The following is a 72,089-nucleotide window of genomic DNA, read 5'->3' on the forward strand; positions in this document are numbered from 1 at the left end:
CACCAAATAACTAACAGACTCTAACGGTGCAGTTATTATAAATAGGCTAACTATCAGCTTTGATCATGCCAGAGTCTCAATGTGAATCATCTTTGACTATGACAGTCGTGTGTTCTTACACCTATCTGCTGTAAATTCTGTGAACCTGCAAAAAAAAAAAGAAAGAAAAGTTGCAAGCAGTCTTATCAGGTCAGGGGTGGGGAACTCCAGGCCTCAAGGGCCGGTGTAGATCTCACCCTGAGTCAACACACCTGAATCAAATGATTAGTTCATTACTAGGCCTCTGGAGAACTTCAAGACATGTTGAGCTGTGTTGGATCCAGGACACACCTAAAACCTGCAGGACACCAGCCTGTGTGGCCTGGAGTTCCCCCACCCCTGTATTAGGTGATATGAAAAGCAGAATGGCATTACTAAATCTATTTTAGCTCTGAAAAATGTCAGTCTCTTCTGCGAAATGTTTACCATGTTGTCTCTATCTGTCTCCTGTTGGATGCCATATTGCTGTCTACAATCCAACTAACAAGAGCTGCAAGTGTTCAAAAGAAATTCTAACATTTTGTGGTGCTGAGAGTGCAATTTGCAGATTGTTAGCTTACATTTTAAGGCATCCGTTAGTCATACATTACCTTGAAACACAATGTATTGTTACGGTTTAGTCGTGCCACTTTTTGTGCAAGAATAGCATGTTCTGTAGCTTCTTGTGGTGCTGTTAGTCAGAGAGCTGATTGGATGTGATTGAAGACACCTTAAGTGTCTCTACACAACACTAATCAATGAATAAAGAGCGGTAAGTGTTAGTGTGACTGCTTGTTAATGACAGTGGTTCTCTGCTACCCTCTGGTGGCCGGTATTTGTTGTGCAACAATAGAATGAGATCCCCACAACATCACAAATTTGGTTTAGTCACAGTGCTCTCTGCTGGCAGCACAAATTTAGTGCATCAAATTGAAAGATTGCATTGCGACATTTTCGGCAATATTTACCTGAGTAAGGTCATGAGTGCTGCTTTCTAATAAATGCTATCAAATTCAAGTTCTTAAAAGGTTTCTGGACTGATCCAAAACTTTGTGTTCAAGGCAAAGGTGCACACTTTTTACAAAAGAAGATTAGGTAATAAATGCATTTCATTATAGTGTACATCTGTTTTAATTTTTATGTATGGAGTCTTAGTACAGGGGCACTGTTGTTGTCCCGGGAGCTATGCTGCCCTAGATGAGAGCAAATCCCAGTAGCTCTATGAAGAATACACTATGGTACATGATTAACCTATACCCTGAAAAGGGTTACCGCAGCCACTCCCCTGACGAGGCCCCTCACCTCATAGGAGAACACTTGTTGGCCAGGTCTTACCCTATTGGGCCAAGCCAGGTACAGCCATCCTGTGGTCCCACACCCACAGAAGATGCTGTAGGGGTTGGGTGCAACGTGACTCAGACAGCAACCAGTGGTCTGATGGTCCAGTCCTCATTTACTGAAATTAGGTCCTGGATCGTGGAATGTCACCTCTCTGGCATCTCGATACAGGGGGACGGCCTGTTTAAGGGCATGGCAAAGAAGTCCACACTTTGGCTAGGCCACTCCAAAAACCCTCATTTTACTTTATTTTTTGACCCATTTTTTAACCAGTGGACTCACTGCTGTGTTTCACATTATTGTCCTGCAATAACATCCAACTGTACCTGAAATTCAGGACACAAATTGGTGGCTGGATGGTCTCCATAAGGTTTTTCTTTTAGCTAGTTGTCCAGGTCCTGGAGCAGCAAACCAACCACAGACCATCACACTACCACATCATGTTAGACTCTTGTATGATGGTGAAATTGTAGTTTTACACCAGATGATTTTTTTTTTTTACTTTTTAACTTTCTATTTACTCGGGTTATCTTTGTCTAATGTTAAAATTTGGTTTTAACATTTAAGTTTGACAAAAGACTAAGAAATGAGACTGGTGAAAAATTTCACAGCACATTAGAAAATAAGGGAAAGTATAATAGGTTGATTTAGTGGATCTTTAGTTTAAAATCTTTTTTTACTTTAGTATTATGTTTTGTTTTTGTCTTTGAAGTCACTTAATATGCATGCACTGGACAGAAATGGCATTCCTGTAGAATGTCCATATAGTGAAAGCAGATACCAGAAGTTCAGATACAGGTCTGTTGACCACCAAATGTAAACAACAAGACTGAATAAAATCAAAGACAGAGCCAGATTTGTGAATGTTTAATACAATAATACAGAAAACAGCTGTACAGTATACAGTGCACACTCTTACACTTTCTCTCACACAAACTCACACTCAAAATCTCATCCACACACAGAGTCAAAGAGCACACAATAACTATAGCACACATTGCATTAACAAACACAGTGCTCACAGAATCTAAAGAGCTTTGACTTTCGGCCATTTTGGCTCCGGCCTTTGACTCATTGTCCATTGCTATAGAAACTGGTGTTTCTCTTGTCACCATGTTGATTCTATGGCACTTTTCTTTATTCACAGCCAGGTGGAGCAACAGGGGCCCAGCACAGGAACAACAAGAGCTGCCTGAACTCTGGGCTCCTGTCGATTTAAAGGTAAATCTTATTTATTTACTCATGATCACACTTCCTTGGACTCAGTGTTCATTATCATTTTCCATCATCTCCACAATCTCTACAACGATGGAGAGTACAGTGTAATGCTATCCTATGGGTATATTGGCCCAGAATACGATAAGATGGCCCATGTTTTGTTTTTAAAAAAAAGGTCACATGTAAACATGTAAAGAAATTCACACCGATTCACTGCTGCTGCTCTGCTCTCTGTGCGTTCAAACTGCCACTGTGTTATGTTTGGATTTTTACTGCTATTAGCCATGGAAAAGGTAAAGCCAGCTGAATGGCAGTCATAGCTTTTTAGCTCCCGTATGTAACATTTTTCAAGTGAAACAGACTCTTCGGTCAGGGCTCAGATACAGATTTGGGATCAACCATTTATTACAATCAGTTGTAACACAGAACTGACTCTGATTTGATCCTACAGATGAGCTCTGATGTCTTTTTTGGAGATTGCAAAGTACTTGGTTAGGCTTAGCAGCCAGAAAATCCCTCATTAAATCTTTGTTAATCTTTAGTTACCAAGCCTCTTGCCTTGGAGCTAATCCTTTCTATTAGCTTTCTTATGTACAGCTCCCCCCTTCACCTTCTACCTAACCAGTAAACATTTAAAAAGATACTAATTAAATAAGCAAATTCAATATCAGCCTCATGTCAAAAGTGGAAAAGAAATAATAAATTACATGCCGTTTCCATGTAGTGTATTAATGGCATATTGTTTAATGTTAAACTAGAATTTGTTGAAATGTATACTGTCAAATGTGAAAGCAAGAACATGTGATATTTTAGATTATTCGAGTGTTGAGCAGCAGCTCATGACAGCTGTCAAACCATATTCTGTGATCTGTGAGATCTGTGAACTGCAGCAGAGCAGCAACTAGGTCACCTGCAGGTAATGTTCACTACATTGTGCACGCAAACATTAGTTATGCATATAATACAAAGTTTAATTTAATTTGTATTACTTTGAGGAGGCATGTTAGACAGCAGCAGAAAAAGTCAGGGCGGGGTTAATGAATATTATATCATAATATTCATCACGTTGTAATTGAGATTTGATAAGAAAATGAATTGAGTGATTCGGTTTCAATAAAATGCTCTTGAATCAAATACATCACTGATGGTGTAAACAAGCTGTGAATAACATCCACACTCTGTCCTTCTACACAAGGGCTATATGGTTTTTTGCTTAGCTACATTTAACACTAAGCTAATTAAGCTTGTGGTACGATTTCTATAACCAAACTGAGCTTGACAAAACATAAATAACTGACATTTGAGATTACATTTTTATACTGTGCATTTAAAAAGCATCGTGACTGACAACACTTCCTGTCTCTGTCGCATGTTAGTATTTAGGACAAATATTACAGTGTAACCAGGACTGCAAATATTCACTATATCCAGGTCTGTAGATGCCTCCTTTTATGTTACGTTAAAAGACTGCATACAGGAGACCTCCATTTGGTATATATTGCTAACTTGTTAGCACTGTAAATTGACCAATGCAAGTAGGTCCATGGATTTTTCCTTTGCAAATAAACTGAAAAATTTCATAACTTGTACATCACTTTCTACAATGTAACATTTGTAATGTCTTCTGTACAAAGTGCTGGGATATTTTACACACCTGGTAGTCTACAGCTTCTCTAATAGCCATCAGCTATGCTATCAGAATGCTAATATGCTGTCAGTGATAGTGGTAATATACATAAGTTTTGTTTGTGTAATGCTTAAGGTTTATGGCATTTATGGTTTATCTTAGTTTCGCTCTCTAACATTTGCTAATTAGCACTAAGCACAACTTGCAGAGGGGTACTGGGCATCAACCACCTGGCACACATTTTGGAAAGTTTCTCGGCCGATGCTAGTGCAAGACCAAAAGTTAGAGGTTCCAGTTTGCTGAATAACTGCTAACATTTTTGCCCCAAAAGCGTTCGTAATGGCCAGGTATGGTTTAGCCCCAAAAAATAGCCTAAGTCGTGCATGCCAGAAGAAATAATCCTGTATGGTATTAATAATCTCAGCATAGTCAATTATGCCAATATGCAATTGGCCCCATTTAGCTTGCTACTTAGGCGGTACGATAAACAACTGCTGCAACATCATCCAACATGTTTTTGTTTGACATCATGGGTAGAAGTGTGAGATAAAAAGGAGTAGGAACAAAGAACAGAGCAGCAATCACTTTTCACGCTCATATTATAAGTTTAAAACATCACACCTGTTGTTGTGCTCAGCTGCATTAACAAAACCTCGACAACTGCTTCTTAACAGCTCAGTTAATTATTATTCCTAACAGACATTCAGTCTCCCAACTCCCTGAATAGGGTTTTTAAGCCGCTCCACACTCTTTGGTTTTGACCTGCCTGCCTCTGTTTTTATTTAAATGATGACATCTATTTCACAGACAGCATTCCTCTGAATCTCTAATAAAATCACAACACATTTTCACCACTGTTAATGGGCCATGAAGCTGCTAAGAAGCTGTTATCTAATGAATCTTTTCACTCTGAATGTGATATTTTCATGGTCAGTTGTAAAAAAAAATCCCCAAAAAAACAAAGGTCTAGTGGCCCTTTTCAGTCACTGAAGGACCACTTAGTCAGCTGCTGTGTTTAAACAGAGAGTGTGAACTCTGCACGGCAACGCCCTGTTGCCAGGGTCGTCTGCCACAGTCAAATACAGTGGTACGTTTGGCAGAGGGCAGTCAGGCGTTTTCAGGCACTTCATCTTCCTCTTTCTCCTCCTCTGGGGCCTCCCCTGTAAAGGTTACCACAGCTAAAGGTGAGTTTGAGGGTTAAATGTCAGGAAGTTATGTTTGTTGTCAAGTTCATACCATTCAACATTTGGTCTGGTGACTTGTCATGAGATTCACCAGGAGGTGAGCAGTCAGAGTTCTGTGGCTGATCGGCAGCGGGTCCATCAGGAGTACGATGGCTGGTTGAGGCATGTGATTGGAGGTCCACACTTTCTTTTTCTTCTTGCGCCTTGCTGGCTAGCTCTGTTCACAATAGGCAAACACAGGAAAATACACAAATTTGCAACTGAAAAAAAAATTGTTCCATCAAATCTGGGGATCTTCTTCAAGCCTGGGCCCTTGATGGTTTGAGACTCTTAGCTGTTTCTAGGACTAGTGTTGGAGAAGTTTACACTCAGTTCAGTGTTTTTTGCATCTGATATTTGGTGGATATTTACATTAATGGCAAAGCTTGTGTGTAGATACATCACCACAACAACCTGACTGGCAAATGTTTCCAATATCAGAATCTATCTCAGAAGATGAGACACTTTCCCACTATATTACATTCCCAGTATATTAGATATGATATGTGGTGCTAAGCCAAAAATCACACCTAACTCAAATGTTGACTACCCAAAGGTAAACAGGTGGCACTTGCACAAAACTTTAGAAAAAGGTGGACAAATCTCAGTTCAACAATTTAACCTCTCACTGTATTGTGATCATGTCAACAAGGAAAAAATGACTTCGCAGTGGAAAAATATCGATTTTGTTGGGATATTTATCGGCAGCACCGTTATTAAATTTTTTTGTCTTACAAATTACAGCAGTCCACAGCTGAGTGTGTGAAACAAGCACAACAAGGCTAAAAGCACAAAGATGGTAGCTTATATTAAAATAAGGGTACAATTTTCTCAAGAGCATGTTTTATAAAAATGCAGACAAACATTTTCTCCAAAGAGTGTGAGATTATTATATTATCTGCCACGTTAGACCCCTAATTAAAGATTGTGAAATCATTATGTAGTTTTAGTTTGCATTATTCTCCTGACTTAGAAGAAGGTGATAACTATTACAGTTATTAAACTGATTTGTATTACATTAGACTGCTGATTTATTGTGAATGAATGATATTGTTTTATGATGCATTATACTGCTGAGGTATAAGAATTGTATGGAATAAAAGATTGTTGATTGAGCATTTATACACCGAGTATTGTCTTTCCTTCAGCCCAAAGATCAAAAGAATTGGGAGAATTGAACAATTGACATTTGTTACACTGAAAAACATCTCGTTTTTTGAGAAATCACTTATAGATTGTTGGAAGCTTTGTCTTATAATGTCCAAAAGTGCAAAACAAAATAATAACACTCCAAATAAAACAATTTTTTTCTAAATTTGGTTGTAGAAACTTTACCTCGAATGATTCTGAGTTTCTTGAATATTTGTTTGTGACTGTATGTGTACCGTGCACAGATAGTTCTTTCCATCTGTCCTTGTTGCTGGTAATGACACCAGAGAGGTGCAGCTTCAGTGCCAGCAGATCAATGGCTGTCAGGGAAAAGTCCATCTGTCCATCATCACTGTTCCCATGGCGAACACTACTGTGTCTCTGCACTGACTCCACGGTAACTGAACCGCTTCCTGTTAGACTGAAACAGAGAGAGAGGTGTAAAGCGATGAGAGGGACTGCCTTTTCCACCTTGGATGTATTAATGTATTAAGGAAAATTCCATATTGCATTGATTGAATAAAACCTGGTGAATGAGCAATACTTTTTTTCTACATGGCCAAAAACTTTATATTTCTATGAGAAAAACAATGTTACTTGATTTTGTGCAGTGATGACCTGCCCTCACACACCGATCAACATATGCTGTAGTCGAGGCATTTCCTGTGGACATTTAGCTGATTTAAGGTTGGGACTGTTACTGGTTCTTGTACCAACAAGTTATATTTTACCCTCTTTGCCCACTATGTGGTCTTGAAGAACACCAATTACTATTTGTGTCATGTATCTGTACATCGTGCTATGTACAGGTGTGCATCCATGTCCTGCATGCAACTCTCTCCATAGTTTCCTGTCAGTTCTCTGTACTAATAAAGACAAAACAAAAAAAAACCCCAAATAAATCTTTTTTTTTTTTTAAGAAAAGAATAAGTAGTTGTACAATTGAGTGATTAGACTGGGTTTCACAGTTTCTGGTCTAAGACCAGCCTATTTTCAATGATTTTTCATCCAAAATCATCAAGTATGAATAAAAATGACTTTATGCAGTGTTGTAAAAACAATTACAAGTTTGTACAACCAGCTTCTGCAGCAGTAACTTACAGTAATAATTATCTGTATGACTTTATCAGTTTCTCACATTGCTGTTAATGTATTTGAGTCCACTATACTTTATAACATTGCTTTAGTTGACTGAGGTTTGTGGGCATCTGTTTATGCACAGTGCCACCACAGATTTCAATCGGGCTGAGGTCTGGACTTCCAAAGACTTGTTCTGATGTGGATTAAGAGTTTCAGCTGTTATCAAGTCTGTTGCTTTTCTTTTGTTGTGGTTATTCACTGAGGAATCGTTCATGTTAAAAACCTTGTGTCTAATACACATGTTGAATAAGTCACTGAACTTACAGCAGTAATAGCAGCAGTACCTGGATCTCCTGTTTCCAGTCTCTCTGGCCTTCCTGTCCTCCTCTATTAGAGGACCAATCACTTTCTCTGTCGTGTCAATCAGTACACTGAAGGTTGGCTCCACAATGAAGTCTATGAAACCTGAATCCCAAGAGAAATGTTAGGATAATAGAAGAAGATAGAGCAAAATATATAACAAGCGCATCTGTTACGTGTCTGCAGGCTGCATGTTGTCTTTCCCTCTCCTTTTGTTTGCCACTCCCTTAGGTACGCAGACTGCAGGCTGATGTCTTTTTGTTAGAAACACTAGGTAAGTAGGTTGATGCCACCCATGTAATTTTGAGCTTGTTTTGAGTTGAGGTTTAGGGTCTTTCCCCCCTGTTTTTGTTTTTCTAGGATAATAGCTCAGCTAAGTTTTGGTTTTGCCTTTTTGGTGGTTTTTTTGGCACAACCTAACTGTCCCTTTCTCCCCCACATTTGTTGTTTGAATTTGGGTTACTTATTTTGTGAGAGCGCTGCCATTAAACTTTTTTTATAACACCTGTACCAGGTTTCCAGAGTCGTTGTGTCATCCTCTCCTGCCCTCGAGGAGACGTAACAGCATCATTACTAATAATAACTTAATACTGGTTCTTTTTCTTATAATAAATCACTACCAGATAGTAAACATGAGAATAAAGTTTCAACAGCTGTTTGCAAATCCAGCACAAGTTTATGAAGTCCTTTCTCATTGTGACTCTTACCTATCTGAGACTGGGCAATCATCGTAGCTTTACGGTCACAGAGAGGAGAAAAGGGGAGCCCAAGTTCAACCTCTTTATCTCCCTGGAAACAATGTAGAAAGTGGGACAATATAACACTGTGTCTTCAAGTACTCAAGTTAACTTTATGGGATTTGCATTCAGTTTCTGCTTGAGCCTTAAACAATAAAACACAATGGAGACATCCTCCTCATGGAAATAAGCTAAAATATCTTCATCATTACAACATGGGCAATAGAGTCTTTCAGTGTTTCAGAGTGCTTCAGTGATAACACAAAAATGGATTCTTACCGATACAAGTTGACTGGAATTCGTTGGGTGGACTCAAAAAAGTTAAGTGTTGTATAACAAAACAAACAGCTCTGCAGCACCCAGGTCATCACCTGTAACTGTTACAGAGCTCATACAGTTTCTAGTAATAATGTCAATTATGTCGGCTATGACAACTGAAAAAGATTTTATTAATTCTAAATGGCTAATTAGGCTAACGTTGCCTTTATTTGTTAATGCAGCAACAATTAGCTAATTTTTCTTTACTGGTTGATTTATTTTTAACATGGCACCGAATTAATTTTGCAGTAGGCATTACAAATGGTAAATGGTAAATGGCCTGTATTTGTATAGCGCTTTTCTAGTCCCTAAGGACCCCAAAGCGCTTTACACAACCTGTCATCCACCCATTCACACACACATTCACACACTGGTGATGGCAAGCTACATTGTAGCCACAGCCACCCTGGGGCGCACTGACAGAGGCGAGGGAAAGAGAAGGGTATCAGAATTCTGTGTTATTATATGGAGAAATCCTGTTTTAAAGAACCTTCTAAATTGTTGCTAAGCCATGATGGGAAATGGCAGTCAAGGGTTTACTAAAACACTTTTACAAAGTATACAACCAGTGACAGTGCCTGTGTTACACTGATTTTTAGTGTTTTATTGATTTACAGAGGATGATTCCTTGGCTTGATTTGATAGTTGATTTTAAAGTCCACGAGCATCCTCACAAATGAGAACCCTCACTGACAGATGTTTGTACCTGTCTAAAAAATTCCTCCATCAGACTGTGGGTCCAGCGGTAGTGCAGTGGCCATGCTTTGGCTGGATGGCTGATGTCTGCAGCATGAAGCATCAGAGACAAAACCTTCACTTTGTCTATACTGGAAAGGAAAAGGAAACAAAATCATTTCATTAATATCCATCAATCAAAAAGAAACTATATTACCTTGACTAAAAACTGAGCATCTACATTTTTGGACCTGTAGAAGATCAGCAAAAATGTCTTTTGAGAATGACTTGTGAAGGAAAGAAACTGCTCTGCTACAGCTTCCCATATGTTATGTGAACAGTGCTGTGCCTTTTTGTATTTTGATCATATTGTGCAGACTGTACAGTTCTGCCCGCTGCTGCAGCAACAAAAGCAGAACCAGCGTGTTGACAGGCTGATGACAGCGTCTTCCCCCAAAATCCATCCAAGCGTGAGCTGAGAATCACGACAGCTGCCAGCACCCCCTCCATACACACTCAGACACGCTTACACACAGAGACACACAGATACACATGGACACACCTCCGCAGGTCCAGCAGGACTGACAAACATAGAGGAGATACTGGACTCTGGTACTATTCCTGTGATAGCTCCTACAGGAACGCACAGGGCAATCTGGTCCAGCAGCCTGCAGGAGCTTATGTTGGGCCTTTTCACCACACTCCCACAGATGATCTGGTCGTCTCTGTCAGATAGACTAGCCTTGCACAGTCTGCCGGAAAATCTTTTATGAAACTGCAGAGGAATCTAATTTTACATGTTTGAGTGGGAAAAGTCATTTTTGTGTGAAGAATGAAAAGTATTTGTAGTTCAGAGTATCAGCGGGTTTAAAAATGGTAAATATTAGATTTTTAAGATGAAATTGAAGAAGTCTATTTACGTAAGAAAGACAGAAAGACATGTTTTCACTTAGAGAATTTTATTTACCTAAAAGGTTCTTAGAAGTCTTACAAAGTTCAGGGTTAAATTAGCCACAGGCTCAATATAAAACAATGTGGTGACCTGAGACAATGGAAAGCGAACGACAACTTCAAGAGACAACGGCCGAAACAACCATCAGTGTACAAGAAGTGGGCCTACTGGAGAAAAACCTTTTCTACACCTCTATAGTGAGCCACTAAAGTGACTACCAGTGAGAGTGAAAAATATTGTTGACTGACATACATCAGCCGGAGCATCTGCAGGCGACCAGCTGTCAGCTTCAAAGCAATGTGCAACAAGCCTTACTTAATCTTTCTAATCTCCAGCTCAGGGCATAAATCTGGTCACAAAAGGAAATCTGAGAAAAAGATGAGTTCTCTTATTCACTTTATCAGTCTACAGTCTCAGCTTGATAGTTTAGCAACATATTGAATACAACATGATGTTCATTTTGTAAATTATCAACTTCATCAGAGGGGAAAGGGGGATGAAGGAGAGTATGCCTTACTTCCCAGTGTGACTTCCCAGTGATTGACTGGTAATAGCTACTACACCATGTGTGCCCAGTATGTCTTGGTTACTATGCTCAGCTGGAGGTTTTAAGACAGGACCTCACTAACAAATGGGTGACATGATGGTGGCACCTGTTTGCTAACACAGGAACTAATTTCATGCCATCGACACAGCACCATCTTAAACATAATTAGCTGCTACATCTGTTGCAGTGTTAGCTTTCACAGCTGTAAGCCGACCGTTATCGTGCGCTTTCCTCCACCAAACCTAAGCCAACAAATAAGTGATATTTTTCACGGCACGATTTTATAACTAAAGGCTTTCAGGTTTATCGTTTCTTCCAATGACAGACTGCAGACATTCTAAAGTGATATGAGCCAACATTATCTGGAGTCACCAATATGTTGTACAAACTAACCAAAAACATTATCTATAATATCTTATCTGCTAGCAGGACCCTCTCCTGAATCAATTTTATTGGCAATCAAGGCCTCAATTTTGCATGTGGTAGATATTAAGGATCTGCAAATATCCTGTTTAATAATACAATAAATTTACTTTTTCCAGTTTGCCAGTTACACAACATTTGTGGCCACAGCAGGACATGACGTTATTTTCATGTGGTGGAAATAAACTGATAGAATGAATCCGTTTCTTTTTACTTTTCCATCTGAACTGGAAAAGTTTGGTCACAATGATACATTTATGCAAGATAATATATTTATTTATTAAATAAAGCTGTGGAAAATATGAAAAGTACACAAAGGCATGGATACATTATGTTTTGTTAACAAAACATAATGTATCATTGGCTATCACTGATCTAATGATAGCCAGTTACAAAGGTCAAAGGTCACTAATAATGGCTAGAGTTCTGACCTGTGTGTCTGTGTTAGGGCATTCCTCATGGTCTTGATCTGCTGGAAATGACAGGACATGTCTGTTGACATCACCATCTCTATCACCAGAGACCTCAGCTCCCTATGAAAAATAAATAAACAAACACATCCAGTAATCACCCATCAGTTCTCATCAAAGAGCCCACACCTCTGAAAGTTTGTCAACTTGACATTGTCGAGACGCTGTGGGAACTCAACTTCTTTTGGGTTCAAAAAACAAGTCAAGTAAATAATTAAAGTTTAGGATTAGGCATTGATTTTTGGTTAGGGTTGGGTAAACGGCTAGGGAAGGCATTATGTCAATGAGATGTCCCCACAAGGATATGAGTACACACAGTGTGTGCGTGTGTGTGTGTGTGTGCGTGTGTTCACATATATCATGCCAGGTTGGGGCACTAACCAGACTTCACACTAACACATGAGGACTGTGTCATCATGTGATGAAAACTCTGTTTCTGAAAACAATACTAGCTGTATAGAAAACACTTTAACCAAGGAAACATATTTAAAATATTTTCAGTCACCTGATTTTTACAGAATCTGCTGGGAATTCTGTAAATGTCATCAGAACAGTAAGTATTTTAAAATAGCCCTTTCTTTGTCTCTTAGAGAAGGAGTTCTGTACATCAACACAAAGGACACAAGGTGGAGTTTTGTATGTAGTTGTGATGTCAAAGCTCAGGGTAAGGGCATTTAGGTGCATTGAGATGGAAGCACAAACATCAAGAATTGGCAGTAAGGGCAAACCTCCAGTCATCTTTGTTCAGGTTGACCAGGATATTCATGTCTTCTTCAGCCATCAGCCTGTAGGCAGCGCTGACATGATAGTTCTCCAGCACTGACCTGTCATTGTACAGAATGGCCACTTCCGACCTGACAGACAGACACAACATCCAATCAGATATCTTCTGCAGTTTGTATACAGAAGCCGCAACATCAGCAGGTTTCCTGTTGTTCCCCTACTTAAGATTCACCACACTTGCTGAAATTTTTGAAAAAAAAGAAGGGTGGGGGGACTCCAGATGAATCCCACTGTGTTATTCCTAGCGCCTCCTTAAACCTGTCACCATGCTTTTGAATCAAGCATCTGGAACTCTGTTGGATGAATTCACAACTCACCCAGTGAACTGGCAGATTCCCATTGTTTTATTATGTAAGATAAAGATGTTTTTCATGAGTCTTTAAACACAGGCCTAATTCATATGTTATGTACTACGTGACAAACTTTATATTGTTAACTTTATATTGTGTTTAGTGTTAAATGTCAAATATCAATTACCTTAAGTTAATTATCTTGAGAAAAACTGTCCCTGTCAAATCAGATCCCCTGATAACCTACATGAAGTGTTACCATCTACATTACCTGGTGTGGATGTGGAAGTTGTTGGTGGTTCCTGTGTGTTCAAAGTCGTGAATTGCTGCGGCAAAAACCATTGCAAGAATTTCCAACTCGCTCAGCCAGTGCTGCACACACACACACACATCATTAGTTAGCTTCTATAGACAACTGTCTTTGCAAGCCATGTGCAGGCAAGCACAGTTGCACAACAAGATTGTGACAAAATGATATCCACATAGGTGTTTTTGAAAATCTACTTCTGTCTTTGTGTGGGCTAATTTAAGGTTTGGACATCAGCAACGTTTTGGAAAATGAGGACATGCTGCGTGGTCCTAGGAAAGACTGTTTGAGGATTCAGCTTTTAAGAATCTGGTTTATTTTAACAGCAGTGTAAAGGGATGCCAGAGGTTCCCCACAAAAAGATGTGCACGTGTGTGTGTGTTACCATCAGTCCAGTGTGTAGCATCAGAAAGTGGGCAGTCTGAGTGACATCAGCGGCATGAATAAGGTTGTGGTAGGGGTTCCTGTGTTTGCTGTAACCGTTCTCAAGCGCTTCAACAAACTGCACCAGAGCCTGCACAGGAATCTGAACACAAAACTGTAAGTTAGCACAAAGACTAAATGTACTTTCCCCAGTATTAAGTTCGCCCACCACCAGATTTGAACAAAATTAAACTGCGAGTACCCTGAACCTGTTGATGAGGTCATAGCGGGTCAGAAGGTCGTAGACTAGGAACTTGAGGGCGTGCTCTCCTGTGGCCTCGTGGAAGGCAAAGACATCAAAGGACCACTGATCCACCTCCTGAGAAATGCATCAACAAATACCATCTCACATGTAAGGTATGATTACAGCAGGGGGGTGTGACATAAAGCTGGTGAGACCTTAGTGAAATGAAGATTTCTGCCAGTAGAGGGCACTGTCCTGATAATGTTTGCTCAAACAGGAAGGATCTAAAACTCAGATTAATTATCACATTTACTTACACAATTACATTTAAAGCCTCTCATTGGGTCGTGCTTTGCATCATGCAAGAAGCGTGGACTAGAATAATTCAATTTTTTTCTAAGTTTGTAGACAAAAGGAAGTGCAGAGGAGGAAACATATATCATTAATGTACTAAATCTACATTGTCCTTCACCACAGTGTCTTGCCTTTCTCCGCTTCCTTCATTTATTGTTTATCTCCTCTTTTCCTTCTCTGCTTCATTTTTTTGTCTATATTTCATTTTCATGCCTTCCTTCCTAATAACCTCTTACTATCCAAAGCACTTCTGTTTCCTGCTTTCAGTCACTGTTTTTGGTTTTTCCACCCTTCTTTTCTTTATCTTACTTTCTTTTTTCCCTGGTAAGCTATCCAGGCTGTACCTCGCCTTTTGTCCTTTGACAGCTAGGACATAGACTCCAACACCCTCCCCCAATCCTGACTTGGACAAGGGTTTAAAAAGGCTGGTTGGCTGGCTGGTGTAACAGCCACTATGGTGTGGTGTCCCTTTAAGACACCCAAGTCGAGGGTTGATGGTGTCATCAGTTTGTGCCACTGCTCTCTCTCTCTCTTTCTGTGATGGTGTGGACATGTGCTTGCACGCTAGTACATGAGGAGGGACGGATTTTATGTTTTACCTCTCCAGACACCTTTGTTTGCAACGTTATGGGTTGTACGAACACTGTGCGCTATGTTTGTTAAGCTGCAGCCGTTCAACCGGGCTTATATGGTTGATGAAGAGAAGGTATATTAAAGAACACACTGTGGAATCCCCAACGCCAGCGTGAGTGTGTATTCTTTTGGCTACCCTGCTAGGTGTTTTGCCGCCTCCTCTCAACCACTAAACGCAACCCGACGTTACAAAATGGCGCCCGAACATCTTCTCTTGGACCTCAGTATGCAGTATCTTCGAGCAGCGGATGATTGATACACTGAAAGGTACATAGCGGCAAAGTAGAGCTAGTAGTAGCCTGCCATACTTCGCGGAGACAGACCAGGCTGGCCTCGACGCGGACGTCCGATTCGCCGGATCACGTAAGTGTGTTTCTACGGCAACGAGTGGAGCCGCCGCAGCGCTGTTTTCGGGATGTATTATCGTCATCTGCCGAACGCCTTTACTGCGACATTTTTGGATTAACGTGGATTCACGCTACTTGGACGCGAGATGGATGCCGTTTCTTCATAGTTTCTGAAGTACACGTAAGCGGAGTAAAGCGCACCGGATTTTTTTTCTTCCTCGCCAGCTGAGCTCACGCTGCAGACTTTGCTTCGTTCGTATGGTCTCTGCAAGTGGGAACTTTTCCACGGGACAAACCTCTATACCGCGTCAGGACTGGACAAGTTTGGTGTCCTCTGGAAAATCGCCGAACTGATGTAGTGAGTGTATTTAAAAAAAAAAAAAAAAAAAAAAAAAAAAAAAGACCGCTGTCTATATTTCAAACTGATTTGCTATTGATTCTCACTGGCTTATCTGTCCTTATTGAAATGCTGTTTTAAGTGCATCTGACTTGAAAAGGTGTTGCTCATACTCAGTTACTCGTAAGTTTGGATCTATTTTACACCTAAATGCTTTTGATCCAGGGTGTTTGCTCCTTCCACCTCCACGTTTCAAAGTCAGATAAGACATGTGTAGCTAAACTTCAGAATTCACATGTTTCATATACTTTTGTGTGACCAGAACTGAAGTTGATTTCTGCTTAACTGCTACCTTGTATAGATTTGGGTCTTTGATAAGTGTGTATTATGGCTACTCATCCTGACTTGAATGACATGTGTGATGATATAGACTTTATGTTACACCCCAACCGACTTACTGCCAGACATAGTACTGCTGACCTTGGGCATAAAGTGCAAAGTCTGCAAGCAGAGGTTGATATGCTTCAGCAGTGTCTTCATGACTCTTTGGACCTCCAGAGGAATATTCTGGAGCAGTGGACTCAACAAAAACGACCAGTCCCAAAAGTGCCAGCTGCCCAGATTACTCACCCTTTTCCTCAGGCCTCCTCTACCCCATATGTGCCAGGCCTGCCAACCAGGGAAACGCAGCAATCTATCTCAACACCTGGCCCCACGCAGCCCGCCAGAGCCTTGTCACAATCTCACTCAGATTCACTGGAGCTAATTAATACAACCAGAGTCCTTGCTGCGGCATTGCACCAAGCTAAATTGGAGCCCAAGGTGTTCGCTAATGACGGCAGCCTTCACCCGGAAGAATGGCTGCAGTCTGTTGCTGCTTATAAAACCTCCTTAGACCTAACAGATGCCCAAATCCTCAGAGAGCTGCCACACTTCCTAGCTAAGGAACCAAGAAAGTGGTCTAATGTGCTCATTCCTCACGTATCTACATGGGCTAAGTTTTGTGAACTTTTCAGAACCGTCTTCTTGCCTGCTGACAACCAGGAGCAGATTTTGAGAGGCATCCTGGACTGTTTCCAGCACCCCGAAGAACCTCTGCCAACGTTTGTTGCCCACATGCTCAGTGAATTTAGGAGACTGAGGAACCCACCATCTGAACTGGAGCAAATTGAGCTCATCTGTAAACACGCAGTGGAGAAGTACAGAGTAGCGCTGTACGGAACGCCTGTAAAGTCAGTAATTGATCTAGTGCTGCGTGCCCACGAGCTGCATTCTGTTCTTGGCACTAACCTTTCACGGCCCTCCCGAGCTCAGCCGAAAAACAGAGCTGAGGGAGGACCCCGCTGTTTCAAATGTGCCATGCCTGGTGTTACCTCTCGTTCGTGCCCTAACTGTTCCACTGATTTTCAGGGAGCTCGACACTCTCCCAGGATGGCTCCGGAGCTTCCCCAAACGCTGTCTCCTGACCAACATCCAGTAACTCAGCCTGCCGATCCAGATGAAACTGGCGGGGTCAGGGAGACGAGAGCAACGGGCAGGAGGCCGGGAAACTTCAGGGGGGGGAGAGTGTTTCACAGGGGCAACCCTCCCCCCAACCAATAACTCAGCCCTCATCGCCTTTGTCAAATCAAAGTGTGCCACCAGTGCTCAATCACGTTGAAGATGGAACTTCGCAAGCATCGTGGAACACCCCTCTCAGAGTTAAAGTGAACTTTAATGGGGCGGCTCTGGATGCCACACTAGATACAGGAGCATCTCTTTCAGCAGTAAATGCAGACCTGTTATCTAAGAGACACCGAAACCAGTCATTAGAGAATCCGTGGGATTCTCCCCCAATAAGACTGGCCAATGGCACCAACTGCAGTCCATTAGGAATAACCTGGCTGACCATTGGATTTATGGGCAAGCGAGTCTATCAGCGGTTTGTGATAGTGCAGGACCTGTCATCCCCCTTTGTTCTTGGGATGGACTTCATGACTCGCACTTCACTGACAATACATGTCCCAACAAGAACTGTAATTATGGATGATAATCCCCCATGTCTTGATGAACTCTGTGAAAATGGCTTTGTGGAAGCTGATCTTGAGTGTGGAACTATGACCCTGCAGAACACCCCGCAACTCCATGATAAGGCTGGAGAAGCTAACTTGGATTCTGAGGAACGGGAAGAACTGTTGGAGTTGTTAAATAGTTTTGGTGACCTGTTTGATGGCCACCTTGGTCGCACTTCTCTGGCAGAACATGTCATTGTAACTGGGGATGCAAAGCCTGTTAACTTGCCACCATACCGCACCTCACCAGCTAAAAAGCAGATCATAGAAGAGCAAGTGGAAAAAATGCTACAGGATAACATCATCGAACCTGCATCAGGACCATGGGCAGCCCCCGTGGTCATTGTGAACAAACCCCCCCGCGAACCACGGTTCTGTGTTGACTTCCGTGGTCTGAATCAGCTGACCGTGAAGGATTCTTACCCACTCCCGCGAGTGGATGAATCACTGGACTTTCTGTCGAGAGGGAAGTTTCTCACAACACTAGACCTCGCTCGAGGTTACTGGCAGGTCCCCATTGCTGAAGAAGCTAAACCAAAGACTGCTTTTATCACGCACTGTGGCCTGTTTCAGTTCAGAGTCCTTCCTTTCGGCCTGTGTAACGCCCCTGCGACTTTTCAGCGGCTTATGAACAATGTTCTAGCTGGCCTGATTTATAAGTCCTGCGCGGTGTATCTAGATGACATTGTTGTCGCATCACCGACCTTTGAGCAACACCTGCTTGACTTAAAAGAGGTCCTTGGTAGGCTTCAGTCCGCTGGCCTCTCTTTAAAGCTGAGCAAATGCCAATTCTGCCTTTCAGAACTCACCTTCCTTGGTTATCGGGTTACGCCGGCTGGCATTCATCCTGACCCTGACAAGGTGAGAGCTGTGACTGACTTCAGAGTGCCGACCACAACAAAGCAGGTGCGACAGTTCCTTGGCCTGACTGGCTACTATCGCCGCTTTGTGCAGGACTATGCCCGCCATGCAGAGCCACTCTTCGCCCTCACTAAAAAGGACGTACAGTTTCACTGGGATGACAAGTGCCAGGCAGCTGTGGACTTTCTGAAACATTCAATAACCTCAGCGCCGGTCCTCAGGTTCCCAGATTTTTCGCGTCCATTCTTCATTCACACTGATGCATGCGATGCTGGTCTTGGGGCAGCATTAATGCAAAAAGATGAGGATGACAAAGACGTTGCTGTAGCTTTTGCTAGCCGGGCTATGCACAAATCGGAAAAGCCCTACTCAACTCCAGAGAAGGAGTGTCTGGCCGTGATCTGGGCCTTGGAACATTTCCGACCCTATGTCGAAGGCTTGCACGTCACCATTTACACCGACCACAGCAGCCTCAAGTGGTTGATGTCTCGACCGAATCCCTCTGGCAGGCTTGCTCGGTGGTCTCTGCGCCTTCAAGACTTTGACTTCAGCATCATCCACAAACCTGGAGAACGTAATAAGGTGCCCGATGCCCTTTCCCGTAATCCTCTACCAGATGTGGATGCCCCCATTGATCTTCTCCCTCCCTATGCCGTGATTGGGAGCATGGACCTTCGTGCTCTACCTTCTGTGATTGTTTCGGACCGCCTGCATGTTCGTCAGCTGCAGCTTGAGGACCCAGTCACAGGCCCGTTGCTCAATCAACTGGAAACTGACCAACAAACGGGGGAGAATAATCAAGATCTGGAACAGTACGTTGTCCATGACAGTCTCCTCTATTTCCTCGACCCAAAGACAAAGTGTGGTCTCCACCCACTCAAGCAGCTTAAACTGTTTGCTCCTACTGCCCTCCGTGGTTATCTGCTCAAATATTACCACGATCATCCCACAGCTGGACACCTGGGCATTGCAAAAACGCTGGCACGCTTGCGTCTCAGATTCTTCTGGCCACACATGAACTCTGACGTGAAAAAGTATGTGCTCTCATGTTGTTTGTGTCAAACCACTAAGCCGAGTCAAAGAAAAACAGCAGGCCTTATGGTCCCTATCCAGCCACAAAGACCATGGGAGTACGCAGGGGTGGACTATGTTGGCCCACTGCCCCGCACACAAAGGGGGAATGCTTATATCCTTGTTTTTGTGGACTATTTCTCAAAATGGGTCGAGGTGAGTGCTGTGAGAGAAGCCACTGCTCAAGTTGCTGCGAACAATTTCATTACTGACATTTTTGCCCGACATGGTTCTCCCTCACACCTTATTTCTGATAGGGGAACGCCTTTCGTCAGTGAACTCTTTGAGCATGTTTTGTTGACTCTTGGGACTGAACACAGACTAACAACTGCATACCATCCTCAAACGAATGCAACTGAGCGTGTAAATCGCACTTTGAAAACGGCCATTCGAGCCTATGTTGGGGATAAACACACCTCTTGGGACAAGTATCTTCCCCAGATCTGTTTTGCACTGCGCACTGCGCCTCACGAGAGCACAGGCCTGAGTCCGTCCATGATGCTGTATGGGCGAGAGTTGGACACGCCCTTGGACCTTGTCACTCAACCCTCCTGGGAGGGACTGAGCGACCCGGAAACATCCCACTCAGATAACCTGAGAGCTTCGCTTCGGGATGCTCACGAACATGCTCGCTTGGTGCTCGGAGAGAGTCATGAAAGGCAAAAGCGCTACTATGATCTGAGACGTCGCACGGTTTCTTATGAAGTTGGGGACCTCGTCAGGGTAAAGTCACACCCAAAATCAGATGCATCGTCCAACTTCTCTGCTAAGTTGGCCCCGCTTTACACAGGTCCCTACCGCATCTCCAAGAGGATGTCGGATGTGAATTACTCTCTCACCACAGTGGACACTGGGGAGAGAGTGGGAGTTTTTCATGTTGCGAACATGCAACCATTCCATACCTGGGACTCAGCTTTGTCTAGCCAGCGTGCGAAGCTAAATGCTACAGCAGCTTTGGATCTCAGTGTCCCGGACAGCAGTTTGCCTCCTGCTCTTTCAGTCCCGGGCCGCATTGACTGTGACGCGGTTGACGCAACTCCCGCGGTCTTTAGCAACGCCCCTGCTGAGACTGACTTTGACTGTGCTGACGCTGCCCCGCTTGTCATGGACCAGAACTCTTTCCAAGAGACTGCTGATGTTGCTCTGCAGACAGAGGTTAACAGTTCACCTCCTGCTGCCGATGGGTGTGCTGTTAGAGGTTCTTATGACCTCAGACCAAGACGAGTTCCTAGGGTCACCGCTGACTGGTCGGTCAATAGGTGGACCAACCCTTTTCATACTGACAGATTTGACATAAAGTGACCTTGTTTGCTTTCTGATGTGTTTCATGTGGTCTACTGTTGTCACAGGACCGTTGTTTGAGTTTTCTACGATTCATGTTGGCACTGTTTTCATGTTGTGGTGATATGTTCATGCTTACTGTTGCAATTTTTGGGGAAACGGTGGAAAGGCAATGTAACAAAAAGAGGGAATTTCATTCTGTCATTGTCCTGGCTATCCTAAGCTTATTTTCTTTCTTTGACATTTATTTGAATGGGCATTCACCATGTGGGACACTGTCATGTATGCCAGGTTGTCAATTTTGGACTGTGCATTCCCCTATTTTGGTTTTAACGTCTTATCCTGCTGACCATGTATGGAGGCTGGTTAAGTTTGAACTGTACCTTTGCTGTGTTCGGCTGGGGACAGCCTTTGTTTAACCGGGGGGGAATATGTAACAGCCACTATGGTGTGGTGTCCCTTTAAGACACCCAAGTCGAGGGTTGATGGTGTCATCAGTTTGTGCCACTGCTCTCTCTCTCTCTTTCTGTGATGGTGTGGACATGTGCTTGCACGCTAGTACATGAGGAGGGACGGATTTTATGTTTTACCTCTCCAGACACCTTTGTTTGCAACGTTATGGGTTGTACGAACACTGTGCGCTATGTTTGTTAAGCTGCAGCCGTTCAACCGGGCTTATATGGTTGATGAAGAGAAGGTATATTAAAGAACACACTGTGGAATCCCCAACGCCAGCGTGAGTGTGTATTCTTTTGGCTACCCTGCTAGGTGTTTTGCCGCCTCCTCTCAACCACTAAACGCAACCCGACGTTACACTGGTTGGCTAGCTGGCGGGATGGATGGATGTTTTATTAGCTCCTTTTATTTCCGCCTTCCCTTTACAGCTTTACCTTTTTCTTGTGCTTACCCTCATACTCTTCCCAAATCCCACTTTTTCTTCTCTTCCAAATGTCCTCTCTTAACTCCTTTCATTGCTATATCTTTACTTCATTCCTTTCCTCCCAACCAGGTCCTCACTTCCTTCTCTGTCTCCTTTATCATTACCCCTCTCAGTCTCTCTCTAGCGTCTCCTTTCCTTTTTGCAATTCGTATTTCTTTCCTACTTCCTGTTCTTCCTCTTGTTTTCCTCTCACTTTCTTCCCCTTTTTGTCTATTTCTTATTTCCCATTCCCAAGTCCTCCCTGACTCATTCACTCATTCATTCCTCTTTTCTTTTCACATTGCCTCCTTTCCATTTCAACTACCTTACTTTTTTACCCTCCTTGTCATTCTCACGTTCCTCTTTTCATCATCCTGGATTGCTTTTCCCTGCGTTTCCTACCTTCTTACACACTTTCTTACCTCTTCCAGTCTTTTTGTCATTCTTTATTTTGTTTCATTTTTTGTTTTTCTCTCCCTTCATTTCCTTTTAAGGCTCTGAACTCAGAACTCTTACTGAAAAGGTTTTGTTTTTTTTCAATTGCTAATCAAACGCAGGTTTAATACAATAAAATGTCACCTGCTGCCAGTGGGAACGCAGCAGTAATTTTTACCTTCAGAGCTGTCAAAGCTGTGGGAGGATAGGTCAGACCAGCCATGTTGGACGTCCGTCTGTACATCCTGTTGTCACACACACAGATAAAAATATCACGCACTAATTTCACACATTGATACAGGCAGTGGCATGCATATAAACACTCCCCGCACAGACCCCCTCCAGCCACCCTCCTCCACAGTTTGTGACCAGGATGGATTGTTTGTTGTCATGGTAACCGTATTCTAAACACACACACAGACACACAATGAGCGCTGCTTCGGTGCAGCAGATATTTTTTGATTTCATGCGTCATTAAGCTGCAGCAGATGAACTGATACCGTTCTATCACTGCGAGTCATTTACAATATAATAATAGTGGACTTCACAGTTTCCCTATATGATCTCCATCCCCAGCTCTCTTGCAGGCTAACATTGTTACACTTCATGTTGGACCCTTTAATCACATCTGCGGTGGAGTCAGCCGGATGTTCTGCCGTTTATTTTGAAGAAAATCTATGACTGTTCTCTGTTCTGTCTGCAGGTGTTCCAGATTTCTGCTGCAGATAAAAATAACTGAAATGACTAAACATCTGAAAGTGTTCTTTTGAAACAATCACTTGACAGAATTCTGCGATGCCTCACTGCTTTTCTGCACATGTATAACAAGTTTTAAGATAAATTAACATATAGAGCACTAGGCTCAGAGGTTAAGAGAAACCTCTGCATGTCAGTGAAGTGGCAGGGAATACATTTATGACGTTACTGTAAAGATAAGATACAGTTACATTAAAAAGTATACTTTTCATGTTGTTTATGGCTCTTCAACATCATATAAAAACAATTCACATATCCAAGAAAACTCTTTTGCAGGTGCTGGACTATGGAAGAAAAATGTCAATAGCAATAAAAGGCTAAAGTCTGCACAGCACTGTTTTCTCAGCAGTCCTTTATCAATAAAGGTCTGTCATGGTAAGCTTGGGTTCCTGTTTTTAGTTGATTTAAGGGCTGAAAAATGAAGTAAATTCAACGTGTCATAAACTGCAGATCTTCTAAATAACCAAAAGTGAGTCAATCCTCATAGGCTCACATGTTTAGCTGTAATCGCAAGCACTCTGAAACCCTGCACTGTAACCTATGGCATAACTTGGCATGCACCTCCCTAGAAATGTAACTAAATATTGTGATTGGCCTGTTCAAATTCCTAATGCGCATTTCCTGCTACTTTTTCACAGAAGTTTGTTAATTTATCAGTGACAGAATAAAAATCATTGACTAAATATTGTCATGATCTGAGTGATGTCTGGTGTTTTTCTGTTTGGGTCCTGTGTTCTCCTGTGTCCACCTATGTGCCCTGATTGCTCACCTCCTTCTCTCATCTTCAATCTAACATCTATGGAAAGAGATGTTAGGGATTATGTAGCCAACTGTTCCATCTCTGCACGCAGTCAGAGTAACTCCCAGCAACCCTCAGGTTTACTCAAACCGCTAGTTACACCTCACAGGCCCAAGTTACTTTGGACTTCATTACCAGGCTACCCATCTCCTCTCCATAATAGGCCGGTTCTCAAAGTTCGCTCATTTTGTTGCTCTTCAGAAATTACCCACTGCTACCAAAACCACCCAACTGCTCATTGATCATGTTTCAGGCTCCATGGCATTCCGCTGAAGATCGTTTTGGACAGGGGTCCTCAGTTCACCTCCCAGGTCTGGAAGATCTTCACTGCAGTGGGAGCCAACATCAGCCTCAGTTCCAGGTTTCACCTGCGGACCGACGGCCTGACCAAGAGGCTCAATCAAGAGTTGGAATTGGCTCCGTTTTGTTATGACACAAAACTCAGCCATCTGGTCCTCAGAGTTCCCATGAGTAGAGTACAGAACAACTCACTCACCTTATCTGCTACTGTCTCTCACCTTTCAACGTATACTTAGGTTACCACCTGCCTGTCTGTAGAAGCAGATCTGTTCTTTCCATCTAGCACCACCTGCAGATAGCGCATTTAGGCCCAGAGGCCGTACTCCGAACAGTCGATCAGCACTGCCACTATGCAGATTGCCTCCAAACACCCACTCTCAGATATGAACTAGGACAAAAGGTTTGATTAGCCACTAAAGATATTCATCTTAAGGCCATCTCTCTTGCAAGCTCGCTCCCTGTTTTATTGGATGATATGAGATCGAGATTGTCATCAGCCTTTCAGTGGTTAAACTCAAGCTTCAAGCATCCATGCACATCCATCCCACATTCCACATCTCCCAGGTCATGCCCGTCAACTACAGTCCATTGTGGCTCTTGTTCTCCTGCCAAGTCTCTGATTAAACTTACCCGCAGTGCAATCTCCTAGGGGTAGGCAACTCCAGGCCTCGAGGGCCGGTGTCCTGCAGGTTTTAGATGTGTCCTTGATGCAACACAGCTGATTTAAATGGCTAAATGACCTCCTCAACATGTCTTGAAGTTCTCCTGGTAATGAACTAATCATTTGATTAAGTTAACCCGGGTGATATCTAAAACCTGCAGGACACCGGCACTCGAGGCCTGAAGTTGCCTACCCCTGCCCTAGACGCTGGCTCATGGTAAAATCCACCAAGTCCTCTTGCAAACTCTTTCCCCAGAAATGCAACTACTCACTGTTCTCAATTGCCTGACCTCCTGCTCACATCATAAACTTGTCTTGTAAAGTATGTGCACACCAATGTGCTGCGCTTTTGTGAAAAATTCATTCTACAGACTTGGAACTACAAGCACACTTGTTGCCAAATAATGATCTGAATGGTCAGATCTGTCAATGCTGGCTGTGTGGCAGGCAGGAGTAGGACCTAAACGCAGGACTCAAACACAAAGGGATAACTAGAAGAGGCAGCTTTTATGTGTTGTATCAAAATACTCAGATACTAAATTCACAAAAACAAAACCTAACGCTGGAAAATGAAAACACGAAACTGGAAGAAAACTCGAGGAAGTGATGGACACGAGGAGCCCAGGAGAACACACAGCAACATGGACAACACAACAACAAGTAGAGGAAGACAGGGGACTTAAATGCACAAAGACTAATGAGGGGCTAGGAAACAGGAGGAAACACGGCTGGTAGTAATCAGGCACAATGAGACAGGGAGAAGGGAAACTGAACTCACTGAACACAGGACGAGAGACTGTCAAAATAAAACAGGAAAGACACTGAGACACAGACTAAGAGACAAGGGCTTGACACTGGGACCAGGGGAGAAACAGAAGCAGAGAACAAGACAGAATGAGGACACAGAGAGGATGAGAGACATGACGGACTGGGGAGAACACAGACAAGACCAAGATGACCACAGCATGAAAGGGAGGAGACTAAATGAACACAAATCTAAGCACTAGAAATAGAAATGACAAAACTAGGAAGATATGTAATATTTGAATGTAATATGTCCAAATGTTACACACTGAAAGTGTTAAATTTTGAGGAAGAAAACAAAGAAAGAAAGATTCTGGGTTCATCCAAGTCTCACAAGAAGGCAGCAAGAGGGAGAATTTAATGGTTTGATCCAGGATTTGAAGCTGTATCACCACCGCATTCACACATATTTCAGGATGTGAGTGGGGAAGTTTTAACTCTTGTTGGCAGAGTTGGAAACAACTTATGAGGAGGCAGAGAAATCATTTCAGAGAGCCGACTGGCCAGAGTAGTGTCTAGCTGTGTGTCTGGGGTTAGTATTATTTTACTATTACCATATAATTGTACCTGTGCCTACTTTGAGCGACGAGCACACTTGTTACCACATACAGTGGTCTGATTGGGTCAGATCTGTTATTTTGGAGCTGAGAAATAGCAAGAATCAAGCTTGGTTTGAAAAAATAAATGCTAAAATACTCTATATTCAGTGAAATGATACGGTGAGTGTGAAAGGTTGCAGTAAGTACAGGTGAGTACAAAAAATATTTTCATGCACAAAATATTTGTGCAAAAGTACAAAAGTCTTTAGAGTCAAACAGCAGGATAAATTGTCATTTGACTGTTTTATCTTCCTTTACCACCTTACTGTTTTTCTTCTCAGATTGCTCTTTCCCTGCCTTTGTTACCTGTGTACTTTTCTACAGCCTTTTTTCAATTTTTCTTTTGTTTTTGTTTTTTTCTCAATTTCTGTTTAAGGTTCTGAGCTGTGAAAAAAATGAGCTCTGACTGAAAAGGTTTTTATTTGTTTTAACTTCTGATCAAATGTCGGTTTAATACAATAAAATGTCACCTCCTGCCAGCGAGATAGCCGCAATCGTTTCTACCTTCAGGGTCAGAATATTCCAGAAAACTCTCTCCAAGTGCTGGACTACAAAAGAAAAATGTCAATAGCAAGAGAAAGGCAAAGTGTGCACAGTTCTGTGCTCCTACAATTATTAATAATTACCTGTCATGGTAAGCTGTTTTTAGTTCATTTAGCTCTATGGATAGTTTCCGCCTGCACAATATTATGGTCCCCATTAGAGTCACACAGCAGGATAAAATGGGGTATGCTTTACTGTGTGATTGACGAGTTGCTGCAGTATGAGGGTGAGTGTAGAATTCCTCAGTTTCTAAGTCAGACCCAACTTTTATGAAATGTAATCATATGAATCCCTCAACATTGAATCTGGTCCACATGTACCTGCAAGAGCATTCACAAGGTCCAGCTGTGGAACTGGATTTGAGTCACAGTCAGTGCTGGAACTCATCCCCTGGTGTTCAGGACCTATAAACCAAACTAGGAAAGCCACTTCACTTTGGAGCTGGCTTTGTGTGCAAAAAGATGATCAGGTTCTAGCGAGGGGCGAGTGCAATTAGAAGATCAGTATTGTCTACAGTGTGGTTGTATGTTGAAGTCTTAACCCTCTCGAGGCAGGCATTGCTGATTTGCAACAATTAAAAACTAACAACCTGATTACCCCACATACATATTTCATGAGGTTTTTTTTACTCAAAAGTACCACTGCAGGACTGCAGAAAAAGTTTAATTTGAGCCTGAGAGGGTTAAGAGTAAAGTAAGGTCATTTTAAAAAACAAGCAAACACACAAAAACACCCAAAGTGGAGAGTATAGTTATCGGAAGTTCATTTGTGGAGTGTGGCATACTGTTCATCGTAATTATTTTTCTGGAAATCAGGGAGAAGGTAAGGGTGGACTGATGGGTCAACCAAACGTGAAAGCCTGAGTCCCTTGCACTTCACGTTGCTAATGGTGAGTTTTAATGGCAGCATTGACATTCCAGACTCTTTTCACATTGCTAGTCTCTTCCTGAGTAAGTATAAAACTTATAGTTATTTACAATTCAACATTCATTTTTGACTCTGAATTGACTCACTCCTCCCCTGTGACCCTAAATTGGATAAGTGGATGAAAACCGATGAATGAATGGGTGGATTGTGGGTTGTTATGCTTACATAAAACTCGAATATCAGTTGAGAAGTTGCAGCAAATTATTAATATTGTAAAGGTTTGTGAATTGTCCTGCAGGACTCAGTTCATGTTCATAATATGTTTTTTGTTTGTTTGTTTTTTGTAACAGTCTTATTATATAAGGAGATAATGGGCGATGTCAAAGTTACTTCATTATTTTCTAGGTCAGAGCACCTGGGAGGACATAAAGGAAGAAAGTGAGTCAGTATATAAATTCGTTCCAAGCTCTTCAGCCATTTTAATCCTTGAATAGGTCTGTTAGCAGCTAATGGAGTGTGAAGCAGAGGTACTTAAAGTTTTCTGCAGTTTTATACACACTGAACAATGATTTAAAATGAGATTTACAAAGCTTAACTAATGCCTGCTATGTTTAATGGCCATTAGCAGCAGTTAGAGTGAGAATCTCATTGCTGGTGCAGTTGCGAAGACACTTTCTCTATTCATGAGCATTTATTTTGAATTCACAAAACCTGAATGCAGGCTTTTGGAGAAATTATGGGACTGAAACAATTTGTGAATTTCTTTTCTTCACACTCCGTGCAGTATTTCTAGCATGCTTATTAGTGAATACAAGCTTTCTGTTTAGCTGATCAGAGCAACATTTACCTCTCTACAAATATCCCAGCCTGCACTGCATGAACAATGCTCCTGAATCTTGGCTTCTCTTCAGGGCGACGCTTGGCCACACCCATCTTCCTGCTGAAGGTGCACGCCAGCCAGTCACGCACCTCGCTTGGCACCGACTCTGCCTGCAAGTCACTGAGCTCATCTTCAGTGTCCAGCAGGCGCCTGCAGAGAGAAACAGTCACATTTTTGGCAACTGCTGATAAAGCTTTATTTTCTATACAGCCATTCATTCAACAGCCTGCTCAGGCTCACCTAGTCTCATCAGTGTAAACAGCATCCAGCATGGCAGCTGCAAGCTCCAAGTGCCTCCGGAGTTCCTGCAGGTCCACCATACCACGGTCCATCTGCTCCAAGACCGCCTTCAGCCTGACAGCACAAACAAATATACAGTGCATTATACTAATTGAGCAAACAGTAGAAGAACAAGTAAATGATGCAAAGTTATTCAGAAGTTGGACGCCCAGTGTTAAAGGGCTAGGTAACATTTAAAATCCTGTCAGGACCACTTTATTTGAAAGGAGATTGTTGTCTATATCTGCAGTAACTCATATTTGTCTGTACAGTTCTGTTCTGTATGTCCATGTGCATACACTGAAAGCTAAGAGGTAAAAAGAATGCAACAAAGGCCCCTAACACAGCAGAGCAGGCATCGGTTAGAAAACATATGGCATTAATTAACGGCATGTAACGCTTTAGCTGGAGGGAATCTGGGTTGTGAAGCAGCTTGCAGAGGCAGCAGTATCTGTATGGAAGGTGAAGCATCTTAAATATTAGTGAGTAGAATAAATTGAAGAATGTCAGCCTGGGCATCAGCTGATCTGATGGAACTGCAGGCTGAGCTTTACTGTCCAGCCTGACAGAACTAATGTTATGCTCAATTTTCTGTTAGATGCAGTTTAGTCACAAACACAATAAGCACTTTTAATTCGGTTATATGGCATTGATTTTATACTTTAATATAGTCAGGTATCTTCTTTTTCTTCATGGCTGCTGTGGATATCATTCCTCATATTTACAGCATATTTACATTTCTAAACATTCCGGAACTTTGGCGCATTCCGGAATTCCGAACATTCCGGAACTTTGGCGCATCCCGGAATTCCGAACATTCCGGAACTTTGGCGCATTCCGGAATTCCGAACATTCCGGAACTTTGGCGCATTCCGGAATTCCGAACATTCCGGAACTTTGGCGCATCCCGGAATTCCGAACATTCCGGAACTTTGGCGCATTCCGGAATTCCGAACATTCCGGAACTTTGGCGCATTCCGGAAATCCGAACATTCCGGAACTTTGGCGTATTCCGGAATTCCGAACATTCCGGAACCATGGCGCATTCCGGAATTCCGAACATTCCGGAACTTTTGCGCATTCCGGAATTCCGAACATTCCGGAACTTTTGCGCATGCCGGAATTCTGAACATTCCGAAACCATGGTGCATTCTGGAATTGATTGATTGATTGATTGGTAATTTATTTCAACATGTGAACAATATACAAGTACATTTAGAAAAGAAATGAGAGAAAAAAAAATATACTATACAAATTACATACAAAAAAACATTCTGATTAATTTACATGTTGAAAGGGAGTGGGAAGAAGTATACACTTATTTAATCCCACCCCTGTCCCATAAATTATCAGTGAATATTTAGTCAGCTTCCTTACTGATATAATTTGTAATAAAAATAGTGAACAGATTTCTGATATACTATATACTATAATATCACATCACGAATTTTTTGTTTGTTTGTTTTTAAATAGAGACATTCACTTAATTTAAATATTTTCCTTTTCTTTATAGATCGAGAAGATCGTATTTTTATAACTCTTTTTGAACAGTTTTATGTTTGGACATTGCTTTAATTCCGAACATTCCGGAACTTTGGCGCATTCCGGAATTCCGAACATTCTGGAATTCTGAACATTCCGGAACTATGTAGTTTGTGCTGCAGAACTGTCAAAGTACTCTTGCCTCTTTTCAAGTATTTTTGCTTTTTTGTTTCTCTCAGTGTCAACTTGAGTTATTTTTATCACTGTGGAGCTAAATTTATCAGCTAGGAGGTAGCTTTCGGTATGTCTGTTCTCAGCTGAAATCAGAAATTATGTGTCATCATGACTCTTTTTTTTTTTTAATTACCCGATCATTCAGGCCTAGTTCCAAAGTGTCTCAGTGAAAGGTGTGGTACTTCTCTTTGTTCAGGGTGCAGATGTCCAGCTGCAATTACCATGTTTCTCTATATGTTTGATTCTGGAATTGTTTCCCCTTCTCCTCCCTGAGTCTGGTTCTACTAGTGATTTCTTATTATCAGGATGTCCTGAAAACTCCCTGAAAAGAACTTAAGTTAATCCAAAATGCTGCAGCAAGAGTACTGACAGGGACTAGAAAGAGAGAGCAGATTTCTTCTATATTGGCTTCTCTTCATAGGCTCCCTATTAAATCCAGAATCAAATTGAAAATCCTGTTCAAGGTCTTAAATAATCAGGCCCCATCTTATCTTAATGACCTTATAGTACCATATCACCCCATTACAGCACTTCACTCTCGCACTGCAGGCCTACTTGTTGTTCCTAGAGTATTTATAAGTAGTATGCAAGGCAGAGCCTCTAGCTTTCAGGCCCCTCTTTTGTGGAAACAGCTTGGGAGTTTGGATTCAGGAGACAGACACTATCTCTACTTTTAAGATTTGGTTTAAAAAAATGTTGATATGTCCTTTTTGATAAAGTTTATAGTTATTGTTGGACCAGGTGACCCTAAATCCTCCCTTAGTTATGCTACAATAAGTTTAGGCTGCTGAGGGATTCCTGTGAAGCACTGAGCGTTTCTTCTTCAGAATCAGAATACTTTATTAATCTTAGATGACGGCTGTGTGCGGACAGGGATAGGACCCAAGATGCAGACTCCAGAGACAAATTTAAACCAAAACAGCTTTAATGCTGAATGCAAACATAACATAACATAACTGGGAAAAACTCAAAATAAACTAACACCGGTGGACTGGCAAAACACAGCAAAATAAACGGTAGATCGCGACATGGACACAGAGAAACACAGGGCTTAAATACACAGAGGGAGCAATCAGGGAATGAGTAACAGGAGGGAAAAACAGCTGGGGCAAATCAGGCCTAACGAGACCAGGGGAAGCAAAACCAGACACATTAACATCAGACATAGACTTCCAAAGTAAAACCGGAAACATAAGACAGACTCACAGGCAAGCACTAAAACAAAGGGAACAGAGACGTGGGACCAGGGCAGACACAGACACTGACTGGACGTGGAAATACAGCAGACAGGGAAGACAGCAACAAAGGAACACAGACAGAAAACCAAAACACTAAAACTCTAACCAAACCCCACCCAGAGGACCTTAACTTAAGAAAAACCCGTAAAGCAAAGCTAGAATATAAAGAAATAACAAAATCAAATAACCAAAAACACAAAACACTGGGTCACCGACCCAGAAACCCTAACAATTAATCCCGAAGGAAATTATAGGTTACAGCAGGCAGCACACTTACAAAGTGCTTCATTCACCTTTTTCACTCACCATGTGTTTTATATATGAAGGGCCAGGAGTGACACTAGTCTGTATTTGATTATCAGTTAGTATTAATCTCTGGTTTCTTCCACAGCATATCTTTAATCATCACCCCCAATTGGTTGCAGCAGATGGCCGCCCCTCCTTGAGCCTGGGTCTGCTGGAGGTTTCTTTCTGTTAAAAGGGAATTTTTCCTTCCTGCTGTCACCAAGGGCATGAACATAGCGGGCTGTGTGATAGTTAGGGTTCTTTCTAAAACTATAGGATCTTAACCTTACAATATAAAGCCCCTGGAGGTGATTGTAGTTGTAAATTGGTGTCATTTAAACAAAACTTAATCAAAATGAATTGAACTGTATGCCATAAATCAGGGTGAATTTTGTTTGTGTTGTCAGATATGTAGTTCCTACATTATAACAGTATTGTGAATGATACAGAATGACTATCGCTAATAAACTGTCTGTTAACGTGAAGTGCATCACTCAAAACCCGTGTAACGCTCCGTCTGCTTTACTATACTAAATACTGTACTTCACTGGATTTAAATGTACATATAATGTATATGTGTATGATATCCTGCACCTCACGACATCAGTGATATGCTTTTAGTCTGCCTGCAGTCTTCACACACCTGCTAACTGGTGGATTTTCATTCTTAGCACCCACACAGCTGCTGTCCTGTTCACACCACAGAACCAGAACATGAAAATCTGCTTCCTCCAGATGGACACATGACACGCTGCCTCCTGTCAGTCAGCTGACACCCACAGAAAACGACTGGAGTCTCCTCCAGGAAATAAACACGCTGCCTTGTAGAGTGCATCTTCCTTGCGTCTTTGCCAGCCAACAGCGCCCTTATGCCAGTTTGAAAAGTTCTCAGATGGGATGACCTATGACTTACTTTTAAATGATGAAATCAGATTAAGTTACATATCACAAACTAATGGCTTCATTGAAACAGAATTTGTGCAAACTGTTTGAAAGTCATTAGAGGTTAATTATAAGCATTTAAAAGCACTTATAAGCTCTCCAGGCTTCATGAAAGACAATTAGTGCTCTTGTTTGGATGTTGTCTGCCTTTTCTTCTATTTTCTGTCAAGAGAAGTGGTTCAGTAATGTTGACGTCCTGTCTCTGGGGAGGCCAATCCATGACTGATACTGTTCTAATGTGTGGTTTTCTATCCAGTTATGCTTTTACTCCACTGGCAGTAGTTGATACTATTCATCAAGTTTTCCAGATGGTATTGCCTGGTGGATCAAAATCTACTATTCTGCATTCATAATTCCAGGTTTTGACAGCCACCCTTCCACTGAGATCTGATGAGCCTTTGGCAATCAGTAGATCAACTGAAAGGCCAGGCCAGATGCATCTGTCGGGTCCTGTATTAGGTCTTTGCCCAAGGACATGACTCTCAGATACAGTTCATTTGCTGTAGATTTGCTGTAGTTTTTTAGGCCTGCTACTTCAAATCAAATCAAATCAATTTATTTATATGGCACTTTTCACAGAATAAAAACCACAAAGTGCTTCACAGTAATATAAAACAGAAATACATAAAATACATTAATAATCAAACATACAGCACAAATCTAATTAAAAGCCAATCTAAATAAATGAGTCTTAAGCTTCTTTTTAAAAGAATAAATACAATCAAGGCAACGTAATGATGGAGGGAGAGCATTCCACAACCTGGGGGCCACCGCTCTAAAAGATCTATCACCTGGTCTTAAAATGAGTTTGTGGGACTAACAACACCTTTGATTAGATGATCTCAGACTGCGCGAGGGAACGTGGGGTTCTAAAAGATCAGAAATGTAGGCAGGGGCATCACAATTCAAAGCTTTAAAAGTCAGTATCAAGATTTTTAAATGAATTCTAAAATGTACTGGAAGCCAGTGTAATGAATGTAACACTGGTGTAATGTGCTCTCTTTTTCGTGTCTTAGTTAAAAGCCTTGCAGCAGCATTCTGGACTAACTGGAGACGGTCAAGATTCCTTTTGCTCAAACAAAGAAAAAGACTGTTACAATAATCTAAGCGAGATGAAGTAAAAGCATGAATAACCATTTCTAACTCAGATTTAGACAGCAAAGTTCGCAGTTTGGAGATGTTTCTTAGCTGAAAAAGGCCATTTCTAATCAAGTGGGGACAGTGTTGTTCTAGGGACATGGCAGAATCAAAGATCACACCAAGGTACCTGAGGCTCAGGATGACAGATGAGCCAAGAGAACCAGGATGCTGTTTGTGATATTTTGTATGTAGCGGACTGTCGACAGGGTGATTTAAAGACTCTGCTGTGTCCAAGCCTTTTAACATTGCCATGGGGACCTACCACCACCCTGTAAACTGGATGAAATTTGTTTTAGTTGCCATGGTAACAGCTGAAGTCAGAGTAGGAGATGGTGAGAAAGATAACTTCAAGACTAGAGAGATTGTGATTCAGGTGCGTCATTTTCAGGTGTCAACAAAACACCATCTGTTTTCTTTTTTAATAACTTGAAATATTCCATGTTATTATTAGTTATTAGTAGTAGTAGCTGCTGAGTTTTACAAATGTCACTGTAGGTTAGAGGTTTCTAATGCAGTGCGTTTAGAACTGTTTCAGTAAAAGACACAACCCCAACCACAAAGGTGAAGTCCCTGTATTCAGTAAGACTTGAAAATAGCCGGAGGCCTTTCTGTGTGGAGTTTGCATGTTCTCCCCATGTTTTCCATGGGTTCTCTCCAGGTACTCCGGCTTCCTCCCACAGATAAAAGACAGGTAATTAGTGGTGTTATGTTAGGTTAACTGGTGGTCTCTAAATTGCTCATGCGAATGGTTGTCTGTCTGCTTGTTCACACTACAAATAAAATAGTGTGAACTCTCAAAGCGGCCCGCATGCGCAAAAGAAGATGTCACACACAACGCGCCCTGTTTAGACCCAGAGCAAACAATATTTGACTGATGGCCCTTAATATAAAGACTTCGGACTTTACGTTTCCCAATTATTGCTTTAAGTTATTTTGTTATTTACATAATAATGTAAATAACCTAATAATTATCCTTATTGCTGTTTTAGAGGAGCGGTGCTTCAAAGGATAGCTGCAGATTTCTGTCAGAATCTGCAGATTATACAGTACAAATAAAATGTTCACGTTTCTCCAACGTCGTCTTCCCAACAGTTTCACTGACATCTACGCTGGATGGCCAGGAAGCGTTCGCGATGTCTTATCGGGCGCTTCTCCGGCGCTGATAATTGGCGTCTGTCTTGTGTCAGTGACGTAAAAGACGGATTTAATGCGACATGACCGTTCAAACAGCAGTCGCTTTCTAAAACATCGGATATGTATCGGATTCAGCACCACATACGAAAGTGACCCAGATCGGATTTGAAAATATCGGATTTGTGCCGTTCACACTGTCACACTATGATCGGATATGGGTCGCATAGGGTCAAAAAAATCGGATTTGACGCGCTTTCGCCTGCAGTGTGAATGTAGCCTAAGTTTACAGTCTACAGTCTCAAAGCTAAAAGCAATATCCCCTGAGAACACACACATTTACAGTCAGATTTGTTTTAAAATTACACAAAATACGTAAAGAAATAGGGAGGGTCTTTTTAAAGAGCTGAAACATGTTTTAGTGTTGCACGTTGTTTTAGACAAAGACAAAGTTATTTTTTCTTTTAAATTTCAGGGTAAAGCAAGTAGTACCTTTTATGTGTCGATGATGGTTTCCACAATTCTAAAATAACATGCTAATTCATTTTCATATTTTTATGATGCATAATGAGCTCAGTGTGCTTTTATGGTGAAAAAAATCTTTGTGCACTTAATTATCAAAGACTTACTCAAAACAACTGCAGAAAGGATTTAATCATGAATCAGAAAATATAGACTGCCAGTCAAAAGTTTGGAAACATATTCTCATTTAATATTTTTTCTTTATTTTTTACTACTTTCAACATACATAGATACATGCTGAAGAAGAAGAAGGAGAGTGATGGAGTGCTGCGCCAGATAGCTTGGCTTTCACAGTCATCTGACCTAAAGCAAAGGGTGGCTATTTTGAAGAATCTAAACTATAAAACTTGTTTTGAGTTAATTCACACACATTCATAGTCCTGATGCCTTCAATGAGAATCTACAATCTAAATAGTCATGAAAATAAAGAAAAACCTATAAAATAGAAGATGTGTCCAAGCTTTTGACTGGTAGTGTAAGTTTCATAGACCAAAAGACCAAGGGAATGTTATTAAATATCTACACTTTTCACTTCTACACTTTTATAAAGAAGAAAAAAGCAAAAACATCTGCAGTTTAGAGAAGCTGATTTTTTTTCTCTATTTTGTATTTTTAATTTTTCATTCATGCTTGTCAGTTGTCACAATGATTTTCCGCTAAACAAATACACAAGAATACAACTAATTGTTTCAACTCTCCATAAAAACAATTGTGCGTGTATGTGTGTGCCAGTGCGTGCCTTACCTTTGCGATGTACTTTTATATTTCTGCCTGTAAACAAACAAGAACAAACAAGAGTTAATCAAATCGGCCACTCACATGGTGAGTTTCAGGCTAGGTTAGAAGGCACACCTTGAAACAAATATGCAGACTAACAAAGATATTTCTTCTCTGAATAAAGTCTTATCTTCATCAACAAAAACACATCTTCACATTGGAATTAATAAATAAACCACAGAGTATTCAGAAGCTTGAATAAATGTCTATATCGGTATATACAGATATATTTCATTTGTACTGAACTACTCATTAAATTAACAACATGATATATTTTAAAAGACTTTTTACGAGACCAGATTGCTCCTATAGTGGCCATCAGAAGGTACTTAAGGTACTTTGGCACATTGGATTCACGTTTTAGACCTTGATGGCACGTCCATCATTTATATACAGTTTATGAGTGCACACCAAAGCTACCTGCACTAATGTCAGTGCGTTAGGTGGAAATGCTGCTTGGATTTACTGAAGTCAGTCAGGGGGCTGCATAACAGAGAGCAAACTCAAACACTGCATGCGAAAAGCAAACTGTCATTTCCATTAACCTCGAGACAGATGAGAATGACATGCAACCACGGGAGCGTTACACAACAAAAATGGCAACTGCTGTTGCCTCGAAAGGCTTAGAAGACACATAAAGCTAAACCATACATACATGATACATGGCCAACATACTCAAAAACTGTTTGTCCTCTGTGTTAAGTCTTTTAAAATGTCCCTCATTCCAATAAAATCTGAAAAGTCTGAAAGAGACCGGTTAGCAAATCATGTTTTCTACCCATTTTGTGTGCAAGGGTGGCTCAGACAAGCACTCCAAAGCACTGGAGCAAAGGTTTTCGTTCTGGGAATTGAGCCGTCCCAGCAGGGTGTCAAAGAGTTGAACATGGAGAGCGGAGGTGAAAGGAACCCATGAATGCTGGGTATTTTGTGGAGATTGGTGGCTGATTTGGTTGCTTTTCAACACTGTCAGAGGTTCCAGCAACAGCAGTGGCTCATGGAGGTAATTTAGGTACTTTAAACCCGTTAGTAGCAGATTGCAGCAATTTGCATCAAACATGGAGCTTCCTATGAGTCATAACACAGCCAAATATGAACACATAGATATGATACACCTCCTTTTAGATTCAGTGTACGGAGGATAGTAGCATATTCTGCAGGCATCATAAATGAATATGTCATCTTGATAAGCAGCCTGAGAATCCTCACATTTCTATGTTTCCTTTTGTAATAGGCACATGCCAAAGAAGAACTGCAGATAGACTGCTAACAATGAAAAAAACTACAGCAGTTTAAGTGAATGACTGACTCTGTCTTACAACACAATTCATGTTTATATCACCAAAAAACCCCAAATTATTAGAACCCTACACAAAGAATAATCATGACTTAAAAGGGATTCAGGGGTTTACTGTCAGCTTTTTCTGTCCTACATCAACCAGGGATCGCACATACCCTATCAAGTTGTTTTTTCTTTGAATATATTTCTAGTGTCACACTCCATTTCAGACTCCATTTTTCTCATTCATTTCTCTGAGCGTGATGGCTGACAATGATGTCACTGCCTCCAGCTCAACATTTGAATTCACTGAGGTTGATTCCTGTCTTACGCCAAAGGGGGCGGGAATATTTTCCCAAAAAGTTGCATCAATAAAGTGGTTGGAAGCTTCTAAATGTGCTAGTGCAGACAACCTTTCCCTTTCCCTCTAAAACACAGATGCCTCATAGTAAGGTCCAATCTGGGGAAGCAGCACCTGTTAAATGATTTATTGTTAATTTTGTGAAACTGTGAAGCACATGATTACATTTTACCGCTGTTATGTGGTGAAGGATGCAAAGCAAAGCCAGTCCATGCAGACTGTTCTCTGATAAAGACAGAGGCCAAGTTAATGAACAGGGTGCCTAAATATAACTTTGTACTGACAAATGATTTGCTGGATGAAATATTAGTCTGCAGATTTTTGTAGCGATGAAAGGTCAAAGAATCTAACATTCCAATCGTGATATTGGGCGTGCAGGTTAAAGCTGTGTCACATGTAAAGAAACATATGATATGTTGTATGTGTGTTTGGGATGGATTTTCAAGTAAATGACCAAATTCCTATAAATGCTGACATCTGACAGATACACACATTTCTGGCAATAATGAAAAAGCTCTCTTACAACTAATGTGTCATGTATGGAAGATCACCTTTGTTACATTTTCACCACACAAGGTCAATGATGTATAGGGGACAAATTTTAAGTTTTTTTGCTGCCTAAATTAAACCAAGTACGTGTTGCTGACTAAAGCACACGGAGCAGGGAGAGAAACCAGAACACAAGCAGTATTTGACATGATGGGATGGAAACACATATTAAATAAATATTGACTTTTTAAAAAGAAGTTTAAGGTCCCTTTTCTTTCTTTTTCGCCTCTCTTAGCTATTTTGCTGTTTGTTTGTTGTCATTTTTCTACTTATTTTGTGTCTTTTTGCAGTCATTTTGTGTCTCATTTTTTATTTTATATCTCTTTGTGCTCGGTTCCCTTCTCTTTAAAGTTTGTCTTTGATGTCTCGTGAGTCTGCAGATATTTTTTGCCACCATTTTAACCCTCTCAGGCTCAAATTAAACTTTTTGTTACTAATGCACAACCAAGTCCTGCAGTGGTACTTCTGAGTAAAAGAAAACTCATAAAATATGTATGTGGGGTAATCAGGTTGTTAGTTTTTAACTGTTGCAAATCGGCAACGCCTGCCTTGAGAGGGTTAAGTCATATTACATATTTGTGTCTCCTTCAAAGAATTATTTTGTGTCTTTATGATGTTGTTTTTTGCCACTTTTTAGTCATTTTATGTCTCCTAGAAGTTGTTTTGTGCTACTTTGCAGTAAATTTTTGTCCCTTTGTAGACATTTTATGTCTTTTTGAAGTGTTTTTGTGTCACTTTTTAGTTTTTTCCCACTATACATTGGACGTTGGATAGACATGCAGATCTGATCTATATTGGGTCCATTGGTCCATAGCCAATTCCGTCCAAATTAAGTCCACAATTTGGGCGTCCAGCCATGACCCACTTTGGCCATCAATATGACATTCAATGTTTGAACTTTGGACTGAGGACATCTATAACAGGTACAGGAAATTTACATGATTAATAAATCTAAAGGTGTCCATACATCCTTCATCTGCTGATCAGAAGGTTTGTGGTTCGATCCCTGGCTCCCCCAGTCTGCATGCCAAATATCCTTGGGCTTTTTACACAACATCACTCTTTCCAAATCAGGCCAAAGAGGTGGTACTGGTGAAGTAGTAAGATTTTAATGTTAATTTACATGTTTTCTCACCTTTGATAAATATGCCCAAATCCAATTTGGAAAGTGTTACCACTTCATTACATGTTATGAGGTCAGAAAAAAGGGGACAAAATAGACCTGATTTTACTACTATTAAAACCATGCAAAACAAAGTCAATGTCACCAAAATGCAAGCATTAAATCATGCGTCACCGAACCGAAACACCTATTGGAATGTAAATTTGAACAGCAGATTACCCCACGAGTAGATGACGACGATCTAAACGCTCCATTTGGTCTGAAATTAGCCAGTCACAGCTCTGGAATCTGACCCCAGCAGCTAATCACAGCTCTGACACGTCTCAGCTTTGAAATGCGACTGTAGAGACCTGTTATTTCATGGTCGAATGGTAATTGTACGCCGGCCTGCGTGGGCAGATCAGAGCTGAATTACAAAGCTGTATAAGGCACGCTGATCAGTGCCAGGTCGCTGCATTGTTTTCTTAGTCAGAGAAAACTCTCCAGCACGCGGCAGCAGCAATAGTGACAGGTGAGGACAGAGAGTTTCTGGAGAATGACTCACCTCCCTATCATGACTTTTACAGGGTGACGCCTTCAGCGAAAGAATTTGCATTTTGCGTCTTTACCTCTTTTTTTTTTCTTTGTCCTTGTACCAATTGTTTTGTGATTTCACCTACACATTTTCTTCTCTGCATCATTAACACTGAGCTTGTGGAATGTATTTTATTTCGTGCACTGTTCTGTTTGCAATGCATCACTGCAGGGTGTGTGTGTGTGTGTGTGTGTGTGTGTGTGTGTGTGTGTGTGTGTGTGTGTGTGTGTGTGTGTGTGTGTGTGTGTGTGTGTGTGTGTGTGTGTGTGATGGTTAACTCCATCTAACCCGCCCACGTCTAGACCAAGTGTCCTGGAGAAAAAAGCTGAACCTCCATTAAATTGAAGCAGTGCACACACACTACACAGTATCAGCCTTTTGTTGTTTAGTTTCTTAACCACCTCATCAGGGTGGCTTCAGATTGGTCCTAAATTTAATTTTTGAAGCATGACAACAAGCCAGACATGCAAAAACCATTATAAAGATTAGTTTCTGCTTAATCTGACCTGGACAGTCTGGTACTTCTTTTAATACATCCTCAGATGGCAGAACGTTTTTTTCATAGCTCAGCTTTCTCAGCTGATTTCTGCTCTTTAATATGTCAAAAAAGTTATTTTTTGCTTTTGTTTTTACACTTTACACTTCCTCTGTAATTCCACTCAGCTTCTCACCAAAGCCTACTGATAATAAAAATTATGCATCTCAATGTGTAAAAAAACAAAAGTAAATGAAAAGCTGTTCTATTCTCTTTTTGTCCTTTTCTAGTTTACTGCATCGAAATGTTCTGCTGTTACCACGGAAACTGGGGGAAATTTTCAAAAATAAACGAATAAATAAATATCTCCACACTTTTTTGTTTTCTTGTCAAACAGCTTTAAGCTCTGTGATTAATTTATGGATGAACTTTATGTCTGCCAGGAAGAAATAATATTGTAATGAACACAAAGACACAATCGCTCACACAAAGAAACAGCTGGTTTTGTGACCACTTGAATGGGTCTTAATCTTGTATTCATTCATGCTTGCTCTATTTAATTTGGACAAAGTTTATGATAATTTGTACATTTCAGAAACTTGCTTTAACAGGTGTCACAGGTTATAATAGAGAAGTCAATGTCACAAGGCCCTTCTAAATACAGAGTCCCCAAACTTAGGGAGGATTGTGCCTGGAAAGGTCAACAGTGGCAGGCAGAATGTCTATAAATGGAACAGCAGCTCTGCTCTGCTCTGATGATAGCGATACAAATGTACCTGGCAGTAACATGATGAAGTAACCTTAATACTTTTTTTTTTAAATCAAACAAAAATTTGCAGTCTATGAAAAAGAAATGTAACAACAAGGCTTCTCTTTATATTATTTTTTCTTTTCATTTTTGGTAACTGCACATATGAAGAGACTCAAAGTCAGAACGACTATATTCAAAAGCAGATTGTCTTTTCGTTTGTTTATATTCGGTTGCATGGCTCTTGTCTGAGAACCTCACCACCCTTCCTATAGCATATGGATTGCAGGTAAGCTTGGCTTTGTGGTCTGTCTGAACTAAGTCAAACTTAATTCTATTCTATATATATATATATATATATATATATATATATATATATATATATATATATATATATCATGCTTTATATTGTAAGGTAAAGAGAAAACCCCAACAATCACATGACCCCCTATGAGCAAGCACTTAGTGACAGTGGGAGGAAAAATTCCATTTTAGCAGGAAGAAAACCTCCAGGAGAATCAGACTTAGTGAGGGGCATCCATCTGCCATGACTGTTTAGGGCTGAGGGGAGGGAGACAGGAGGTTCAGAGATACTGTTATTCAGGGAGGAATGTGACGTGAATGTCCATAGAGTTTTTCACAACCTCTCAGCCCATACTTATTGAGATATTTCCATTTGTGGTGCACCACTCAACAGACTGAAACATATAATAATGATTATGCTAATTTCAATGGGGAAGCTCCATATCCACTCGTCTGCCTGCATCCCTCGGGGTTTGGCGCTGCTAGTCTATTCTTCACATTACTTCCACTTTCCTGTGGCGTCAAACTTAATTTTGTTGTCATCACTTTGGCCCAAACATTTTCTTGCTTGTCTTCTGCGAGCTCTGTCCTGTGTGCTTTAAATCTTACTACTTTTCTGCCTTTCAGATCCTCATTCGTGCAACCAGCCTCCTCCAAATCTCCACCTCATCCTCGCCAGAATAGAGATCCTCCAAGTCTTCACCTGCTTCACCTCGCTGCCATCCTTCCTACCAGCGTTGGACTCTGTTCTACTACAAAGACTGATCGGAGTCTAATTGCCAAACAATTATTAATCAAGCTCCATATTGAGAACTGTTCATTCAAATGGTCTCTCCTTAGTCACTGCTACTTTGCAACCCAGAGTGTTACTTTATTTACAACTATGCCTCACAAGTTGTTAGGTCAGAGGTGCCAACAATTCTTGAGTGTGATTAGCATTCAGGTGCAGCAGGGGATCTATTTACTAGGTGCACAGGCACTGAGGGGGGACACATAGGCATGCAGAGCTTCTGCTTACGCACAAGCAGCATTACTGTCAAACTACAGATGCCTGTTGCCATTACTCACTACCCAAAATAAAACCAGCTTTGTTGTTTTATCTAAGACCTTTTTTCACTGAGCAGAAGAATCCTCCGGAAAACGAAACAAACCTCGGAGTGTGTTCACTCCCCGTGACGGAGTTCCCCTAACCTCGGAGTTCAGTCTTGTCAGGTTAGTAGACAAGCTGAATTCTGCATCTTTATTTTTACACCTCTAGCGTTTCTCATTCTCTCACTGTTGACAGAGAACACATTCACTTGCCAATGTTTATTAGAGGATTTGGCAAAAACGAAACACTTGTCTTGGCGTCAGTTTCTTCAACCAACACACCAACTTCTGCTGATAAATTTCTGTTTCTTTTTTTTTCTGTTATATTTTCCTCTGTTGCCAGCCGGTTACCAACACAAGATGCTGTATAGCAAGCAGGGTCTGTTAAACAGAGCAAGAGTAGCCAAGGGGCATAAATTAAATGTGTGTGTTTAATGGTAATGATGCCGTGCACATTTCATTTAACTGCTGATGAGAGATACTGTCAGTAAACCAAATACTGGTGGTGGCCTGGTATTCCATAAGATAGTGAATTAGAAGAAGTATCACAGACATACACAATACAATGGGAATCTTGTTATTAAATGTTTTTGTGAACAGAAGCTGATAAAATAAAGGAGAGTTTAACTTTAGCTGTCAAAAAAATACTATGGCAAACGTACTCTTAACATCATTAAATCTATTAATTTTATTTCTGGACATAATTTTCCCATTTGAAACAAACACTAACGGCAGATGAAAAGTCAGCCGTTTCAAAATATGCCAGTATGGCTTCACTAATGCTACGATAGCATTACAGAATGCTAAGTTAGCGTTCTGTAACTATCACCATATGTGAGAAGCTGGAAAAACAGACCAGTCAAATGCATCAGTCTGTATTTGCCCATTAGCTATAATGGGCTGTTAAATTTTGAATGAAGCAGCTACCATGGTTATTATCAAAGGTGGAAAGTAACGAATTACATTTACTTGCGTTACTGTAATTGAGTAGTTTTTTTGTGTATTTGTACTTTTTAAAGTCATTTTTCAAGTCGGTAATTTTACTTTTACTTAAGTATATTTTTTAAAAAGTATTGTACTTCGCTACATTTTCAATCACACCCGTTACTGAGTAAATTAAAAGAACAAACAAAAAAAAACCAACATTGCGCTTCGGAAATACTGCAGGGAATGATGGGTAGTAGAACAAATTGGCGTTGGGTCACGATAAAGATGAGTCTGACATCGGTGGTACGGATCCAGCGAAAAAAGAAACCCTGTCGAATTATGCTGACCCTGAACTCGAGGAAACCGATGTGAACCCCTGGCCTTATTTAAGGGACCATTTCGGCTTCAAGTGCAAGTAAGGCAACAGCTTTATTATGCAGTGTAAGCTGTGTTTGCCCAGAGAGACCGAGTTAGCAGCTTTTAAAAATTCCTCATCAAACCTGCGCAAGCATGTAGAGGTAAGTTAAATGAAACCTGTACATTTATTTTAGCAAAAAGGCTGTGCTCAAGTTAATCACATTAAGACATAAGCTGTTATTGGGCACGTTGTTGTCCACGCAATTTAATTTTTTTACAGGATCGGTAAATTGCCAAAAGAAAATACATTTTTCCTGTTTGTTAATAACAATAATTTATTTTAAAGAAATAGTTAAATTAGACAGAAGACAGAAGCGGCTACTTTCTTACTTAACCCACATATGTTCACACTGCAGGCAAAAGAATAACGTGCTTTGTGCAGAGGTGTTTTTTTTCTGATCTCAAACTGATCTCCCTGTTGGAGCTCAGTCTGTGGGGAGTTATTTTTTTCTCCTTATCTTTCCTCATGTTGTGCATTTTCCATTGTTATGCCTCTCTGACCTGTCTTCCCCATGTGATGTTTGTGTAATGTACAGGGAGTGCAGAATTATTAGGCAAGTTGTATTTTTGAGGAATAATTTTATTATTGAACAACAACCATGTTCTCAATGAACCCAAAAAACTCATTAATATCAAAGCTGAATGTTTTTGGAAGTAGTTTTTAGTTTGTTTTTAGTTTTAGCTATTTTAGGGGGATATCTGTGTGTGCAGGTGACTATTACTGTGCATAATTATTAGGCAACTTAACAAAAAACAAATATATGCCCATTTCAATTATTTATTTTTACCAGTGAAACAATATAACATCTCCACATTCACAAATATACATTTCTGACATTCAAAAACAAAACAAAAACAAATCAGCGACCAATATAGCCACCTTTCTTTGCAAGGACACTCAAAAGCCTGCCATCCATGGATTCTGTCAGTGTTTTGATCTGTTCACCATCAACATTGCGTGCAGCAGCAACCACAGCCTCCCAGACACTGTTCAGAGAGGTGTACTGTTTTCCCTCCTTGTTAATCTCACATTTGATGATGGACCACAGGTTCTCAATGGGGTTCAGATCAGGTGAACAAGGAGGCCATGTCATTAGTTTTTCTTCTTTTATACCCTTTCTTGCCAGCCACGCTGTGGAGTACTTGGACGCGTGTGATGGAGCATTGTCCTGCATGAAAATCCTGTTTTTCTTGAAGGATGCAGACTTCTTCCTGTACCACTGCTTGAAGAAGGTGTCTTCCAGAAACTGGCAGTAGGACTGGGAGTTGAGCTTGACTCCATCCTCAACCCGAAAAGGCCCCACAAGCTCATCTTTGATGATACCAGCCCAAACCAGTACTCCACCTCCACCTTGCTGGCGTCTGAGTGGGACTGGAGCTCTCTGCCCTTTACCAATCCAGCCACGGGCCCATCCATCTGGTCCATCAAGACTCACTCTCATTTCATCAGTCCATAAAACCTTAGAAAAACCAGTCTTGAGATATTTCTTGGCCCAGTCTTGACGTTTCAGCTTGTGTGTCTTGTTCAGTGGTGGTCGTCTTTCAGCCTTTCTTACCTTGGCCATGTCTCTGAGTATTGCACACCTTGTGCTTTTGGGCACTCCAGTGATGTTGCAGCTCTGAAATATGGCCAAACTGGTGGCAAGTGGCATCTTGGCAGCTGCATGCTTGACTTTTCTCAGTTCATGGGCAGTTATTTTGCGCCTTGGTTTTTCCACACGCTTCTTGCGACCCTGTTGACTATTTTGAATGAAACGCTTGATTGTTCGATGATCACGCTTCAGAAGCTTTGCAATTTTGAGACTGCTGCATCCCTCTACAAGATATCTCACTATTTTTGACTTTTCTGAGCCTGTCAAGTCTTTCTTTTGACCCATTTTGCCAAAGGAAAGGACGTTGCCTAATAATTATGCACACCTGATATAGGGTGTTGATGTCATTAGACCACACCCCTTCTCATTAAAGAGATGCACATCACCTAATATGCTTAATTGGTAGTAGGCTTTCGAGCCTATACAGCTTGGAGTAAGACAACATGCATGAAGAGGATGATGTGGACAAAATACTCATTTGCCTAATAATTCTCCACTCCCTGTACTGTATGTATGGTCAGAAGGGTAAGTCGGCGCTGGCAAAGGTCGGCAGCCTTAACCCAATTTCCTTCGGGGTCAACCTTCAGGATCAATAAAGTTTTATTGAATTGAATTGAATTGCTCCTCAAAATTAACAGAGCAGGGCCAAGTTTAAAAAATGAAAACACATTTTTATAGCAGCTGCCGTACAGCTCAATTCAGTACTTGTTCTCTTATTTGACAGTTTAGAACACATTCTCATGTAAAAGAATTATATGGTTTTGACAGTTTGGTTGGTTTGGTGACCATTATCCATTTTGATGTATAGACTTGCAGTTTAACTGCCACTGAGCTTTAATTTGTAAAGTTTTTCTTTTAATTAAAAAACAACTACTTTGAGATTTATCCCATTGTCTTTTTTGCACTACTCAGAAGAGGCTGTCCTCCTGCTGACAAAAAAGTAACTATGTAACTTTTACTCTGAGTACATTTTTAGACAGGTAATTTTACTTGTACTTGAGTAAAATTTCAGCAAAGTAATAGTACTTTTACTTGAGTAAAATATTTTAGTACTCTTTCCACCTCTGGTTATTATGTAATGTCCTCTTTGCTGGGTTTGAATGATGACATATTACAATGTATTTCCTTGATATATATTCAGTGTTGGGAAGGTTACTTTTAAATGTATTCCATTACAGATTACAGAATGCATGCCCCAAAATGTATTCTGTAACGTATTCCGTTACGTTACTCAATGACAGTAACGTATTCTGAATACTTTGGATTACTTAATATATTATCATGCTTTTTACAACTATTGCTGTGATTTATGACTATTACTGAAGGTCCGCGGCTCCGAACCATATTAAAGGGACCTCTGGCTAATATGTCGGGCTCCCTGTCGGCTCGTAGCCGAAAAATAGCTTTACTTTGTTGTCTGGGTCAACTCTGCTAGCGAGAGACAGAGAGAGGCGTTGAAAGGCTGCTCCAACGGAACTTATTGTTTTCGGAGGAAAACACGAACACAGCGTACAGTCGAGTCTTAATAGCTTACTTACAACTGGGCTCGTCAGGCACTCTTCTTGGCTGCAGTGGTTATTATTATATTTACATGCTTCCATCTCCCGTTTCTGCTCGATGACAACTCGGAGTTTTCCACTCCCCTTTTTCTCCCTCCTCGCGCTCACAGACCCATAACGTGTATGGCAGTCCATTCTCCCTGCAGCACGGACTATACTGCCCATGATGCTACATTCTTTACAGCATTTAGCATTCTGCCTATTAGCTTAGCACAACAACAACAACAAAAAGGCGCTCTCTCACCCAGGAAACACGCAGAGAAAGAGCGTCACCCTGTAACCATGGCAACCGTAACGCTGCCACCTGGAACAACAGAACGTAGCTGTCAAACAAAACCCAAACAGTCCTGACCCGCCACAATATGAAACAGGAAAGTACTGCCGTGTAATCCATTTATTTCAACAAAGTAACTGTATTCTGAATACCACCTTTTTAAACGGTAACTGTAACGGAATACAGTTACTCATATTTTGTATTTTAAATACGTAACGGCGGTACATGTATTCCGTTACTCCCCAACACTGTATATATTTTCCTTTTTTGTTGTTAAATGTTTTTTGTCTAATCTAATTTGCGAACAGAATGGAAAAGTCAGAGAGAAACAGACCTAAGTGTAAAATGTTCTTGTTTTTTACCTTGTGTTCCTTACAATTTCAAAATTGTTAGATTACTATTTATTAAACTGAAGATGTCAAACAGTGTCTGTTAATGTGAGGTTTTGTGATTTAATAATGATTCAAATGTCATCTGTGCAATATTTCACCACTGTATATGTGTAAAATGTGTATATATTCTGTTTCCTTCTTTATATAATCTCTTGATAATAATCTCTATTGTTACTGTTCTATATATTTATTCTGTTGAATAGATGTAGCAAATTCCTTGGCACCACGTTATCTTATCTTATCTTTTAAATGCTCACTTGTAGCATGTTCGTAAATGATTCAACTTTTGATCAAAGCACCACTGCTCAGTCACAATCCACACTGTTACTGCCAGAGGCTAAAGACAGAAGAGTCACCAGCATTGCTCAGGGGGGCAGGACGCTGCTGATGGAACAGACAGTCCATCTCCCTGGTCGATGTGCTATTTATTTGCTGAAATTATTTAATAAACTACATTTTCCAGACATGCATAGGTATTTGCACGCAGTGAAGTTAAGACAACCAATGCAGGAAATATTGGAAGTCTGGTTGTTCTTGATTGCATCACTGCTTGGATGTTTTTGTGGATACTTGGATCATAAGTTAGCTAGCTTTTCCTAACAAATCCCTATTTTAATTTCCAAACCTCTTTGACAAATATCAGAAAGCCTCTGGAAAAAAAACAAACTGACATTTTCAGTTTTAGTAATTCTTAGAAAGAATGACCATGGCTGTGCTTCAGGAAGTATAGCTGGTCATCTACTAATCAGTTCAATCCCTGACTGCTCCAGTCTGCAAGTCAAAGTGCACTTGGGCAAGATACTGAACCCTGAGTTGCATCCGCTGTGTTCACTGGGGTTGAATGTGTGTGAATGTTAGATAGAAAGCACTTAGACATAGAAAAAAGTGATTTTGTGTGTGACTGGGTGAGAGAGACATGCTGTATAAAGTGCTTTGAGTGCTCAGGTACTATATAAGAAAATTTCCATTTACCATTTAGACTAAAGGAAGATCTGAAACTGAAACGATTTAGAATTTTAACTAGCTTAAGGTGGAAAAAGTGACCTGGTTGAAAAAGATCTGACTGCCTGTCATGGGCATGTCATGCAACCAAGACAAAGGGACAAACCACTTCAATCAGACATACAGACTTGTCACAACAGGGAGATGTAAAGGTATGCTTTAATACAACGGGTCCATCAATTCTTTTCCTACTGTGACAAGTCAGCATCTCTGCTGGGAAACGGATTTGTTGACTAAAACATCAGTGTATGCTTTAGAGTACCACACTGACCTTATACATGACCAGTTTAAACAAAAAAAAAACAGAGCTATCATTTCCTCATTCCTCCTTATTTCTTATTTATTCCTCCTTGGGGACCTACGTTATTGGAATGAAACCTCACAGAGGATAGCACAACGCACCTGGGTTTTTTTTTCCACTTGTAGCCATGCCATGCCATTCTGGAGATACAGCAGCTTTTAAAACATATGCATTAGTACTCTTTTTAGTCTATACTATTACTTTAAATGTGTAAAAAGTTCTTAGATTTAAGTGGACCAAACCAGACGAAGAGCTATAACTAAACTGAACACAGCACTGTCCAGATATTTTGTATGTGACAAATGTTTCTGGTGAAACTGCAGTCGAAGACTGAACGTGTGAGCTGCGAGTCACTGAAAAAATCAAGAAGAACACTTGTCTTAGACACATTTATGTGCTGCTTTCTTCCTTTAAAGACGGCAGGCAAACAAACACAAAAGACTGGGAAAGTTATGTAAAAAAAAAAAAAAAAACACCCAAACTAATTCTTGACGGAGCATGTCACAACTAAACTGCGAAGAATTTGACGACTTCTTTTGTAATCTGCCGTCAATAAATCATTAAGTTTCTGAAGCTTGAGGAGTTTCTGTGTGGGAGTTACAAAATTGGAAAGTAATGCTGAATGGATGTGAATACTTATGATTTTTTGGCCATCTATTCAACTAAAAAAAACATTTTGGATGAATTAAGCAGAAAATTATGTCCTTCTGTGTTTTTGGAAAAGGTAGGAGCAGCATACTTCAGGCTGAAGAGGAGCAGGATTATCCAGAGCATGCATCAGAGCCTGATCTGACGGTACGATTATGCATCAGTGGTAACAGTCACGGATATTTGGATGTCTGTGAAGGCACCGTGAATGCTGATCAAGACACGTTCAAGGTAAAAAGAAAGTAAACACATATCAAGAAAACAATAAAAATAATCTGGTCTCCAGCAGATCTTAAAATTAGGCAAATAAAACCCCAGATGAGCTACAAAACATGACAGTAGTTTGCTGGTCTGGAGCATCGGGGCAGAACACAGCATATCAGCATAAACAGCTCGTACCACTGGTCAAGCAAGGTGGTGGTGGTGGTGCAGCTACAGGACCTGAGCACCTTACAGTTACTGAGTCAGTTACTCTATAAACTCCTCTGTTTACCAAAGTATTCTAGAGTCAAATGTGAAGTCCTCGGTCCAACAGCTAAGACTTGTCCTACACTGGATCATGCTGCGTGACAATCATCCCATGCACAGCAGCAAATGTACAATAAAATGACTGAAAACGAAAAGCATCAAAGTGTTGCAAAGACTCCGTCAAAGTCCAGAACTCAGCCTGATTGAAATCATGCAGCTGAAGCATTGAGCTTTGATTATACTTTCCGCATCCGTGAGCCTACAAGGGTCCGTTCAGGTCAGAGTGACGGAAATTCCATCATCAGATAATCAGTTTGAAGGTCTGTGCCGATGTCTGAATGCCTGCCACTGTTTTTGAGACCATGTGTACCCATCCACATAGACTTTACAATACAGTGCGACAACTGCACATGGGCCTGTGGAGGCAGACTTCAAAAAAAGTATAACAGCAATGGCTACTCAGCCACCGTCTGCAGAAGGGTTATAATCAAAACTGTGCCGGCAAACTTCAGTGAACTGAAAGAGTATGGTAAAGAAGAGTAATTCTAAAAGCTACTGAATTTTGGCTTTTGTTAAAACAGCAGCGACACTGTGTGACATGTTTTGTGCTGCTGTTCATTTGAGCTTGAATTTACCTCATTTTAACATCTAGTAAGAAGTAGAAAATTTATCTTATGTTGTAATACATAAAAACAGACTGACAGATAACTGCCAACTCTTATGTTCATACCAAGGGGTGCAATTTACAGTCACCAGTTAGCCTAACATGCTTGTCTATATACTCTAGGAGGAAAAGCCACACAGGGAGAACATACAAACTCATCACAGCTCAACAGGAGGCTCAAACCAGCAGTTGCGAGTTGCAGTTCTTGCCATAGCAAAGATGTGTTTAAACACATAGCTTTTTTTTTATATATTACAATAATAAAAATGTTTATTGTGTGTTATATGGACGATTTACACATCTAAAACAAAAGTGTACATATTTCAATTTGGCAACTTTAAACAGCAGTCACTTAAAATCCTTACTTGGACTACTAGGATTCATTGCTTCATGCCTACAGGGCATTCACTGGTTTGAAATGCTCAGTTTAGGAGCATTTCAAAGTGTGTTGTCAGATTTGTCAAAGAAAGGATCCGCGAGTGATGATGAGCGTAGTGTGATGAATGAGGCTGTAATTCACAGACTGAAGCATCAACAGGACATTCAAACATTTTGTGTTCGCATGCCCTGCCTTCATCTCTGTCTCTGTTTTCGTCCATCTCCCTGCTGATGTGTCTTTCTTTGCTGAGAGTTTGCTGCATCGCAACGCTCAGTTGTTACCATGGCAACAATGGAGAATAAAAAAAAAACACACTGGGCTCTTTTTTTGTTGTTGTTGTTGCTGCTTTTGATTTGTTTTTTGTGTGTGATCGCCTCAAATTCAAACAGATGTGGCGAGGCTGTTCCGCTGCAGCGTAGGAGTCAGCTGCTAAGAAAGAATCTGACAGACAGACAGACGAGAAGCTGTGACTTCATCAAACACACACACACACACACACACACACGCTCTCTCTCCCGTGTTAAGTGATGTTGCACGCCCACCGTTGCCCGCTCATTTTCTGTCATTTGTCTTCCCCTCCATCGTCGGTCCGTGCCAGCATCACCAAGGCAACCGGTCAACCGCACTGATGCCGTCCCCGAGGCTGTCAGTCTTACAGCAGCTCACGGATCCTCACAGCGTGATCACCAATTATCGATAGTGCTATTGCATCAACACACTGACATTACATCATCAGCCAGCTGACTGCGTGATCTGTGTTTACTCACATTCCTCTGAGCCGGATCAGGACCTGGTTGTTGTGATTCTGCTCCAGAGCGTCCCCAAAGTCCTGCACCTCCTCAGACTGCTGTTGCTCCTTCTGCTCTTCCTCAGTCCGTGACATCTCCTCACGCTGCACCTCCTCCTGCTCCTCCTCCTCCTCCTCCTGCTCTCGAGGTTGCTGCTGTTGCTGCAGCTCCTCAGTCTGCTTTACCTCCTCCTCCTTTTGTTGTAACACCTCACTTTGCTGCACCTCCTTTTCTTGTTGCATCTCCTCAGTCTCTTCCTCCTCCTCCTTTTCAAGGTGCTGTAGCTCACTTTCCTGCACCTCTTTGATCTCTACCTCCTCCTCCTCCTTCTCTTCTTCCTGTACCTGCTCCTCTTGATGGCCCTGTTCCCCTTCTGGCTTTAGCATCTGCTCAGACAGCCCGTCCTCCTGCTGCTTCAGAACCTCCTCCACCTTCTCTTGTATTTCCCACTCATGCGCTGCAACCTCCTCTTGTTCTAGCTCTTCCTCCTGCCCATACACATCTTCAGTATCTCCATCCTGTTGCTGCACTTTCTCTTCCTCCAGGTCTTCCTCCAGCGGATGGACCTCCTCCTGCTCCTTCTCTCCCTCTCCCTCCTGGTCCTTCACTTCATCTTCCATCTCATGTTCTCCCTCCTGTTGCTGCAACTCCTGCTCCTCAGCCTCCAGCAACTTCTCAGGCAGCTGCACCTCCTCCGCGTCCTCGTTCATCTCGGTTTGTGGCAGAGCTCACCGAGCAGAGTTCAGTCTCTGTGAAGTGTCCGGACGTCTCTCAGTCCGACAGAGTCGTGAAAACATCAACACTGATCGGAGCCTTCAGTTCAGCGAAACTTCATCCAACTTTCTGTGGTGTCACCTGATGAGCCCGGCCAGTCCAAAGCGCTGATTTCGGACTGATTGGTAAGGGAAGTGGAGGGGTTAAAGGTCACGAGAATTTGGAAGGAGACAAAACAGGGAGCATAAAAACAGCAAAACACGTCTCACAGAGATCTCGGAGCGCAGTGCCAGCTCTGTGCGCCGACACTGCAGTGACAAAATGATCCCACTGAATGTCCCAGAGCATCGCCGTAGCAACGCAAGGAGGAAGCCGACCAGCAATAAAGATGGGATAGAGTAAGGGAGAGAGAGAGAGAGAGAGAGGAGTGATGGAGGAGTACAAAAGAGAAGCAGAGAACATTGCAGTGCGTTTCCGTGGTAACCCAACAACGGTTGCCAAGAGTGATGGAATTCTGCAGCCGACAGACTGCCCTCCTCCTCCTCCTCCTCCTCCTTCTCCTCCTCCACCTCACCCCCTCCCAAATTCAAATGCACATAACTTTACGCTCTATTCAGATACAACCAGCAAAGAGGCACATTAATCTGTCCTCCCCTCACTCACCCGCAGTGCCTGCCAGAAAGACTGTACAGTGAGATGTGTGTGTGTGTGTGTGTGTGTGTGTGTGTGTGTGTGTGTGTGTGTGTGTGTGTGTGTGTGTGTGTTGTTGGTTTTTTTTTTAAACAGTGATGATGTAATGGTCCTGAAAATGAGAGTCACAAATCCTCTCCAGTCAAGTGGTACAATCTCACAGTCGGTGTAAAGTGCTAATGGCTCCCTCTAGAGGCTGAAAAGATTATTACAGCCATAATTTCCTCATGGATGTAAGATTTTAAAGCTTTAAAAACAGCAATCTTTCCTCTGTCTTTAGCCACACAAATGTAAGGACATGTTTCTGAGTGGCCCTTAAGCTATGTGTCCAGTATATATAATATCTCTAACAGAGGTTCCCAAACAGTTTCCTGGAGGAGGAGGCCAAAATCCAATGGCCAGATGTGACATGGGATTTTGCAATAACTGTATAGCATTAGTGTAATTAGATCAAATATTATGAATTCACGTTTAATTTGTTATCCAAATCAATTTTCCTAAAAAAGTGTTCCAGTGGCAATTTGGTGGGAATTATGTGATCACGATAGATCAAAGTTTCTGGTGATGGTCAAATAATCGGCAAAATACCCTCATAATGTGACATAATTAACCATATAATCAAGCAGAAGTCTAGCCACAATGGTAAATTGACTGATTTTCTACTCTACTATACAACATGCCACATTCACCCAATCACACAAGCACTGACTCTAAACTGAGTGCTTTTCTGACAACATTCACACAAATTCACTGATGTTTCTTGCACAAGGAGGAGCCAGAGGTTCGAACCACCAACCTTCCGATCAGTAGGTGACCTGCTCTACCTCCTGAGCTACAGCCACCCCATGGCTGTACAATGTATGTTAAATCAAGTTGGAAATTTCACCAACCCTTATGGCTGCTTCTTGGTCTTAACGTGCCAAGCAAGTTAAAGAGCTACTTAGAAAGCAAACATTGATCACCTCAATTGAGCACTAGTCTCCACCACAGGCACCAAAACTGCTTGGTGGATTGTGTAATAGTGTGCAGCAGGGGTGGCAAAAATACAGAAATTCTGTACTTAAGTAGAAGTACAGATACCTATGTTAAAAATAAAGAAAGTAAAAAGTAGCTCCTTGAAGGACGTTTCTACCAGCTATTTTTGTGTAAAGCTAACCGAAACTTGTGTTATATTAATGTAATAATAAAATAATATTAGTAGATAGGAATACAAATTTTAATTTAAACTAATTTTTATTTCTAATTGTACTGAGCTTGAACTTGTTAAATAGAACATGAGCAAAGAAAAAGACGGAAAATAAAAGTAACTCTATTTTCTGTTGCCTACGCTGTAGAGAGTGACTTTGTGTCTAAACAGCAAAATGACGGTGGGGGTGGAGGAACCCTAAAATCAGTTGTAATGGCTCATTATGGTGAAAAGAATCACAGCTCACGATCATTTCTATTCAGCACTCCAGTAGATTTTCTTAATGCACAGACTGAGATCAGCTGACCTGCTGCTGCTGCTGCTGGTCTGAGGTTTACTGCTCTTTGTAGATTTACACTAAACTGAATTCAAGGAGATGTAAGTTATAAGTTGTCCACTAACAGAATTTTTTTTAACATTATACTGAATAAAGCTGGTCTGAAGATGGAATTCAGTGAACGAATCTAAGCAACGTGATGTAACCTAACTCTGACCATGAAACCACAGCCACTGTGCACCAATTGCACACTTTAAATCCATCACAGTACAGCAAACTAACCTGTTTATCCTGCACTAACCTGCAGAGTATAACTACCTTCATATAACACAGTCAGTCTACCTCAGTTTGATTTACAGCATGTTTCGCAATATGAAAAAACTTAATGTGACACATACAGACCCAATATCTGATTTAAAAACATGAGGACTTACATGTAAGCTTTAAATTTCCAATTTATCAAGTCTTTCTCCTTCCTCTCCTGTCCTGTCTTTCTTATCTTTCTCCATCGCTGACTGAAATGAGCTCACTCTCTTTTCTCTCCCTGTGAAATGCATCAGCTGGACTTTTACCTAGCAACACACTGTATGACAACTGCACACAAATTTGTTTGTGTTTTTGCTGATGTTTGTTGAATTTAGAAATGCTGAATCTAAAATTACCTGCTAAAAAATGTTATTCCCTTAATGTTTGCCCCTCTTCTGTAGCGCTAGCTAGATGCTGAAGTACTGTGACCTTCAGTCGTTTATGGGAATTTTTTACTATTCTTCCAGATGTTGGACGTGGACGAGAAGTCGCCACTCTAATTTATCCCAGAGATTTTCTTTCAGGTTGACTCTGTGCAGGTTAATCTTCCACACCACGTCTTCTACACTAAATTCACTCTATGTCTTTATGACATAGAATTTAAAAAATCATAAAGATATTTATTACATCTATTAATTTGAGTCTTTTAACATGGGAGTTTGTTGGGAATGGGGAAGGGTTAGGGTTAGGATGACAGTCTCAAGTGGCCAATAGAAGAACTGCAATAGCTATAGCTTTGTTTCTAGAGCCAGAATTTGTCACTGAAGTCACTATGTTTGTTAAGTAGGATTTCTTCTCCCCCAAATGTCTGCAACAGGTTCATTTTTCATCCCTGCATGCATCTTACACAGCAGCAACAACATTCTTACCAGGTGTTGTGGGTTTTCAAAATGCAGAGGTTGGTGGGTCCATAGACAGGGTTTTCAACACTGCACCCGCTCCTCATTTGATTCTGCAGCCGATTCACAGCTGAGTGACCTGATGAGGGGGAGAAAGGAGAAGTTTGCTTTAAAAGCCATTGGTGATATTGAAAATACTGAGTTTGACAGATTTTTTTATACTTTAAAAATGTGTTAAACAGAGAGTTTCTAAGTGGAATCCTGTTGTTTTAGAGTCTGTCCATGCTTGTGAGGTGAAGGGTAGGATTATAATAACTGTGTCCATGTTCTCCAAATGAGCTGCTCTTGTGGTTGTAAACAAGCCCTCAGGGTAACAGTTTTCCCTCTGATTGGCCAGCTGGCTAATTGACTGTTAATGGTTTCTTCACTATAAGCACCAACGCTAAACAGACAATTAAAGATGACCATGTGGGCGACTGGAGGAGTGTGTGTGTGTGTGTGTGTGTGTGTGTGTGTGTGTGTGTGTGTGTGTGTGTGTGTGTGTGTGTGTGTGTGTGTGTGTGTGTGTGTGTTTCAGTAATATATTCAGCTTTTTGTTTGTCAAAAGGCTTTTTAGGCAACAAGTAGCTCATGAACAGAGCTGAGCAACATGTTAATTAACTGTCAGACAGACACTTTGACAAATAAACCATCTGAATTTTATTAAGTGGACCTTAAAGGTCACTTTCAGATTTTAAAAATAGATTCTGTTTATCAAAACTTTATGTTTTTTATAAAAAAAATATTTTAAGAAAGATAAAGCTGGAGCAAAGATGTGGAGTCACTAAAGGTTACATAAGATCTTTTTACAATCACATCAATATGCATTTGGACAATAAAGTAATTTTTATAGCTTTGCCTCTGTACATCACCACAAGGGATTTCAAATCAAACAATCAAGATGTGGCTGAAGCGCAGACTTCAGTTTTTCTGTCAGCAGCTTTTATAACAGTATTTTTATAACTGTTAGAATTACAGACATTTTATACAGAGTCCATTTTCAGAAGTTCAAAACCATTTAGACAACTAACTGATCTGCAGTTTAATTGCCAGATGAAGCATTTTTTCCAGTTATTCCATGTCAAACTAAGAAGATGAAAGCTGTTGATTCAAAATATTGAACTCTTATGTGGTATGCATTCACTGTAACTCTCATTGTGAGGTTCAAATAGATGTCCATGCAAGTGGAAAAGACTGTTTAATAAATGCAAATACACCACTGATTACACTCAAGAACAAGAAACCCAGATTAAACCATATCTATGTATATAATAGGTGGATGGAATGGTTCCTATATAGTGCTTTCTACTCGAGCACACAAGAACATCTCATTCACACATTTATACAAGAGCTTTCTATCTGGCATTCCCACTCACTCATGAACACATCGGGATCAACTCAGTGTTCAGTACCTTGCCCAAGGATACTTTGGCATGCAGAATGAAGCAGTCAGGGATCAAACCACAAGCCTTTAACCTCTGCTCTACCTCCTGAGCCACAGCCATAGGAAGTGTGGAGAAGGAAAGAAAATAATCTGAAATATAACACATCATCTGTAAAACATGAGGCAGGCAAGGTTATAATATGGACATGTATGCAGCTGCCAGTAGAATTTGATAACTTGCTGTTTGCTGATGATGTGATAGCTGTACTCTCTGCTGAGATTCAGCCAAATGCTGTAAACTGATCAGATGGCACTTCACAGTAAAAATGGATGATGAGCCAAAGAAAACTGCAACATCGCCCAAGACTCAACCCAGGTGAACAGCTTTTCTTGAACACAAAACTAGATGCAGGGACCCACAAACAAGCAGCACCTGAAGATGGCTGCAGTAAAGGCCTAGCAGAGTATCTCAGAGGAAACACAGTATTTGGTTAGTTTGTCCAGATAATGTTGAGCCTCTAAAAAGGGGATTATGGGGATACATATAAAAATGGCAACAATTAATAAAATAAAATGTTAACACAATACTTTTGTTAATACCCTCGAATCAAAGCTGAAAATCTGCACTTCAGTCACACTTTGATTCTTTGATTTAAAATCGACTGTGTTGGTCTACAGAGGCAAACCAAACAACAATTGTCTCACTATCCAAAAACCTATGAACCCAACTGCACTGTGTTGACTTTCCTTTGCTCTATTAGTAGAAAATTATGAGAGATAACTGATTTCATGTAGCACACTTAAGTTTGTTAGTAATTTTTAGTTCTTTTCTTTTTGAACATTATTTAGTTCAGTTCAATTCAGTGTTAGCACCAACTCACAACTAACGTTGCCTCAGTGTATTTTGTACTGAGGCTGAGAAAACCCGGCAATCAGACAACCCAGCAAGCCGTTGGCAACAATGGGAAGGAAAAACAGCCTTTTAACAGGAAGAAAGCTCTGGCAGCTATCTTTTTAGCACTTATCTTATAAAGTCACACCAAACATACAAAAGACTAAATATGACAAGTCTTACTAACACTCTGTTTTAAAGAAATACTTAAATATCAAGTTTATCTAATTACACTCAGCAGCATAGTTTGTGACCCAAACATTTTATCAGTAGTCTATCCAAAGAAGTCTATGTTTAAAGGATTTTCTGTTTGACATATAAAAGTTTTTCATACTCATCACATAGATAATTAAAAAGATCTATAATTTAGTTTTTTAAAGAGGATGGTATGGAGGAGGTATGGAGAACTAGAAAATGACTGTCTGACCTGAAGCTTGCTGAACAAGCGAGCCATCACGAGGCATCACTGTCACAGCCGTCCTTCTGTCCAGGACCGAGCAGAAGGAGCCCATTGTCAGAAGTAACCACAGAAGCAGCAGGAGGAGGGAGGAGGCTCCAAACACACGGATGCTGTGTATATATTTTTACCTGTTGTAGATACATCTTCCTTTTGCTTTCATCCACATGCTGCTCAGTGTTGCTCTGTAGCTCTTCCCAGATGTTGTTAAGCTCACTGACTCTCTCGGGGGAGTGGAGATCGTTTACCCTTTCAAGCAAGTGGGTCCTTGGTGTGTGTGTGTGCATGTTTTTGTATTACTCAAGCTCTGGGGGTATAAATCTGTATACACAGTGACAAGCTGGCGTCAGGTCAGGGCAAGCAAGGCAAGAAGTACTTGTCTAATGAAATCTAAAAATAAGCATCGTTTAAGACATAAAATGAAACCAATCCCTCTCCTTTCATCTAAAACTGTGTTCTGTCATAAAAATTCTTAAAACCTCTCGAAGCCACTGAAAGCTGCATGTCATTGATTTGTCACTGTAACAAATTAGTTGCCTCTTACTTTATATCTTGGCCAACATGTATGACGTTGCGGAGTTAAAGGCTCCGCAACGTCATACATGTTGGAGAATGGACTGCCATACTCATTATGTGTCTGTGAGCGCGAGGAGGGAGAAAAAGGAGAGTGGAAAAGCAGAAGTTGTCATCGAGCAGAAACGGGAGCTGGAAGCATGTAAATATAATAATAACCACTGCAGCCAAGAAGAGTGCCTGACGAGCCCAGTTGCAAGTAAGCTATTAAGACTCGACTGTACACCGTGTTCCTGTTTTCCTCTGAAACAATAAGTTCCGTTGGAGCAGTCTTTCAACGCCTCTCTGTCTGAAACTTGACCCAGACAACGAAGTAAAGCTATTTTTCGGCTATGAGCCGACAGGGACCCCGACATATTAGCCAGAGGTCCCTTTACTACGGTTCGGAGCCGCGGACCTCCAGCAATAGTAATAAATCACACAGCAGTAGTACATTCATGTAGTTGTAAAAAGCATGATAATATATTAAGTAATCCAAAGTATTCAGAATACGTTACTCTCATTGCATAACGTAACTGAATACGTTACAAAATACATTTTGGGGCATGTATTCTGTAATCTGTTGAAGAAGTAATCTTCCCAACACTGACTACTTTTAAGATTAGGCTTTAAACTTTCCTTTTTGCTAAAGCATATAGTCAGGGCTGGATCAGGTGACCCTGAATCCTCCTTTAGTTATGCTGCAGTAGACAAAGGCTACTGTTTGCCTCCCAGCTTCCGTGTCATCTGTCTAGTGTGCACCATGTTCAGTTTTGTTTCCCCATCTCGTTAGTTAGATCACGTTCAGCTGTGTTCCCTCCTGTGGTGTGTTCCCTCGTTTGCCCTTGTGTGTATTTATGTCTGCAATCTCCCTCGTACTCAGCTGTGTGCTCTGTTAATTGGTTTAGTTTCCTGTATTCTCTAGTTCAGTTTTGTTTTCTACAGGTATGACAAAAAAATTGTTACTGTTGCTTCCATATTCAAAGCCATAACTGCAAAAAAGTTACAACAAGCATTTCTGTTTCAGTCATTGACATCTGTATTCACTTATTTATTTATTTTCAATTCTGGTTAGAAATAACACTCTGGAGTTTGTGGCTGCCCACCACTCCGAAACAATAAGGATGGGTCAAAATAAATTTCCCCCAGAGATACAAATCTAAATGACAGCATTCAAGCACAAAGACATCGCCCTCAAAAATAAAACACAAAGACGTAAATCATGCCTCAATGAAGAGGAAAGAGAGAAAACATGCTGGAAATTTTGATGAATAATGAGTTTATAAGTTTAATTGGATGGTACCTCTGTATAAGCCACCCCTCTTCTCCTTAAAAAAAACAGACCATACATTGTAATTATCCCAAATATATTTTTATACTAAAGTATTGTAATTAAAGTAACATTTTGTCTTTGTACTTCAGGACCCATTCATTGCTGGTGTTTTGTAATTCCGCAGTTGTTCCAGGAAGCCGGGGTTTGGTGAGGAGGTGGGCCGAGCTGATTTGACCAATGAGAGGGCAGCATCAAAAGACTGGCCATCGCATGACATCAGGTAGCCAGTGACCACAGCGGGTGCACGTGACACCCCAGCGTTGCAGTGGACCAACACCACGCCTTTCTAATGGAGATACGCACAAAAATAATAATATTAAAACCACATCATTTATAAAAGATCAATATTACATTCTTTGCCACTTGGGGCAAAATATCCTAATAAGGTCATGTTGTGCGTTTCTTATTTCGTAACAGTCCTCCTCCATAGGCATGTGGGGTGATGAAGGCACAGCTCCTGTTTGACACTCTTTCATCTTTGCCCACAGCTTGGTTAAGTTTAGCTTCTAAAAACTACTTGATTAGTATCTAATTGTGAAAAAGTAGTTCTCATAATCCCTAGGTAACAGACAGACCTTTACAGGCCAACATCCACATGTTGTTGCTGTCTACTTTCACTTGGGACAGTGAAACAATCTTTATTGTGTGTTCCTCTTTCAACTTTGTGGTGTTGTTGGTTCTTTGCCCCTACCACAAAGAACATTATAGACTATTTATGAAAGATCAATATTACATTCGTCCTTTCATTTTCTTCAGCTTATTAAGGCCAGCGAGGCGTTACCAAGCCAGCCGATAGATGTAATCTCTCCAACATCTTCTGGGTTTACCCCAGGCCCTGCTCCTGGTGGAACATGCTTGAAAAAAGTCACACAGGAGTGGTCCAGGAGGGGTCCCAAATCGCTCAATCAGGAAAAGATCAAGCTTGAGGTCTAAAAAAATAAAACCGGTGTAAAATTGTCTTATGCTGTAATGCTTTTACCTTTGGAAGTGAAGTCACACCTGAGTTGAGCACTTTCTAGTAGCAGTAGGAGAAATAGGCTTTGTTTGGGCCATTGCCCCAACACTAATAATGCCTGTAGTGCAACCCAGTGTCTGATTTTTCCCTTAATCCTTAGTTTGTATGTTTGTTTGTCTGTTGCACTTAAAAACACCAGTGAATCATGTTCACAGACAGATCCCTGGTCAGTTTTCTCCTTATAACTTCTTCTAAAAGCTTTTGTATTGTAAACTTGGACATGGTGGCAACAAAAAGGGCCATGATAACAGTTTCATTACCACAGACCCCCGTCTTGTTTCATGATCTCATGTTCTTAAAGTATTTAATGTAACATGCTGTAAACTAAAGTGAGATGTAATTTTTCTGTCATTAACTTTAACGAACAGAATTGAAATTTTATGTCATTGTTTTTTTTATTTAAATCTATTCATTTGAAAGAAAGAACTTAATCTTGGCACCTTATTCTTTGCATTAGAGACAAGAAAATTAATATTAAATTATATTCACTGACAGAATATAATTCTAATTAAACATCTCTCTCTGCCTGTTCTTTCGCTGTTTTGTTGTTGTTGTTGTTGTTTTTAATAATATTTAATTTTGACTTTTCCTGATTGACCACATTCAAAACAGCGGATCAGAGCCTTTGCTTTGACGTCAGGATGTCCAGGCTGATCTTCACGCTCCAACGAGCGCTTTAGTTAATAGGCTTGTTTGTTTGTTTGTGTCTGTGGATGCACATTAGCTTCTCTTTTGCAGTCTGTATCTTCCTTCGCGTGAAAGGTGTACACCATAAGCTGTGTCTCAGTTACCAGGCTGAGCACTCACTGGTCAAATCAGCTGATTTGACCAACGTGCAGAGAAACAATAAGAGCTATGGAGAAAAAGTTGCAGTTCTCCATTAAGATTATTTCAGTTTTTTTACACATTCAACAATGTTGTAAAAAGCTGACCTCTTTATCAACCAAATTTGAACAAAGATTTCTAAACAGGTACAAAATTACAAAAACAGTCATTAAAGTCTGATTTGATGACCCAGTGGTGCGTTATGTGGATTATTATTCTAATATAAATCATCAGAATATGTGATATTTTATATTGTCTCCAAATTATTAGCAATCAGGGGAGAAAGAAAGTACTCACTCTGGCATGCAAAAAAAATATTTTCTTTCTCCGGGTTGGGGTTTGGGATCATCATAGATGATGAATTTGAGATAATTTTGAAAAGGAATTTCTCAGAAAATAAAGGTCATAATGCAAACTCTAAAGTAAAGTTGGTATCAATTAAGTTACATTAATTTATATATTTGTCCTGCAGTCATGAACCCCGTCACATGATGCCTTTGTGGCTGTTGCTGTCGTCATGACAGCGTCCATAATCGAGCGTCATTACCAGCCAGATGGCCCACCGAGTAATTTGAGTCTGCATTTCAAAGTAAAAGCATCAGTTTGATTATCAGAGCTGGAATTACCACACACAGAAACATATCATTATGAGGATACGCATACACACAGACACGCGCACACACACATAGACTTCCTGTAATCAAACACCTCTAATGACTTTGTAATGACTCTATGTGTGTGTATGTGTGAGTGTGTGTGTGGGGTGTCATGTTAAGGTGAGTCGTGAGCTTCGCTGCTAAAAGCTTGTATGACACTGAGATCTGATCTGAGAGCAGTTGAATAAAACATGACCAAAACTAACCATCTATTATTTAAAACCAAGGATGAGGCGACAAGGAGAGGAAACACAACGAGGTGACAAGGAGAGGAAGAAGTGTTGAAACATTTGTAGCATGTTAATGCATCCCTCAGTTTAAAACCCTTACATCTGACTGCTTGTTGCCATAAGCTAGTTAGTTTGCTAAGTACTTCATTCGGCAAAAGTACCCAGCTCTGCTGTTAATATTGCTTAATAGACAATTAATATAAATATTCATTTATTATGTAGACCATGCCTATTCGTCAATATTTCTTTTTAAAATTTATTTCTCTCTATTTAATCATCTGTAATAGTTTTCAAAACATGCAGTGTAAAAGCCACAGACAGACAGCATTTAGTTAGCAATGAGATCACATGTTAGTTATGTCCTTTAGCATTTATGTTTATCATACTAATGTCTATAGCAGCCATTCCCAAAGTCAAGAGAGCTGCAGCCCCCTTAAAAAACAGAAACTCCCATGGGGCCCATGCAATCTTAAATCTTGCTAACGCTACCCAGTCATATGAGTGTTAAGGCCAATGTGTGACCCAGCTGGGAGAAATTATAGGAGAAATAAATTTCAGAGTAGAAATAAATGTAATCAATATTACTAATCACCTCTTAATACTAGTTTTAATTCACCTTTTATATAGATACATTTATTTATGGATTTATCCTTTAGATAAATCCACATGTAACTTAACATTAACATTAATAATAAACACATGCATAAGAAATTATGTCACCTCAGTCTGAGCCTGCTGGATGAAGTCACAGCATTCCTGGAGGTGAGGGAGGAGATCGGTGTCGGGGTGATCCAGAATACTGACAGTCTTATAGATGAACAGGTCCGGGAAGACATTCTCCACCCCAAAGGCCACATTCAGGATGTGAGACACCTGAGGAGGATAATGTTTCACTATCACAATACTGATATTCATAAAATGAAGCTTACCTATGACTACACAGTCAGAGAAACAGGAACAGAAACATCATTTTGCTTTGATAGTAGTGACTGAAACGAACTCCTTGCTTGTAGGAAAAGAAGCTCACCTTGTGTTTTCTCAGCGTGCCAAAGTCATGTGCAGCATCCTGAGAACCTGCACACACACATACATAAAACTAGTTAGTGTGTGGTTTGACTCTCTCCAGGGTGCCGAATGAAAAACCTGCTGTGTGTATGCCCCAGCATCTACTGCAGGTCATGGGGTCATCAATGGTCTCCCACTAAATCAGTGAGCTCCGGGGTCACGTCTCCTCCCGTCCCTCACATGTAGGGGCTCATGTTACGAGCTCAGTGGTTATCGGCACTGCTGGGCTGAAGGGGACATCCAGGACAGGACAGGGAGACACAGGGAGAGGAGATGGGCTCATCTGCTTATTTTTTTGTACTTCCTAAATTCATATCTAGGTGTTTGTTCTGCAAGTGCTAAAAACTAATAATAAATATTGAGGATATTTGTATTTATACATTGTAATTTTCAGTCAAAGCAAAGCCTCTAAAAGGGGAGCACTTCCCCCTAGTACCTTTGTATTTTTTTTCCAAATTATTTGGCCTTTGTGTTGCTCCAGTCTCCAGGAGTTCCTATGTGGATTTAGTCTTTCTTAGTGTCTGTTATTGTAATCCAAAATTGGCTCTACAATGTTGAATCAGGGCTCGCCGGAGGCCACATTATCCATTACCAGACTTTTGTCTTTCATGTGGCTGAAGCTCTTTATGACTCAGGTGTAGTTGTATAGGAACAGCTTAAATTAGCTGCTGTTTCTGTCCTCTAAACCTCTCTCTGTGTGTAGAGTCACTGATGGTTGATTCATCTAAAATTGTTTTGTTTTTTTAATTTCCTCACTTTTTTGGCACAAGCTGAATAATCACATGTTTCCAAAGAGACACAAAATCTCTGTCTGTTTCCATATCCTCCAAACACATCCTCCTCTATCACCATGTTTTCCACTCACCTCAGCTTTTCACTTGGCTGTCCAACAGAGGAAAATGCCAGTAAAATGCTGAACCCCTTTTAACCAAATGAAATCACAGCCTAGTGGTTGACAGTGGTCATACTCTTCAATATTTCCAGGTATTCAGACAAGCGTTATTTGTTTGGGTTACTCACCCAGTAGAAGGAAGGGCTTGACAATGCCAACCTGCAGGTCCCAGGAAGTGTCAGGGACATATCCCAGCATCTTCTCTGAAGGGGGGGCGGGGTCTTCGACCACAGTGATTGTTGAACCCTTCCAAGTCTCGATAATGCGACGGCCACTCAGTGAGGTCACACGGGTGCACTGCTTCCTCAGCCGCGTCCGAGAGAAATTGTGGATCTCCTCGGTCAAGGACTGCATGCTCAGACTGACCTGGACTGCACCTGAAAGATAAATGTAAATGAATATTTCAAATAACTCCATGTCATCTGTTTAGAGAACCGGATGTGTACGAACGGGCTTACAGTTTCCTGCGATCTGAGGCAAGCTGTCATGTAAAATTCCTGCATCATTTTAGAAGAATAGAAAGCACATTTTTCCAAGCCATTTAAAGGGTTTACATCTTTGATGACACGGAATGGGAGCGCAGAGAGGATAGCAAGATCAGAAAGTACTGACACAGACTAGCTGAATAAGAAAGCACCTCCCCTTAAGTTTGCTCGTGTCTTTTGAGCTAAGGATCATAAATAAGCTCTTTGAATTTTAATTTTTAATTAATGTAACACTGTGGCTTAACAAGAAACCCCTGGATCACTTACAAGTGGTCTTAATAGCTGCTGTAAAGCTTTTTAATTAGGTCCTCTATGAGGTTTCATGTGACACTGATCTTGATTTCTTTTCTGTCTCCCCATCAGGTTCAGAACTCAGTCTATAATCATGCTGACGGAGCACTGCACAATCATGCAATGATTCCCCAATACTCTTACATCACCACCAGTTTCTGATGTTTACTGAATAGAAAGAAGCAGCTGTTTTGCAGTTCATCTTTCATTTTATTTATTTTGTCTTCTAAATTTTTTTATTTGGTTCATTATTTTGTCCATTTTGATCCTTATGCCCCAGAAAGGTCCAGTTTAAATTCAGTTGTGTACTTAAAACTCTGGACCATTTTGGTTCACATTGACATCATTGACTCTGGCTGTGATTGGATGGATCATCCTCCATCTTTGGATTTCAGGTTAACAATACTTTCACCAACTCACTTTGACTGTGTGGTGTGCCTCAAGGCTTTGTTATGGGTCCTATTTTGCTTCCTCTTCAGCACATAATTTGCAGAGGTACAGTTTGAGAGGTGTTATCACGTCTGTTTCACTTTCCAAATATGGCTAAACTATCTTTTCTATGCTGTCAAAAATCAGAAAGCTAGTAATTTCCTTTTTGTGTCCTTATGTGTGACCTTGCTGGTTTTGTCATTGCATCCTGTTCAATTTATCTTCACATGTTGAAGATGATTCAAAGCCATCTCTAGACCCAGCAGTCTTAGCTAATTATAGGCCAATCTCCAACCTTCCTTTCATATCAAAAATCCTTGAAAGAGTAGTTGTCAAACAGCTAACAGATCATCTGCAGAGGAATGGTTTATTTGAAGAGTTTCAGTCAGGTTTCAGAGCTCATCACAGCACAGAAACAGCTTTAGTGAAGGTTACAAATGATCTTCTTATGGCCTCTGACAGTGGACTCATCTCTGTGCTTGTCCTGCTAGACCTTAGTGCAGCATTCGATACTGTCGACCATAATATCCTATTAGAGCGATTAGAACATGCTGTAGGTATTACAGGTACTGCACTGCAGTGGTTTGTATCATATCTATCTAATAGACTCCAGTTTGTACATGTAAATGGAGAGTCCTCTTCACACACTGAGGTTAATTATGGAGTTCCACAGGGTTCAGTGCTAGGACCAGTTCTGTTCACATTATACATGCTTCCCTTAGGCAGCATCATTAGAAGACATAGTATACATTTTCACTCCTATGCAGATGATATTCAACTTTATCTATCCGTGAAGCCAGATAACACACACCAATTAGTTAAACTCAGGGGAGAATCCAAGCAAACCTGATGGTGGAATTGAACTCAGGACCTTCTTGCCTCACAGCAAGGCACTGTTGCTTAATGACCTTATAGTACCATATCACTCCATTAGAGCACTTTGCTTTCTGACTGCTGGGTTAGTTTTTCTTCCTAGAGAGTATTTAAAAGTAGAATGGGAGGGAGAGCCTTCAATTTTCAGGCCCCTCTTCTGTGGAACCAGCTTCCAGTTTGGATTCAGGAGACAGACACTATCTCTACTTTTAAGATTAGGCTTAAAACTTTCCTTTTTGCTAAAGCATACAGTTAGGGCTGGACCAGGTGACCCTGAATCCTCCCTTAGTTATGCTGCAAAAAGTATAGGCTGCTGGGGGATTCCCATGATGCACTATCAGTATTAGTATTTCTTCCCCAGTCACCTTTCTTGCTCACTATGTGTTAATAGACCCCTCTGCACTGAATCAAACTTGTTATTAATCTCTGTCTCTCTTCCACAGCATGTCTTTCATCCTGTCTTCCTTCTCTTAGGCCAACCGGTCCCAGCAGATGCCCGCCCCTCCCTGAGCCTGGTTCTGCTGGACATTTCTTCCTGTTAAAAGGGAGTTTTTCCTTCTCACTATTGCCAAAGTGCTTACTCATAGGGGGTCATATGATTGTTGGGTTTTTGATTTATTATTGTAGGGTCTGCCTTACAATTTAAAGCACATTGAATGCGACAGTTGTTGTGATTTGGCACTGTATAAATAAAATTGAATTGAATTGAATTGAATTTGCATCTTGATGCATGATCAATCATCCAGGTAATTAGATCTCCAAAAGTTGATTCTGGACGTAGCGTTTTGTGGAAGAAATGTTTCTTCCACAAACGCTACGTCCAAACGAACAGAATCATCTTTTGGAGAATTGAATTTTCACACATTAAATGGAAAATTCTTGTGATAACTTTTAGAATTAAGTGTGGCTGGACAGTTATTAGAGAGCTACTTCTAACATTATGTCTCCATCAGGACGTCGGGGCTATCATATCAAAATCTGCCAGTTGCTCTGCAGCCTAGACTCAAAGTTGTGACTGTGGCTTTGAAGTCCCTGAACTTTGTAAACCCAACTATGACTTTAGAATCACCATTTGCATTTCTGCATGACTTCTGATCTAAAAAAAAAAAAAATGCCCCGGATAGAACATATCATCTAACAGGAGCTGGTCAAAACTTTTGGTTAAGAAATAAATTTCCCTATCAGGCTGAACAAAAAAATTTTAGTTATCTTTTAAAGAGGATCCATTTCTTAATTTCCAGCTTTATTTTTAAAAACAGCCCGAGCTATGTGTCAGAGAAGACCAGGCAGGTCATGCAGACCTATTCTCACTCACATAAATGAGAGTGCTCAGATCCATCTGTGCTGTTGGCTCACAGGGACTACCTGCCCTTACCCTGACATCTTCATAAGCAAAATAACACATCTAATTTAAATATGCAAATTATTATCTAATTCAAATCATTTTTAAAAATCAACTATTTAGGTTCTGTCCACCTTGTTTTATTAGGTAGCTTAAATTTGTTTTGGATAACCTGACCTAATCATAATGTTAATTTCCTCACCTTGGAACAACAACCAGCACATACATGCTCTGTAATAACATGCACTATCTTTATACAGTACCTGTTTCCTGTGATTGTTGTAATTCAGTTCAGCTTGTATTAGTTTCTCTCAGGGAAGTCTAGCTTAAATGCCAGAAACCAGAGAAGGCGAAGGATCCGGTTCAGTTTGCAGAAGAAAAACAGATGCGTCCCTTCGTCATCTTTTTTTTCACAGTAGGCATGCAGTGTGGTTCAGATGCCTAATACCGACTAAACTTGGTTGCCGTTAGGTCAGGAACTCTGCTGGAGGTGAGCTGCTGCTGTGTAACATGAAACCTGCTGCCTGTCTGAATTTCACCTGTGCACTTTAACAATGACACATTTACCAAGTGCATAACAAACAAACAAAAAAACAAACAAACAAAAAAACTTAGACTTTAGCGCAATCCTTTTCATTTTTCCTATGTACTAAATGAATAAATCCTCTTTCCTGTTTTGTTGCCTCACTTTAATATAGAGCACATGCAGCTAAAGTACAATGGCAAAATATATGCTTTTCTATATGATTATATGATAAAATTACAGAAGTAATGTCAGAATATTTTCAAGGAAATTAGTAAAGGACTGGTTGTGTTGGTGTTGGATGTTGTTTCTTACTTTTTCACTAGAGGGAGCCACATATTTGCTTTTCTTAAGCAGCATTAATGAAAAACTACTTCAAATCTGTTGCAGCGCCCAACGAACTGTTAAAATAAAGAGCTACAGTTAGAATGAATTATCAAATGAATAATACATAAAACACAAGTCTTTCAAGGCTTAGTATTTTATTTTATTTATTTATTTATTTTTGCCTGTCCCGTTTGGCTCTTTTGCCATCAGAATTATTGTCTAAAGGCGAAGAAAGATGTCCAACGGATTTACTTTAGCAAATTGACCATCCCAGCCTTGCCGTAATGGTCTATTTGATTCACCTTTTATTGTTTATTTTATTTTATTTTCACTTGCTAAATACGGGACAGACTTGAATGGGGGAAAGAAGGGGAGAAAGAAAGAGGGAAAGAAAAACAGCTGAGAAGAGGGACGGGGATAAAGGGAAAAAAACAAAAACCAACAAAATAAGCAGACATAAAATGCATATATCAATCACCTGGATCACCTGTTGAGAAAGAAAAAAGAAAACAAGCATTTAACAAGGGATAAACAACATCATGATGATATATGGGAATATAACAGTAAATACTAAATATTAAACATTATTGTGCAGCACGTAAGATCGACAGCACACAGTGTGCTTTGAGGTAGGAGCCAAAAAGGGTGTAGTTTGTGGGTGTGATCACCTGTGTGTACACCTGTGAGCATGGACGCGCTTGTTTTTAAAAGGTTCCTTCATGTAATGATCTGCTAGAGGGTGTGGGGGGGCCACAGCCCCGTCCTCCAGGGCATGAAGCAGGTATGGAGGAGATCAAAACTCCAGACATCCAGAGGCCCCCAGAACACAAGAGACCAAGGAAGACCAACAGAGGGGCAGCCGCGCCACTGTCCCGGAAAGAGCTGAGGAGAGTCCCAGATGAGGGCTCACTCAGCAGCCGCGGAGCAGAAGCCAGGGGGAGTTGCAGTGACGTGCCCGTGAGCTCCGCCGGCAGCCAGCTGTGCCAGAGTGACCGAGCCCCAGGCCGAGAGGCCGGGGGCGCCCCACCCCCGAAGTGGCCCCAGCGAGCCCCAGGCTCCAGGCCCCAATAAGCGGCCGCCAAGGAGTGAGCCGGTGTGTACCTGGACGCCCATCCCCGGACACAAAGAACCACCAACGCACCGACACCTGAGGGAGTCCGCCACTGGCAGGGGAAGTGGTGGTAGGGGGAGATAGGCCTCCATACCTTGGAGGGCCTGAGATGTCCCAGAGAGGTGGCGTCTGATACCCAACCTGACATATAGACACAGACATACGGGCACACACAGACACAAACATCCATTCCCACCCTCATGCTCTCATATGCACTTACTCCACACTCAACCAACGTGGAGACAGACATAAAGAGACGCTGTACACACGATCACACTCCCCAAGCGTACTCTACGAACCGGGTCTAGGTACCCTTGTCCCTGGAGGGGGAAACTGCACCCAGACCCAGGTAGTGTTACCCTTTTCTCTGGGGTGGAGAGAAGCAGACCGCCCCGACTCCGCAGCAGCAGGAAGGCCCCACATTCCAGACCCCAATCAGACGGCCAACTCCTCCTCCTAGCCCCCCCGCTCCAGCAGGCGGCAGAGAACGGGGGAGGGGGGGGGGGGGGTTAAGACTCCAAACCTCCCTCCGCCCGCTCATATGTAGTGTTGATGCATGTGTGTTCTAAGGTGCATTTAAAACCCAGGAGGGCATGGAGCTACCTGCCAGAGAGCAGCAGGTAAGCGCATAGCCCCTCCTGATAGCCCTCAATGTCTACGTGTATTTAAAATTGAAAGGTGGGCAACAACTACCCCAAGGCCCTGCATGTGTGGGTGATTGTGGTGGAGCGGGAAGAGGGAGGCAGCTGGAGATGGGTAGGGAAGGAAGGGAGGGGCAAGTGACCCCTCCCTGGGGC

General features: G+C 41.1%; 2 protein-coding genes across 3 annotated transcripts; both read right to left on the minus strand.

The window, feature by feature from the left end:
• Positions 1 to 2,208: 2,208 nt before the first annotated feature.
• Positions 2,209 to 53,767, minus strand: LOC113007690 (phosphodiesterase 1A, calmodulin-dependent). 2 transcript variants are annotated; one of them, XM_026144513.2, is made up of 16 exons: positions 52,539 to 53,744; positions 36,618 to 36,644; positions 28,861 to 28,974; positions 28,588 to 28,770; positions 22,590 to 22,656; positions 14,141 to 14,257; positions 13,901 to 14,041; positions 13,480 to 13,580; positions 12,864 to 12,989; positions 12,097 to 12,198; positions 9,775 to 9,895; positions 8,721 to 8,802; positions 7,998 to 8,118; positions 6,810 to 6,994; positions 5,438 to 5,602; positions 2,209 to 5,361 (listed from the first exon to the last, which is right to left on the minus strand). In XM_026144513.2, the coding sequence occupies exons 1-16, from the start codon at positions 53,267 to 53,269 to the stop codon at positions 5,309 to 5,311; spliced, it is 2,436 nt and encodes an 811-aa protein (XP_026000298.2). In that variant the 5' UTR covers positions 53,270 to 53,744; the 3' UTR covers positions 2,209 to 5,308. The 2 variants fall into 2 exon arrangements, with proteins under 2 accessions (XP_026000298.2, XP_080146920.1); XM_080290794.1 differs by lacking the exons at positions 2,209 to 5,361; positions 5,438 to 5,602 and having other exon boundaries at positions 6,855 to 6,994; positions 7,978 to 8,118; positions 52,539 to 53,767.
• A 7,164-nt stretch (positions 53,768 to 60,931) lies between these two features.
• dusp19a (dual specificity phosphatase 19a) lies at positions 60,932 to 66,429 on the minus strand. Its single transcript, XM_080290795.1, has 4 exons — positions 66,040 to 66,429; positions 64,982 to 65,028; positions 64,675 to 64,827; positions 60,932 to 61,514 (listed from the first exon to the last, which is right to left on the minus strand). The coding sequence occupies exons 1-4, from the start codon at positions 66,326 to 66,328 to the stop codon at positions 61,314 to 61,316; spliced, it is 690 nt and encodes a 229-aa protein (XP_080146921.1). The 5' UTR covers positions 66,329 to 66,429; the 3' UTR covers positions 60,932 to 61,313.
• Between the last annotated feature and the right edge of the window lie 5,660 nt (positions 66,430 to 72,089).

The sequence above is a fragment of the Astatotilapia calliptera genome, chromosome 16 (assembly GCF_964374335.1).
Source record: "Astatotilapia calliptera chromosome 16, fAstCal68.1, whole genome shotgun sequence".
NCBI lineage: Eukaryota > Metazoa > Chordata > Actinopteri > Cichliformes > Cichlidae > Astatotilapia > Astatotilapia calliptera.

Excerpts from the sequence above, each read along its gene's own strand:
- dusp19a (XM_080290795.1), bottom strand. The coding sequence starts at position 66,328 with ATGGAGTTATTTGAAATATTCATTTACATTTATCTTTCAGGTGCAGTC. Across the intron at positions 64,828-64,981 it reads GCACGCTGAGAAAACACAAG|GTGTCTCACATCCTGAATGT; the intron begins GTGAGCTTCTTT and ends TATCCTCCTCAG. Across the intron at positions 61,515-64,674 it reads TCCAGCAGGCTCAGACTGAG|AAAGGCGTGGTGTTGGTCCA; the intron begins GTGACATAATTT and ends TATCTCCATTAG.
- LOC113007690 (XM_026144513.2), bottom strand. The coding sequence starts at position 53,269 with ATGAACGAGGACGCGGAGGAGGTGCAGCTGCCTGAGAAGTTGCTGGAG. Across the intron at positions 14,042-14,140 it reads ACCTCATCAACAGGTTCAGG|ATTCCTGTGCAGGCTCTGGT; the intron begins GTACTCGCAGTT and ends TTTTGTGTTCAG. Across the intron at positions 13,581-13,900 it reads TGCTACACACTGGACTGATG|CACTGGCTGAGCGAGTTGGA; the intron begins GTAACACACACA and ends GTGTGTGTGCAG.